This window comes from Ictidomys tridecemlineatus, chromosome 16 (assembly GCF_052094955.1).
Source record: "Ictidomys tridecemlineatus isolate mIctTri1 chromosome 16, mIctTri1.hap1, whole genome shotgun sequence".
In the NCBI taxonomy this organism is placed as follows: Eukaryota; Metazoa; Chordata; class Mammalia; order Rodentia; family Sciuridae; genus Ictidomys; species Ictidomys tridecemlineatus.
The window spans coordinates 3,129,479-3,201,567 of record NC_135492.1 but is presented as its reverse complement, the minus strand read 5'-3'; the positions used below and the strand labels follow the sequence as shown (position 1 = coordinate 3,201,567).

Sequence of the window (72,089 nt, the reverse complement as noted above, 5' to 3'; positions counted from 1 at the left end):
TTTCAAGGGTGGAGTCTTGCTCCATGATGTCTCTGGTCAACAGATTGATTGACATCTTGGTGAGTCATATCCATCTCAGGTGCTGGGTGGGCTCTTGGGCAGAGCTAGAGGTGAATATGCACCTGCATCACATGTTCAATCCATAACAGGGCGTTCACAGAGTTAGGCCTGTCCCCTCAAGAGGCTACTATGTGCATCACTATCCACACACAGCCCACAGGTTGCTTGTGACACCAAGGAGGACACAAAAAAAATTTAAAACTACAGGTTAATATCCCTGATGAACATAGGTGTAAAAATAATAAAACACCAGCAAATCAAATTCAATGGTACATCAAACAAAGCAAACACTCTCATCAAGTTGGTGTACCTCCAGGGATGAAAGGATTGGTCATGATCATTGATATGATTAGCAAACATATTTAAGGTTTATGTATTATCTTTTGACATTTGAACACATCCATAAAACCAGCTCAATAATCAACATAATTAATATAACCAACATCCCAATGTATGTTCTGGTATTTTTCTAAATCTTTTCTTTTCTGCTCTTCCCCACTTACCTTTTATTTAATGAATTCAATATTATTAACCAACTCAAATAACGAACCAGCATAAAAACTATAATGAATTATTAAAAGGTAAAATACAATGGAACTAATATTTATATCAATGAATAGAACATTAATTATGCTACAGATAATACATACAGGTACTCTTGCTTTCACTATACCATCCAGTCTCACTAAGGTAACACATTTGTTTTGTTCCAACTAGTTCTTTTAAAGAACTATTCTTTTTGTAAATGAAACAAAAATAAAAAATAATTGTGACCATATACTTATTTAATTAAACAAAAAAAGTAGCTCATTGTGTAGAAAATCAACCCTGACAATCATGCTTTGTTACTACAGAAAATATGAGGGTGATACAGAGACCAGAATAAAGAGTGGTTGGGGCATTAATGGTGATGTTATGAGAGATTCTTAGAGAATACAATTTGGTGGGATGGCTTGAAGAAAAACAAGAATAGGTATGCATTACTAAAGGCAAGCTGGGGGAGATCAGATGGAACAAGTCAGGAAGTGGAGCAAGGAGCAACAGCAGTTATAAGTTGGATGAGAGGTGACTGGATGAAAAAAACTTAAAAAAACTTGAGAGGAAAAAAATTGTGGAATTTCATGTAGAGCTGTAAGAGCAGGGAGCCAGGTATGTGGCACACTTGTTTGATTGCACAATTAACTCCTGGTTTATCGGAATTTCTAAATATGAGGCCACTGGCATAAGTATTATGCTTTCACAATATTTTCATTTTTTTTCAACTGAGAGCAACCTAATTATCCCTGCATCTTATACATCCTAAGCAGTTTCTTGTTTCTTCTCAGATTCTCCTTCTTCATTACTATTTTTCCTTCTGCTCTTTCTAGTTTTCTTTTTCTTCCACCTTCTTCTCCTCTGATCCTTGACTCTCAATTATGCTAGTGTTATTTGATTTTCTTGATATATGTTGGGATATTATCATATTCCATAAATATTTTTGATAACAAGTCAAAAAATTCTAGAAGTCACCAGGAGCTAGAATGAATTTTTTCCTAGAACCTCTAGAGAGAGTGTGGCTTTGCTAACCCTTTGAAATTAATATTGTGTTATGATAATAAAAATATAACTTTTTTTTTCCTTTCCAAGTAAAAATTATTATATCTTCCTTGTGTCTTTTGCTATTTTGTTTTGTTCTTTCTTCAAATAAGAAATACCAGAGTTTGCAAAGTGGAGTCTTTCATGATCATCCAAAATGAAATGTTCAAAAGTTGGAAAAATGAGAAGAAATGTATAAATTAATAGAGCTTATATTTTGGGCTTGTGATCAGTATGAATATGGTGGTAACTTTCTCTTGAATTTTTAATAAAGTGAGTTTTCATATGTGTTGATAAAAAAATTGAGAGCCAAGACTTAACTTGACTATGTTTACATAGGACTGTTTTCCATCTTCAACTTGTCTGAGAATTGTCACCATGGATATTAATGGCTTTCTGCACTTTTTACTGTATAGTGTTCAGTGGCATTAAAACCATTCATGCATTCCCTTTCATGTAACTTTTAATAAGCTGAGAGCAAAATATCAAGTTAAAAAAAATAATTGAGTGCTTCATGCATGCCTAATTCTATTAAATTAACTTGAAATCAGCATGTTTTAAATTCTGGTTTCCTGTTTGTGTTGAATGTATTTGTTCATGAGCTACAAAGTATTACAAACAACCTGCAAACTAATTCATAATTCAAATGAACAGTATATGAGTAAGACCAATTTAGACTGTGTTAATCTGAGCTATTCTGAATTCAGTAGAAAGTTTTCAAGCATATGCTCTCTTATTTGACTTTGTTACCATGTGCCTTCAAGAGAGATAGCTGTCCTCTTTGGTCTTTTTACTCTCAATTATATAGTTTTTTCTCCTTCATAAGCCTAATATGAACTTCTCCTTCTTGATGGTGGGGTTTAAAAAGATAATAACAGGAAGAATTCAACACACTTAAGTCTAGGCACCATACCAGTAAACTTCCATAAAAATGATTATTACATTACTGGCTCTAATGTAATAACCATTTTTATTCACATATTGACAAACAGATTCTACCTGTTGAAAAAGACAGCTATAAAAAATATTGCCAATGGCCTGGATGCAGGAAAGGATATGAAACTGGATATGAAACTTTTTGCATTTCATACCTTTTTCTTTTCCTTTTCTTTTAGAACACATTTATATTCCTATTCTAAATTAATAAAATTGTACAATACCTTAGGTACTAAGAGGCTCTTCAGGTTTTGAACTCAGAATCACAATTGCCTGCCTCAATAACTCAAAGATTTTTCTAGGCCAAAATAACCATGCAACTTTTCTAGGGCTGCTGATATAGTTCAATTGGTAGAGTGCTTACCTTGAATTCACAAGACCCTGGGTTTAGTCTCTAACACCACACAACACACACACACACACACACACACACACACACACACACACACTGCAACTTTTCTAGGAATACAGGAACTGAAGAATGATACCTCTGCTAGAGAAGCAAATTTTTTTTTAGCTTCATATCCCTTACTTCTTTTTTACTATTCAAACATTTTCAAGAAAACACTCAAATATTTTATTCTTTTTGTTTTGTTTTCTTTTGTTTTCTTTTCTAAATAGGGAATAATTTGGGTGAACAGATTTGGGCTATGAATTGAAAATGAAAGCCAAATTATTCATTTTTATTTCTCATCATGAGAAAATAGTAAAAATGTGAATAACACACACTATGTCTGCAATTGAGTTTATTCTTTTTCTTTATTACGTGTAGTCTACTTATGATTTTTAACCTAGATTAAACCTAGGCATTCTTTCAATGAAACAGTTTCTTGATATGAAAGCAAGAGAACAAGACAGGTCTACTGAGAAAACATATTTTTTTCACCAGCAGTTTGACTAAACACCTGAGGATACAAGAAAATCATTCTTTTATTTTTTTTCAACATGACAAATCTGTTTTTTATAAACCCACACATGAAAGGCTGAAGTGGACAAATCAACACAACACAGCATACATGGAAATCACACATAGCTAATGCATTTTCAATTGTGAAACAATGGTTTTTAGTCCTGGCTAAAGTGTACTGCAACTTAAAGTGCTCTTTAATTTTCAAAAACCAAATTGCATTAAAACAGTGGAATCCATATCCCTGGATATAAACTCAGTCATCAGTGTTTTTGAAAAATTTTAAAGGAATTATTATTTTTAGCAAAACTAAAAGCTAGTGCTTTAAATTAACATATTTTGATGAATGAGTTGCAAAGACAAATAAGATATATGCTCATGACTTTGGCCTTTCAGGCTCACCCAATTTGTTAGTCAGGTTTTTCTAACTATGAAAAATACCTGTGATAATCACATTAAAGAAAAATCTTATTTTGAATAAAAGTTTTGGAGATTCTTGTTGATAAATGATAAGTGTATTTGATATTACAGCTTTATGTTTGAGGTGAGTGAGCACATTATGGCAGGAGCACATGGAAACAGAAAACTAAAAAAAAAAGCGCTCAGGTTTCAAAAATACCTTTCAATACATACTCTACAATGAACTAAATAATTCCCACTATGCTTTACCTTGTAAAGCTTCAACTAAATTCAACACCCTGGGGACCAAGCCTTTAGTACATGAAACATTATGGGGCAGTTAATTCAAACTAGAGCCCCTGCATTGTATTATTGATATCCTTTGCAGACGTTGATCTTTGATAGTCACTTTTGTCCACTCAATACAGTTAAAAATTATTGAGAATACACAAGATACAGGACACATTTCTAAGTGCCTTGTTCATGAACCATACCATTTTATCAAAAAATTTAATTGGAGAATATTATTACAGAAAATGTGTTAAGTTATTTGTTGTGGTTCATGCCAGTATTTCTGTCAATGAAGGAATCTGATAAAGCTGTATTAAAGGTACAATGACAGGATTGGTAACATAGTAAGATGCCATATCAAAATTTTATATATATAAAAAGCTCAATGGTAAAGTGACATTTACTTCCATTCCCTGTACTGAAGAGAAAAATAAATGAATAAAATATTATGTTTTCCTAATTGTTGCTGACTATGACTTCACTACAAAAATAAATAAATGAATATATATCATACACACATACATACGACTTCACATGTTAGAACGTGGAGAACTTCAAGTGTTAGAACATGGAGAAATGCCTGAGAATAATAAAATAATAAAATCTAAAGTGAATCAATTTGAAATTTGAATAAAATAAAAAAATAGCTGTTAGTATTCGGTGCTAGTATTCTGAGATACCAAATAATTTCACAGACATAACTTTAAAAAATTTCCATTGAAGTATTATGCACATATACAAACACACAAAGCATTTATGTGAAGATTCAGATATTATACAAAAGTAAACACATTTTGAATCAGCCTTGCTTAGGACAGACTAAATCATTTTCTTCATCTGTGATCCTAAAGAGCAAAGAGGTTCTTAATAACTAGATGAAAATGTTTTATTGCATAAATGCAAAATGTATATAAAGTGAATATTATATCTGTTACCCAGAATTAATACCTGCTTATTACATGCTATTTTTATTTTTTCTATGCTTCTATCTATTTCCTAAAATAGACCAGCCCCCCTCCTTATATTTTTTTGTTGTGAAGTCATATGTACAGTTCTTGAATTCATAGATATTAATTATACAGTTTTGACAAATAGAATGATAAATCTTTCACTGTTTTTAAGCAGAGAATATTTACATAATTCAAAAATAACCTATTTTCTTATGCATGCAACTTTTTGTTCCCAGAAAGATGTTACTATGGTGGATATTTAACCATAATTTTATATTGCCTGACATCATGCAATATAATTTAAATACAACTTCTGAACTGTACAGTATCTGTGAGAGTCAATAAGCATGTGTGCCTAAGTAATGTCTTCATTTTTATTGATGACTGCTTTTGTATTTTATGGATGCACTACAATTTTTTTTATTTCAACATTTAAGAAAATTTGGGTTATTTCTTATAACCATTGGACCATTAGGAGTAGTTGGTTCATCAATATTTTTAAACAAATAATAATTCAACTAAGCTTTTTCTTTCCCAGTATTTCAATGACACTACATTTTATTTTTACTGGTTATTATGAGGATCATAATTTCTATATTATCATTTCAATTAGAATCAGTATTATATGATATTACTAAATACAAAACAAAAATCTTATTATAGACTGTATCCTTTTCTTGTATCCTTTGTGCATCTACTGTTTTTCTACATATTATACATTTCAAAATATACGGTATAATTTTTTGTACAAAATAATCATAGATTGTTATAAAACAAAGATTATGCATAATCTACCACTTTTTAAATAATTAAATGAATAGATGTTCCAACTTCTGTGTTTTGTTTTCTTTTAAAAAATAATAATATTTATAGCAATTAGTTGGAAGAAAAAAAGTGGAAGATACCTCTAGGGTGACTGGAGGGTATAGTGGAAACAAAAAGACATGAAGCTGTTCTATGTAGCATCATTAATATTCTATTTTTTAATAGAAATAGTATTTACATAGTTTATTTTCTTTGTAATAATTCATTGATCTGTATAGTTTTGATGTTGTTCAATTATTTGCATTGTTACATAATATAAACTTAATTTCATGAAAGGTGGTGGGGAAGAACATAAGGGAGAGACTAAAAAGGTACTAGAAAATACTTTTGGGTAGTGGATGAATTAATTTATTATTGAGCTGGTTTTATGGATGTGTTTCTATGTAAATATATATATATATAATATATATATATTATATATATAGTTTATATATAAAAGTATACACCTTAAATATTTATAGTAATTAGAGCAAAGGATATAGCTCAGTTGGTAGAGTGCTTTCCTCAGAAGCAAGGCCCTAGGTTTAATCACCAGCACCATAAGAAAAAAAATATATATATATATATATAATAACTATATCAATAAACCTGAAAATTTTGTCTAAGTTGAGGTAAAAAAAGAATTCACACTATTAAGAGGTAAATTCAAAATAAAACTAAGAATTTGTTAGCTAAATATCAGTATCAGTATTTTGGGAAAGACAATTTTTATGGGAAGAGACTAAAGAAAAATACTGATAAAGGAGTTCTTTTAAACATATTAACAGTGAACATAGCATAGAAAGTATCAATAATACCAAATGTTGCGATGAGAACACAAATGTAATTAAAAGGTCTCTGGTAAATTTTACATGTAAAATTTTTATATTATTTATATATTATATAATTTTAACATGTATGGTATGTATAATGATGCTTCATTTAATGATGTGAATACATTCTGAAAAAATGCACCATAAGATGATTCTGTTATTTTGTTAATATGATGGGTACTAACACAGTCCTAGATGGTATAGGCCACTACATATCTACATTATAATTTAGCCATTACTGTACATGAAGTCCATCATTAATGAAAACATTTTGCCACATATGACTCTAGGATTTAACATTATAACAATTAGTGTAGACCTTATAATGAGACAAATAATTAGCCTATGGAATTAAAGACAGAAAACTTAAAAAGGCTCTCACCATTTATACAATGATAAAAGACAGATACTTTATTGCCATAAAGGAGAAGAAATGATATCCTTTTCAAAGAAAGCTGCTAAAACAATGGAATATCTGCATAACAAAAAATGTCGTTGTATCATTTCCTGGTAAGACATAATAAATCAATCATTGGTAAAAAAAAAATACATTTAATATAAAAGAAAAATATAAGATATGCAAAAACTTTTACAAGAAAGGGATTTATACAGTTTATATAGTGGTGGGTGACTGTAATACCAGCTACTTGGTAAGGAAAGTAAGAAGAATTGCAAGATAAAGTTCATCTTAAGGGCTGTGGCTGTAACTCAGTTGGTAGAGCACTTGTCGAGCATGTGTAAGGCACTGGGTTTGGTCCTCAGCACCACATAAAAATAAATGAATAAAATAAAGTTATTGTGTCTTTCTACAACTAAGATATTTTATAAATGCTTAAGCATTATAGTCAGATACTTAAAATAAACTTTAGAAAGGGCGCAATTGTGGCTGAGTAGTATGGCAAATCTTTCTTTAATCATCCAAAATAAAATAATAATAATAATAATAATAATAATAATAATAATAAATACATAAATATGGTTGTTTGTTTTCAAGTTATATAAAACAGGAAAATATTAAAATATAATTTATAGTTATGATGTCATCCTATTAAGGGTACCAACTGAAGTAACAAATTAGAAAAAACGAATTGCCTCACATATGACAAAATGTATGCCTCACATATGAAAAGAGAGAGAAGGAAGCTAGGGCAAGAGAATCCCAAGTTTAAAGCTATCCTTAGCAACTCATTCAGGCCATAAGAAAATTAGAGACATTGCCTTAAAATTAAAAAAAAATAAAATAAAATAAAAAGAGGAGGGGATGTTACACAGTAGTTAAGCATCCCTGATTTAAAACTGGGTACCAAAAAAGTAAATAACAATTAAAAGAATGTCAAAAACAGAGACCCCAAGGAAGAGAACATAAAAGCTATATATACATAGTAGAATATTCGTATGATACTAGCAGCTTGGGATACTCAGGAAGAATTGTGAGTTCAAATACAGTCTCAGAAATTTAGTGAGGACCTAAGCAATTAAGTGAGATCGTGTGTCAAATGAAAATATTTAAAGAGATCTAGGATATTTTTCAGTGGTTAAGTGCCTCAGGATTCAATCCCCAGAACCTAAGAAGAAAAGAAACAGATTTCAATATACATCTTTCAAAAGAAACATAGTATTAAATAATCATAAGATATATCAATAGCATTAGAAATTAGGAAATGATAAATAAAATAATAACTATGAGACAAAATTAAATAGTATCAATAAACACATGAAACAAATTTTCATGAACTAAAGAGGAAATAAAAATTATTATTTATTTGAAGAAACTGGCTATTGAAAATACATGTTTATTCCCCAACAGAAGCATATGCTTATATAAATTACTGCACATCTGAGCCATGATAACATTTAAAGATATGACAGTATTAGTATAAACAGATAAAACCCAAAACATGAAGAAAAGGCAATGTACATTGAGAAAGATATAAGAATAGAGTGAGGAAAATGATTTCCAGAACCTATTTTTATCATAATATATTCAGTTTGACAAATATGTGAATCATCAAATAGTTTTATGTAGATGTCACATATATGTAATATTTTGCATGCATATATATTTAAATATATATAGAGTTTGAGAAAATAAATATATACATATATAAAAGAACATAAAATACTTGATTATACTCACTATTGTGTATATAAAACTCATCATTACCAAGATGTAAAATCCCCCCTAAATCTCCAATATCACCTGATTAAAATGTTAGTATATTTTACTTTTATGGAAGAAGTGACCAGAGCAAAATTCTAAAATTTATCTGGAATGTTATATGTTATACATAAAATTAGCACTCAAATTCTGAATTAAAATAACTTATTTTTCAATAATAGAAACCAAAGAATCATAATACAAAACAATATCCATAAATAAATGTATATATCTATAAAACTCAATGATTATTTAATAAAAGTTGAAAGGCCAACATAAATCTAAACACCTTGAGAAACTCACCACATGTGAAAAGATGACATGGCCAAACCTAAAGGAAAATCAACTACAGGGCAGAATTTACTTGTATAGGTTTTGTGTACAATATGCAAGGCACTGGGTTCAAATTGCAGCCCAATAATAAAAGGCATATTTTAAGTGAGGGCAATATTGGGAATATAAAATAATAGGAGCGGGGCTGGGAATGTGGCTCAGGTGGTAGTGCACTCGTCTGGCATGCGTGCGGCCCGGGTTCGATCCTCAGCACCACATACCAACAAAGATGTTGTGTCCACCCAGAACTAAAAAATAAATATTAAAAATTCTCTCTCTCTCTCTCTCTCTCTCTCTCTCTCTCTCTCTCTCTCTCTCTCTCTCTCTCTTTCTCTCTCTCACTCTCTCTTTAAAAAAAAAAAGAATAGGAGCTACTGACTCTCTCTCCATCCATGGATACATTGAATACAAATATTATGTTTCAATTTCTTCTTAGGCAAAGTAAAAAAATGAGTTGAAAGATCTATATAAACTGAACTGCTGGGAAAATACCTGCCACTTGATGATTTTAAAAAGCTAGGGTAAACTTGGGCCTCAGTTCAGCCTTAGGCATTGTACTATGTAATTGGAACAGAATTACCAACAGCCAGTGTCACCCTGAAAAGAGAAAGATTGGGACAATATTTATAACACAATATCTCTAAATAGTTTTTGTTCTTACAGCTTAATTTTGCTTGTGCTGAAGAAGGATCTTGACTTTTATAAGTGCTAAGAACACAGAAAAAGTGATAGTTATCTATGTCCATGCGAGGGCATCCATATGCTTAAACCCTGAAATCAGGAGAGAGAAATTAATCACCAAATTTTCAGTTTATGCATTTGTGGGTGTTCAACACACAAAGAGCTCCAATTTCCAGCTTGCCTTTCTAAAAATTCCATGACTGCCAATTTTTCCCAGGAGAAAAACTTTTTCTTCACTCCATTCAATCTTTTAACATCTTCCACTCAATGGGAAAAAAATATTTTCCTCATATATATAAAAAAACACTGAAAAAAAAAGTATAAGGCTTAGGCAGGAGGATCACAAATAGAAAGACATTTCAAACCCTCAAAGTTCTGGGAGTAAAGCTTACTGATCACATGCAAATATCTACTAGATCAAAACCTGTGGTCAATATTGGTTTTAAGCATGTCTATGGGCTGCTAAAATCCCAACCAGTAGTTCAGAGAAGAGGTTAGAAAGCACATATATCTGCTAATTCCCAGAAAAGATTTTCTACACACTCTCTCTGTGGCCACTTGACAGATTGGACTCTATAATCTTCTAACAAGAATTTGATGCACTAGTCAAACAGTGGACACTTGTATACTGAACACCACTATTAGAGTAGCTTTTGCCACCAGGCATGGTTGCACTTGCCTGTAATCCCAGCAGCTTGGGAAGTTGAGGCAGGAGGATGCTCAGTTCAAAGCCAGCCTCAAGAAAAGTGAGGCACTAAGCAACTCAATGAGACCCTGTCTCTAAATAAAATACAAATTAGGGCTGGGAATGTGGCTCAGTGGTTTAGTGCCTCTGAGTTCAATCCCCAGTGCCTACACTAAAAAGGAGAACAATTTTGACAATAATTTAATAATAAAAATGAGTGAAGAAACTATGGATATAGAAAAAAAGAAATACTTGTACACTGTTTGTAAAAATGTAAATTTAGAAAACTCATTTGCAAAAAATCATGTAGACTCCTTGAACTATTTAAAACAGAGCTAACACATAGCATGATTACATTAATTCTGGGTAGAATTTCAAGAAGTTAGAATGAGGAAGTCAAAGAAATGACTGCATGCCCATTATCACATTGCAGTATTTTCAGTAGTCAAAGAAAAAAAAAAGAATGATAGACTTAAGTGAAGGGTGTTCCAAGAGATTTCTTTCAGCTGCAGGGCATCCAATTACTCACCAGATAATATTCACACCATATTTCACACTGCTTACTTTTGTCAGAAGAGGACACAGAGACGCAAATGGGCTAAACCCTCCAAAACTATGTGGACATGATAGCTATGGATATATCAGAAACCCCTGACCCAGGAGAAAGTATGAGAGTTACATGAGTGACAAGAGGACATATCAACTTGTAAAGTCCACAAGAGGGAATCCCGACTCAAAAACAAGTAAGGTATCTGTTTCTATGAAAGACAAAGAGAGGACAAGAATAAGCATTTCATTACAAAGTGCCAGTGACACTTTTTTTTCTGTCAAATTAAACACAAACTGGAGGATAAAAATCCTAGACAACTGATGCATAGTGCTTGGGTTCTGGCTCAGAGTTAGAACACTCACCTAGTATGTGTGAAGAACTGGGTTTGATCCTCAGCACAACATAAAAATGAAATAAAAAAATTGTGTCTACTTATATCTAAAAATATTAAAAAACAGTGTCAACTAGTGTTGGAAAAATATTAACAAAATAATTTGTTCATTTGAAATATGTGAGACAGTTTATTATGTTGTGAAATAATAAATTTGGCATTGGGGATATGAACAGGGAAATGAAATTATAGGATTATATTTTGAAACCTTTAAAAAATGAAGCTGAAGAAAAATTCCAGCATTCTGAATTTGAGTTCCTTCTTCACAGATATATAGAAAGCTCAGGAGGAAAAAGCAACTTAGTCAATTGTATACCAGCAACACTTTTACACAGAGAAAAGAAAATCACATCTAAATTTGGAATACTCTCATGATAATATGGCAATAAGTAATACACAATCTGAGGAGATGCCAGGCTTCCAGAACAAAGCTGTCCATGTAGGCTTCAGCCCCTTGAGCACTCTCTAACACTTCCACAAGGGTCTGTGTCTTTGGGGTGCTCCATGCTGCCCTGGACAGGACACGCAGCTCAGGGCTGGACCAGCAGGATACAGTAGCCTCTGTCCCCCTTGACTCCCATCAGATTCCCACATCAGGACTGTACAGCTCCCACCCTTCAGGCTGAAGCTCAGTCCAGGCAGCAGAGAAACTGTGTGGCCATTGTGGGGATCTCTTCCCTGCTGCCATGATGGTCTAATATCCACATCTGTTCTGGTGCTCCATGGAGCTTCCCAGGGTGATGAGATGAGATCTCAGGTGATGAGATAGGACCTCAGGCACACTTCATGTTGGGCTATTGGTTTCAGTGTAACTGAGGCACTCTCTGCTTTTTCTCCACACATGCATGCACAATACATACTCAAAAGACTTTATATATTTTTATGTTTTATTATAGCAAATTGGTAGATGTTAGAATTCAAAAGATAACCATAAAAAGATAACTTCTTGGGAAGTTGGTCCAAAGAAAACTTTAAGAGAGACACAATAAAAAGCATTTAGAGGGACTGAGGTTGTGGCACAACACTACAGCACTCACCTAGTGTGTGTGAGTTGCTGGGTTCAATCCTCAGCACCACATAAAAATAAAAACAAATAAAAATATAAGTATTGAAAAATTACAACTAATTTTTTAAGAAAGCATTTAGAAAGAAAAAAATAGAAAAAAAATATCAATCACTTATATCTTTCATCAACACCAAATAATTTCTACCTGTTCCTTACGACGAGGTGGTCCTGCCTTGGATGACATGCTGCCTGTTCAGAAGATGATTAAAATCTGCCCAGCAGTGAGCTGCCCATGCCCTAGCAGCATAGCTGGCTCTGTCCCTCAGCAATCCCTCAACCCCATGGCCAGGATCCATGCTGACCACACCTGCATCCCCACAGCCAGGCTCAGGGCTGACCACACCCGCATTGCTCTTGGCTATTTTTGGTGTGTGTCTGGACAATTTTGTTCATTTTCATTTCTCTTTGTAAATATGCTCCTAACCTCAGTGTTTTTCAGGGAGTTAATAGTTATAGTACTACAACTTTGTTCTTTGAGGCTTACCCATGAGAGGATTGATTAAAAGGTGCATTATTCTCAGTTAACAGCTATAGAGACCGAGCTGCTGCTGATCCAGGATGGTGACACCATGCTGAAAGCAGATGGACTATATTGTGACAGCCCCAAGGAGGGTGGAAGAGCAGTGCTGGGGACCCATGCACACCATCAGCAGGTGCCGGCTCCTGGTGAGCACATCACAGGGCTTCCTAATGTGAAAAGGCAAGCCTGGTTTATTCCCCATTCAAATTGGAAATTGTGGTTGATACTTCAGGCGCTCATTCTTTTCCACAATGCCATAGATAAATGGGCTGCTCAGACCAAAAGGAACATTTGTTTCTCATGTGATCAATATGCTCCATGTAAACATTCTCAGTTTGGGGATGAGATTCAAGTTTTATTTTTAACTTGGTGTATTTTTTTCTTCTTCTTTTGAACAGAGTGATACATCATGCCAACCCTTTGTGCACTGAAACACACCACCAAATGCTCTCCAGAATTGAGCCACAGGGTCAGGGTGTCTGGCATTGGGTTTGGAGGGGCATGCACAGGGTGGGCACTCAGCAGAAATGGATGCTCTGGGGCCTTCTGTTGTGCTAAGCTTGTGCATTAGCACACTGATTCTCATATATGGCAGATGAGAAAGCAAAGCTCAGTTCAGAAAAGGAAGAAATCTGGCTGGCCTGTTCCTGGACCCTGGACCAGAGCTCAATGGCATGGGTGTCCAATACCCTGCTGGATCAGCACCTCTAGTCCCAAAGAGAAAACCTCAAGGTTATGACTGTTGCTCTTGTGTGGAGTTAGATAACTTGGACCACAAACCGCAGTTATCACAAAGGACTCAAATTAGGCTCTTGGAAAGCCTCCAAGAGTATTAGCACCATCAGCCGCAGCTATGTCATGGAGTCAGGGAATGGCCTCTCTATGTGAGAACAGAGCAGTACCTCCCTGAGTCACACATGAGCAGGTCACTACTCCAACCTACATTCCAGGAAACATGAAACTCAGGATCCAGTTCCTGAACCAGCACTGGCCACAGTCCCACATTCTTAAATGGGCCAAGAATGCCCCAGCCTACCTCACGTCATGGATGCAGGTACCACATCAGAGTCTGTAAAAGTCAGGTATTTTAGGCAGTATTTTAGCAAAATATCATTATGTGTATTCAAATTGTTTGGAAGAAAATAAAAATATTTAGGTGTAAAGTTGATTTTACCTCCCTTCTCTGCTCTGTGCTTTTTCTGGTGTTTACATATTTATTTATAGGTAACACCAGAACTACCAATTGGTGGAACAGCCAGGACTCATGTTTAAAGCATACGTCAGAGCTACACCCCTAGTATGTGGTCACTATTTGGAAACTGAGCACAGGTTCACAGAAAGAACACCCACAGGGTGGAGGTCCAATGCCCCAGCACCTCACCAGGGACAGTTTAGGGCTCATCCTAGAGGTCCTGTTATCTCAGACAGTCACAACAATGGCTTAGCACAAAGTACACCTCAAAAGAATAAGACCTGGCCTTCATAAAGGCCTGAGAATTGTGCCCACATGCCTCGCTCTAGCCCAGTTCACTTGTGTTTGTTGTATTGTGGCACATAAAGGAGCAGCAGAAGCCTAAGAGGAAGCCAATAGTGTGGTAGTGGGGCCCATGGGCACTGGAGGCCACCTACCGCTCTGCTGCCCCCCTAATATGCAAGAGACTGAGCTCAGTAGCTATTGGAGCTCAATGGCATGGGGGCCAGAGACCATTTGGTATCCACTGGCTCAAGGGCAGCTGTGGAGTAACAATGAGGCACAGGCCTACCTGCACATAGAAATTCACACAGGTCATGAGACCATTAGTACTGATGGATTTAGGGATACTATGTGCTATGACTCATTCTTTGCTTGCCATTCCATTTGGAAATGTCCTAATGGGAGCAGTACAGCTGAGGAGACATGTAATTCCAGTGTAATTCGAGTGTGATCTTCTAAGTGATTAACTGGCATTTTTTGGAAGGTTGCAGGGGTGTTTTCTATGTAGAAAGGTTGCTATAGCCGCTGCTCAAGGGCCCACTGGGCATGAAGGGCGCTGCCAGAGTAGAGGCAGAGTACCAGGTGCCTGTGCTACTTGTGAGATGGGTATTCCATTTTTTAAGTTATATGTCATTACCAAAAGCAAAATAAAGCAAAAATAGAAGCAAAACACAGAAAACCAAATAGTAGCCCAGAAGCCCAGGCCCACCTGGAGAATGCATGCATGCTTAGATATGGAATCCTGTGAACTCACCAGGGAATCACCAGGATACAGAAGCCCTGGATAGCTTACTCTCCCTGGAGCCAGAACCATGGCTCTCATTAAATCAATTCTTCATTCTATGATGTGTAATTTTTAATCCAAATGAAAGCCCATTAGTCACTGACACATTCATCTCCTAATGTCTTCTCTCACCTCTGCCTTGGCTTACAAGAAGGTGGTTAAATTGGTTTGCCAGAAGGAAGAGAAATGGAGATTGCAGAGAATGGCAGGAAAATGCCAGGAACAATGGAGCACGAGCTGGTGTGGGGCTGAGGCTCCAGAAGCAGATGCTACCAACAGGTGGACATTTCCTTTACCATAATTTTTTTTCAATTCTTATATGTTCTGTCTAACCACACTGAATAAAAATAATGTTCACTCTTTAACCCCAGAGCTCATGGAATGTTCTCCATGAGGTAGCTGAGCTTCTTTCCTCCTTCCTGACCCAATTTGAAGATCATTTCCTTGGTGTAGCTTCCTTAATTCCACCTTCCTCTGTATCGTCTTCCTAAGCACAGCCTTACCCACTGCATATTCCTTTATTAGGTTTCCTGTGTCTCTAACCCAAATTTGACAGGGCTTAAGAACAGACATCATTTATAATCATTTCTAATTGCCATCTCAGGTGTCCAGGGCACTTTGAATTGTCTGTTAACTGATCTAAGAATAACCTTCCTGGGCTGGGGCTCAGCAGTAGTGCACTTGCCTGGCATGTGTGAGGCACTGGGTTCAATTCTCAGCACCACATATAAATAAATAAAATAAAAGTCTATCAACAACTAAAAAACTATTTTAAACAATAATCTTCCTAAAGTTTTACTCTGAAGGTTGTGATTTTTACAAAAGAAAGCTTTAAAAAAAATCCCAAAGAAACACAGACAGAAAACTCCCTCAGCTCTGCAGCACTAAGCACACTTTTTAAAGTTCCTTGAGATTTTATTAACCCAGGTGCACTGCTATCATAAGAGTTCTTTGAGAACCCATGCTATAAATGTCACCTGTTCCCATTAAGCAAATGTATTATACATAATTGTCTAAATTTATGTTGACTCTTCTAGAGAGTGGTCAATATAGTAATATATCAAAATATCTAGTCTCAGAATGTAGAAATCAACTTTTATTTTGCAACTTAAGTACTTTTTACCATTATCCAAATAATTTAAGCAAAATTCATAGCTGCCTCAGTTACTTGGGTATTATTAGTGAAACTATGGGAGCTGGGGTGTTGAGAAAATTAGGGAAAGGGATTCTTTTGGTTCTGATTGAGCAAGTAATTCAGTTTTCTTTGAAATCTATGGATAATTTTAAATAAGGCAGTTAATTTCAAATATTGTATTCCTTAGACATTTTTTTCTTTCTAAAGTGATAGGCATCTTGCTATGTCACACTAGTGTCATCAAACTCCTGAGGTAAAGAGATGCTCCTGCTCAGCCTCCTGAATGGCAAAGACTACAGGAGTGTACCACCATACTTTGGCTAGACCAATCTTCCTTTAAAAATTAAAATAGTTATAAAACCTGGGATATGAACTAATTAAGGAGGTATATTAACATAAATAGACATAGTTTTATATTCTATCAAACTATACTATTTATCATACTTCTATGAATAAAGCTTTTAAAAGCACATCTTTTTTGTCTTCTCAGGGAAAATTCGTACTTGTATATAGTTATGGAGTTTGGAAATTATTAATAACTTATTCAAGCATTGCTTCTTATTCCTTTCACCCCTTGTAAACCTCTTCAAGTAGCAAAGATGCTCATATGTACAAAAAATAGGCCTAAATCATTACTCTCTAGAAAATATTTATTGACAGTTGTTTTAATTTTAATTCCATAATCTGAAATAAATATATAACATAATACACAAAATACAGTAAAATGCACTTTTCCCACTTCAAATAAATATATTTAACCTTTGTGAAAAATTAATAATTTGTGTAATTCACCCCAATATATTAATCAGTGAAATAAAGCAAAGATAATCTCTTGTTAAATTGTCACTTATTTTAATGTTTCTTGCAGGCATTTTTGGGGGGACAAAGAAAACTACTTTTTGTAAAATGATATTGACTTGAAGACTGTTACTTCCTTTTGGAAAAGGCAAATATAAGATCTTTTAAAGCATATTTATTGTCAAAAAGTATCTTTGCTTCAAAGAAAATGGCATCCAAGTCTTAGTTACTGATAAAAAAGGAAGTTTTATTGTGAATTTGTTGGTACATGATCATAATATTTACTGCTTGAGAGGTTATGGCAAAACTAATTCCCCCCAAACAAATGCTGAATGTCTTCTTTGATATGAAGAGGCTGATTCATAGTGGGGTGTGGGGGGGGGGAGAATTGAAGAAATAGACAATGTCTAAAAAAGGCATAAAGGTGAGAGGGGAGGGCATATGGGTAGAAATAATGTTTGAATATGTTGGAGATTATTATTTAAAGTACATGTATGAAGACAAAAATTGATGTAAATATACTTTGTATATAATCAGAGATATAAAAAAAATGTGCCCTCTATGTGTAATAAGCATTGTAATGCATTCTGCTATCACATATAAATTTAAAAAAAAAAAACAATAATAACGGAAAAAAAGACATTTCAAGGAGAGGATGAAAAACTTACCAAGACTCTGTCTCATATAACATTAAGATTGGGGTCTAGTTTTGAATAGAACAGCACCCTTTGTTTCAATCATAAGAACCACACAGCAATGTGGAACTTATTTCTTTTCAAAGTTGAACAAAACATAATATTACCAAATTAATAAATTGGGCATAAAAATTATCAATCAATGAAGTCATACCATTAAATGGTACAAAGTAACAGGTAATCACCACAACTTCTGCAGGTAACTGGGATGAAAACTGAGGCTCAGTAAATGTTGGTGGCTTCCAAAAGCCACATAGTAAGTCTGTGTGGCAGAACTCATATTAGGCCCTAAGCCTGCAAGTCTCCCAAGTTTGTGTGTGTGTGTGTCTGTGTGTGTGTATGTGTGTGTATGTGTGTGTGTATGAGTGTGTGTGCACTTGGCCATGAAATAGAAGCTGGGGAGAAAGGTGATAAGCAGTGAGGTATTTCTTCCCTGCAATGCAGAGAATATTAAAGAAATAGACCTAGAGAAAGCTTATGCACTAGAGAGATACCAGCTCAAACACTGGCCTGCAGCCATCTAGACAGATGTGCTGTGTATGTTAGACAGGATTTGTATTCTTGGGAAACTGGGTTTAAATTATATTTTTAAACACAAATAAAACCACTCCTTGTAGCCACAAGGGAAGTCTGAAGCATGATAAATGTCTGCAGCAAGTTTTCCTGTGCACCCACCATGAGAAAATTTTAAGACTTGGAATTTGCCCTTGTTAGAACTTCTCAAAGAGAGGTAAGTGCAGACTGGGGAGATAGCTCATTTGGTACAGTGCTTGCCTTGCCTGCAAAAGGCTTTTGGTTCAATCCTCAGCACCACATTAAAGAGAGTGGTTAATTTGCTCAGTGCAGAGAAAGCCTGAGAGCTTGAAAACCTCTGGCTTAGAAGAACCCAGATTCAATGGTAGATTTGCTTCATGGGGGTGCTCAGACCCAAGGTAAGCCTGCTGTCTTCCCAGTCATATTAGAGTTAAGCAAGAAGTGGGCCCCAGATCTAGGGACAGCCCAGTGTTCTGAGCCAGGAGCTCTGGTTAAGAACTAATAAAGACAGAGAATCTCCCACAGCTAGGCCTATTGTGACAGACAATTATTCAATGTCTCTCTTTGTTTAATTAGATATTACTCCAAACCCTGTTGTCTCCTTCAGGCTATTAAGCTTCACTCTCTGAGACATACATGTGTAGCTTTCATGCCTCTTATTAGGCTCTCCTCTGAGTCTTGCTGTGGTCAGAGGTCAGGGCTGAAAGCTGTTTTGCTTTCCAATTTCTAGTCAAAGAAGACAGGCTTGTCCAGACTTAAGATAGGGTTCAGATTTTGGGCAAAAGTACAACAGAATCAGGGGGAGTTTCTTTGTGAGTAGAAAAAAGGTAGGTGTTTCCTTTTCAAGAGGATAGCTGGCTAGACCTTATGGTCTCTGAAGGGCTAGTCTGAATAAAGCCATATAGCAAGCCTCTGGTCCAGAGCTTCCAATACATGGCTCATGTGCAGCAATGAGTTTTTTTGGAGCTTAGAATCCAGATGGTACCACTGATTTAAATTTCCCCATGCATCTTACCTGGATCTGTGGTGGGCTGAGAGGCTCAGAGGTGGGGGCCTTGTGGATGGCGCCATGCAGAGGGGCTCACCAGGCTCCTGCTCGCCCAGGAGTGCTGTGGAGAGGCACTTTGTGAGCAAGAAGCTGCTGGAGAGTGGTGCAGAGTGACCTCCAGCTGATCTGCAGGCCACACAGAGTAGTGAGGCTGCCCAGCACCATGGAGCCATACAGGGCAGACAGTTGGGCGCCATGAAGTGTTAAGGTCTGTAAACAAGTCAAAATAACACCTGGTATTTTGCCAGGGGAATGTTAGAGTTCGTAAACAAGTCTGGATGGTGTCTGGCAAAATGCCAGAGGGAGTGGTTTGAGAAGTAACAAAAGCGAGCTATTAAGTGTGGAGATTCCTGATTGGTTGACTGATGTATCTAGTTTATGCTAATTAAGATAAGCTGTGCAAAATGTATAAATAGCTCTGTTGTTCTATAATAAATGGCTTCCATTCCTGCTGTATCAATCTACAGAAGTTATTCGTCACCCCCCGGTTATTCTGCTGCAGCCGGACCTCGGCAATGAAGGTCAGAATTTGGTGAAACTGCCAAAGCCTTCTTTTTCCTTCTCCTTCTTTTCCTAAGAATCAAAGACTCCATGAAAGGAAAATCAACTCTTAGGGGTCCAATCTCAGCTTCTGTGGTACTCCTATGAGCTGGCCAGGAAGATTTCAGGGGTTGGCAGCAGCCAGGTCCCATTGCCCAGCAGGCTGTGTGAACAGGCTGGGGAGGGTAGTGTCATCTGTTCTCAGGAGCACAGACTTATGTGCATGCTTTCAGGGCACACATGGCCAGGTAGGGCCCACTGCCCATGGTCAGTGAATGAGAAAAATGCAGGGGCCACCCTGGAATACACGATTGCTTTTAGGGGGCTTGGTAAAGTTCTGACAGAGCCACTGCCTCCTGTGCAAAATCCAGGTGGCTGCTATGTGAACTTGTGGAACACAAACAACAAAGGAACTTGTGCTTCTTGTGGGGATGGGCCCTCTGTAGCTGAGATGAGCCCTGGGCACAAAGGGCGCTGGGCTTGAGTGGCCTCCTGTCCTGAATGCCTGGAGTACATCCCTCCTCTTTCCAGAGCAGGAGGACCTTCACTCCTTTCTCATGGAACAACTGGTACCTTCCTTTTAATACCAGGACCCTGCTGGGTGGGTGCTCTTGAGGGGAAAGAAGTAGTTGCACGGTACTGCTGACTGCAGGGCAGCTTTATTTTAGAGGAATAAAATGTGTGTGTGGTTGCAGGCTTGGGTAGTGAGGTAGTGAGCCTCAGTGACCACTGAACCCCTGGCCCATCATAATGCTGCCTGCAGAGGGGGCAGAAGGACAGCAGGGCCCAGCACCTGGGACCCACTCAAAGTTCATAAATCCTGGCATTTCTGGGCCCTTCAGAAATTCATTGTCTCAAAGGTGCTCAAAGCCAGCTGAGAGGGAGCCAGGCCTGGCAGTGCAGGAAGGCAGGTGAGACAGCATGGGGAGAGGTCTTTGATGTTGTTGGCTTCATGTTTGTCCTTGAGAAAATCAGCTTGGTGAGGCTCAGGTTTGGAAACAGGGGTGACATTGAGCCAGTCCTTCGCCAGGCTGCTCTGTCACTACGCAATACTCTCAGCCCTGTGGATCGCAGACACAGCCATACAGAGGGTCATGTGACGTTCATTGCAACAGCAGATGAGGTGATGTGGGTACATTACACCAAGGGGCCTCGCTGCCCCTCTGGCCTGATGTAGAAGTTGAGGGCACAGCTGGACAGTGGGGAAGGCATAAGATCTAAACCCCTCTCCATGAGCCTGACAGCTGCTGGAGGGAGGCTAGGAAAGGGGACGGTCTGGTGCCAGGATGGATGTCTGTCTTAAGCAGACATCTCACTGTCATCCGCTTCAGTGCCTTAGTCCCACCTCTTAGAAAGTTCCCAGCCTAAGCACGGGGCTCCTCTCACTGCTGTCTTTAGTAAGGAAGGCATGGCCAGGAGGGTGCATCTGCAGCCTAGACACACACCTGAGGTAGCAGTCCTTCTGGTGCCTGTGCCTGCTGGGGGCCTGCAGCTAGGCAGAGCAGCACCCCATAGCTGTGGAGCCCACATTGGTGTTTAGGCTGGCTGTGCCACTGACACATGGAGGGACTGGGGAGTGACCTGCCCGGAAGACCCAGCTGGGTGTCCCCTGAGCGGTGTTCCTGGTGCCCTCAGTGGCTGCAGGTTCATCCTCCAAACCTGACCTCTCACCGGAGGTCTTTCCATACCTGTCACAAGATCAGCTAATGCTGACTGGGGCTGGTCCTGGGATGTGCAGACGGGAGTGCCCGGGCACTAACCAGATAGTAAAATAAGGATGGCAGCATCAGCTTTGCTCATCTGACTACTCCCCGAGCCACACAAGTACACACGGCTCTCCATCCCTGCTGCTCCAGGGCTCCCTGCTGGGTCTTTGTGCCCTCTGTCCTCAGAGCTCTAGGACAGGGCCCTCTCCTGGGTCTCCATGCCCTCTGTCTCCAGAGATCGAAGTCAAGGCCCTCTCCTGGGTCTCTGTGCCCTCTGGGAGGAAATGACTTAATACTGGTTAGTCTCTTCCTGTGGAATGACAAGCAGGAGGATTGGGTGTGACCTTGACACAGCAGACTCTGACTTACTCATGGAGGCTCCCTTCCTACCCCACAGCAGACCTCTGCCTGCTGGGGTCCTTTCCTTGCCCCACCCATCCCCACACTGAAGACCAACTTCAGGAGAAACAAAATGCTTACCAGCTGGGTTCCCCCCCAGGGACTCTGCCCTCTGTGTGCCATTGCTGTTGGTGGCCTCCAGCCTCCCGTCAGGACTGTGATGGATGGGCCTGGGCATGCGCAAGGGCTGGAGCTGTTGGCTGTGGGTTTAGGAGGAACACACTTGAAACAAGTTGGAGCACGTTGGCTGCAGCGGATGGCTTTTCCTGTAATCCCGCCAGATACCCCCACCCTGGGTCAATGATGAGGGCGATGAGGACGCCTGGAGCCTCCCAGGTGATACAGAGGCCTCTGACCTTCAGGGTTTCCCAGTCCTCCCAACGGGCTGCTGGTGTTTTGCCAGATACACTGGCTATTTTCCCCCTTTTAGGATTTTGATTTTAATAGGAACCCTGGAGGCCTTCAGAGGTTTCTGATGCCGACTTGAGGCCTGGCTCAGCCTTCCGGATGGTAATTAATGTTTACGCAACACGACAAGCACGAAATGCAATCTCTTTGAGCCCTGCCAAGCACCCATCATTCCCCTGATCTCCCACTCCTGCAGTGTTTGGAAATTAATTTGCCTTGAACAAACAGTAGGTTTTCCTCAATTTATTTGTACAGTTTCAGTGGCTGAGAAGCAGAGCTGCAAGACTAAGTGTCATCCTGCCATTCGTTCGAGTAATTGAATCTGCTAATGGAACAAACTGGTCTCTGTTTAATGATTTGAAGAAAAGAGGGAGAGGAGGAGGAAAATAAAGAGACACATATGTTCCAGAAGGTGGACACTCTCCCTGAAACATTGTGCATTGTGCATTGTGGAGTTCTGGAGATAGCAGAACTCTGAACGGAGGGATTCTAGCATTGTGAACATCAGCACAGCTTGGGTTAATAGTTTTACAAAACAGGCAACATTTGCTTAAGAAGAGGTTACCTCTGAGGTGACAGAATAGACTAGCAATAGGATTTAAACTGTGAGCCTTACTGGTAACTTGAAAGAACTGAATGTCGATTCACAGAAATTTGATGCTTCTGCATGGGCCTGGGGTTCTCAGTGCGGAACATTTGTTCTTTAACAATGTTCCCACTTAAGTTGAAGTCCGGAGGGGCTGGGGCTGGGGCTCAGTGGTTGAGTGCTTGCCTAGCACATATGAGGCCCTGGGTTTGATGCTCGATACCTCGTAAAAATAAAATAAGGGTTATTGTGTCCACCTACGATTAAAACATATTTTTTTAAAGATTTAAGTTGAAGTCTGGATTACTTATTTGGCCACAATCTTGAGTCCTGTGTGACGAGGTCTCGGAGGCTCTGTCATTTAGACAAGTAGAGAAGTTAATTAGAAGATGGAGTAATGACAAATAACATGTGTCCATTTCTTGGATGTATGGAGCAGACATTCAGATAGGTAGAGATTGGGTGAGTTGATGGATGGGTGGATGAATTGATGGATGGATAGGTGGATGGATTGATGGATGGATGGGTGGATGGGTGAGTGGATGGACGGGTGGGTGGATACTTTGCCTGATAGCTACTGGTTTTCTTAATATCTTTGAGGCTTATTCAGGTTTACTACAGTAATGATCTGGCAGGGACGTAGCCCTCTTAGGACTTCACAGCCAAGTGTAAAGACAGGTAGGGGACACAGGTGTAGAGGCTATGCTTTGAGAGCTGCTGCTTCCTTCCGTTTCCTTCCTGTTCCAGTATACCTGCTGATTCGCACCAGTGAGAAATGGTGAGGACAAGGGGGGAGCACGATGCCATGTTCTGTCTTCATTTCTGAGAGGAAAATATTTATTTGGTCTCTTGACGTGGTTTTATTGCTTTGCTTTTTTGTTTTAATCCATGCAATAGTGGAGACAATTCTCTTGATAATGGTGGTGTATTATCCATGAACTCCACCATGGGTATCTTTTTTTCTTTCATAGTAATAATATGTGTTCATTACAGAAAATTTAGGGAGTTAAGAAAAGTACAGGTCCATGAGGTACAATTGGTGGTCTCTTCCTGGATATGGGATTTGGTTAACATTTCGGGTGTGTTTTTCCACTTCGAGTGTGCATTTATAGAGATGGTTTTCAGTTCTGAGACCATATCCAGAACAAGAACAGTGTGCTGAATTTTTCTTGGTGGTCACTTTGTCCAAGGTACCCCATGTCATTTGTACTTCCTGGCAGTGGTTGGGGACACTGCGCCTCCACTATGTGCTGGACTGCAGTAGCGCTTCACCTGCCAGAATCCACATCCATTGCCTTGCGAGGCAGTGACTGTGCTTGTGCGTGGAGAAGTGTGTGGCTCATCATGGACGGACACACCACCAGGCCTCCCAGATCCAGAGCCTGTGGTGCACAGTGCCTGTGGATAGCATTTGGTCACACATGCTCGTGTCTCACTGGCTGGGATGACACACAGTTGATACACCCATCTGTACACATAATTCAAAATGTAAGTAAGTCCCTAATGAAATATAAAGGAGAAGTAAACGGAAGTCATTCATAACAACATAAATGCTTGCTCATGGTGGAGAAGGACATGTAAACGTGGCCGCTACAACCATGGCCACCTGGTGGTGGCAGTTAGTCCCCAGAAGCAGCCTTGTGTTGATGTCATGGTTTTTCCTAAGAGTGAACAACTTCTGGTGAAGTCCCAGATGTGGCAAAGTATAGTAGTTGCATTCCTGGAAAATTCAGTCAGTAAGTGTTGAAACCCTGCAAAAAAATTACTTTGTGTTGATTTTTCATTTAACTCTTAATAATGATTTGTTCATAGGTCCGTGTTGATTATTTAGTACTTAGTTTATTTTTATGGTTGGGTTTATTTTATTCAGTTTTAGTGATTTGTTTTTTCACAAAATTCATTTTATTTTCAAATTCATTAAACATTTTCTCTGGGCACAGTGGCACATGCCTTTAGTAATCCCAGTAGCTCGGGAGGTTTAGGCAGGAGGATCCTAAGTTTAAAGTCAGCCTCAGAAAATCGAGGCACTACACAACTCAGTGAGACCCCGTCTCTAAATAAAATATGAAAAAAGGCTGGGGATGTGACTCAGCGGTTGAGTGCCCCTAAATTCAGTCCCTGATACACTACCCTCCAATTTTTTTTGCTTGTTTAAATTATTTTTTATACAATAAAGCAAAATGTCCCCCCACTATCCAGTTCCTAGCTATAATAATACAATTATACATAAATACACACACATTAATTTTTCCAGTTTCTACAAAGACAGCATGTGCTATACATGGTACACAAAACATTTTTTTTAAGCTGCAAATTATTCCATGGTATGAATCCACCAGTGATCTCAATTGGGACATTTCCAAACTTAGACTTTAAACCATAATGTTGTTTCATTATATCTGAATTTCATTGTATCTAAATCCTTGTACACCCACCAAGTCAAGGGAACCCTATTTGTTCTTTTACTAAATGTTTCCAAATTGCCCTCCAGAGATTATCGGGTTTGCTTTGTACTGGGGAGGTACAAAATAAGGTCCATTTCCTGGCATGGTGATACATCTCTATCTTCCCAGTATTTACAAGCCTGAGGCAGGAAGATTGCAAATTCAAGGCCAGCCTGGGCAATTTAACAAGTCCTATCTCAAAATTTTGACATGGGGTGGGGGCTACAGCTCAGTGGGAGAGTGCTTGCCTAGCATGCCCAAGGCCCTGGGTTCAATCCTCAGTACTGTGGGGGGGGGTCAGGGTCCAATTTCTCAGGGCACTTGTATCAAATCTGTATCAAAATCAAACACTTTTTTTCTAATCCTCCATTAGGTTTTTAAAAAATTTATTGAGTTAAGTTCATCAATTTATATTTTACATGCAGTAAATGCCCTTTTTACCATACACAATGGAGTATAACTTTTATTTGCATCTTTTATTATAAGCCGTGATGTGTTATTCTTATAATTGCAAGAAGGGAGATTGCTTAATCCCAACCCCAAAATGTAATGAGTACAACATTTAAATAACACTCGTCAATTTGAATATTTCTCCAACCCCAGCAAATCTCATCCTTTGGCAAATTCAAAGCACATGATTTTAAAATGTGTTCCTGCCAATTTTAGAGAAGCATAGTAAGACAAATTGTCAAGATGGAAAACCTTAAAGGGTAAGATCCATTTATTGAATAATTGAAAGAAAGAGGAAATGCATTACTGATTAGCCACAAAGATGCATGGTGCGTAATCTGTGCCTAAAGAGGCCTGTGTAAATGAATGCATAGAACTGTTTCAGCCACCAGCGTTCTTTCCAGCTCTTCACCTGTGGGTGCCCTGCCTACAGGTCACAGTACCAGAGCATTGGTGGGTTGATGGTGGCTTTCAGGTGTAGCTAAAGTATGGTGTTGCCATTATTCCCTGTAGCTTTCTTCGCCCTTTGCAGTGACTGGTTTACTTAAATATTTTAACTAAGTCAGGGATTTGCTGTTATCTGCTTTGTTTGGGGGCTTTTGCTTTCCAAGGACCACACAGTGTAGACTGGAGAACAGGCATTTGGTGGACAGAGTTAAGATCAGAACCCAAAACTTCTGATCTATCAAACAGCAAGGTGACCTCCAGACAGCAAGTTCTCACTTCTCTGGGCTCATTCCATTTGACAACAGAGGGTTGGATTCCCAGTGTGGTCCAAGGGTCAGCAGCATCACCTGTGAGATGGCAGGCAGTTCGGGAATTGGAGCCCCACCCAGAGCTGCTGGGCTGGAGTCTGCACCTTCACAAGACCCTCCCTGGGTGATTGGCACACCTGCTCAAGTGGGGGCCGAGCCGGGACAGCCTCCTGGCTGGTCTCCTTTTAAAGTTCTGTGCTCCTGGGTTCCTTTAGTGCTTCCCCAGAGCTGGCTGGGACAGACTGGTGTGGTTCTTTGGATAGGCTCAGGCTTCCTATTTCCCTCCTTGGTCGTCCAGGGCAGCAGCGACTGCCATGCTCTTGGTACCACACCTTACTCTCCAGAGGTGTTCAGGCTGGGATTAGACATGGGGCAACAGGAGAGGAGGCCACGCCTGCAGGACACATGCCTTCTGCAGACTTGGCGACATCGAGCTTGGTGGCTGTCCCTAGTATGTTCCTTACCAGCATAAGTGTATTTAAAGGGTGTCTTTTAGAAAGGAAGTCTTGTTAATTTGAGCAGATTTATTTCAACATTAATTTTTAGAGGAATTTGGATATAAACGTACCAAAATAGAAAATATTGATTGATTCTTCACCATCCTAGTCCAAGGAGAAGGGAGTAGTGCAGAAGTATGCAGATGGGTTCCTGCCAGTGCCGGGGCCTGTACCCATCAATTGGCGTATTGACGTAGGTGAGGGAAGAGCCCCGGCACATGCCCAGCCCCTCTCAGTTGGCATGTACTCTCTGGATTTCCACGATCCTGAAGCTTTCTCTCCTAAACCAGACTAATACCCCTGTTTTTGTGAAAGAAAAATTCAGGAAATTTGTGAGATATGACAGAAAAAGCATGGAGAGGGCAGGCCAGACCATGGCTCCCACTTCTAAGATAAAGGCCCTGCAGGATCCCCTGAAGCCACTTCTCTCCGGCCTCACCACGGAGCTTGGTCCAGGTCTGGGGACCCACAAAGTTTTGGCTTCATTGTAAGCAGAAACCTTTTATAAAGGTTCTCAAAACAGCACTGGGCAGAAATAAGACACCCAGAGGTCACCAGTGAAGTCATTTGTCCTCAGGCCTCATGAGATGCCCTGTCCCCTCGTACCTAGGCAGCACGTTGGCCTGAAGCTGGCCACGTCCACCACAGCCCCTGAGGTGCCTCGCTTATGAACCAGGGCTTATTTCTGCTTTGGTGCATTATTCAGGTTTGAACTACTTACCAAACGAACACCAAAGATGATGGCTTGCTCTGATGCAAACTGTGTGTGTATACACGAGTGTGTAAGCAGGAACTGAGAGACTGCGTGAGTGGCACATGCTTTTCATGGTGGCGAGAGATGTGGAAGAGGAGGTTTGCAAATGTGCCCTCATTTCAGAAAGTATTACAAGCTGTGCTTTTCCTGTTTCTGAACTGTAGTAAAGAAAGAATGCATCTTTTTTAGCACAAAAATGGAGATGAGGTGATCTCCCCCTGCCAGATGCCTACAAAGAACTTACTCCAAATTGGGCTATGCCTTGATATGTAATTATTGGTCTTTCATTATTCTGTTTTGATAATTTTATGGAATTCGGCTTCTGGGATAATCAACAATGACATCATAGTAGTTAAGGTCCTTTGACCTTAGGAGGGAAGCTTATTTTTTAAATTTATACGGGAGCATTTATTTTCTATTCTTTCCCCATAATTGAAGAATTCTACTTAAATTTTAAATCCAGTTAAGTGTCAGCATCCCGTGGTGCAGGGGCATTTCTGAAGGCCTGGTGAGTGTAGCTGTGGCACGCTTGATTTAAATTTGCGTTTGCATGTTTGAACTCAGATGTCCCTGGGCTGGCTGGGGCTCATCAGGAGGCCTGACTTTTGCCTGGAAGTTTGGCACTTGCTGAACAAGAACTTGTTGCTCTAAGAATGTCAAGTGTGCCTCCTCAGTCACAATGCAAAGGGGGAGGGGGAAAGGCCAATAAAAATCATCTGTTTGTTGTTAAGTAACATTTGCTTCATTCGCTATTGAAAACACTTCTCATTCAGGAACTGTATTTGTTTTTAAAGGGAAAAATCAACTTGTGGGCTATAATTTCCTAAGTGTGCTTCAGAAAGGCTTTGCAAAGACTGGGGACAGGGAGCCCTGGTTTGCAGACCACCAGATGTGGGATCCCCAGCCAGCGCACCCTTCTTCACAGGAAGGGTGGTAGGTGGCTGCTGGCTGTGCCTGCAGGCTGGAGCTCGCTCCCCTGGTGCCATGCTCCTGTGTCATTCTGTGTCTTCTCTTTGCTCTCCCCCATACAGATTCGGAGTTAGGTGTTGGCGCACTGCCCAAACATGACAGCCAGGATGCAGGGCCGATTGTCCCCAAGATATCAGGTCTAGAGAGAAGCCAGGAGAAGAGCCAAGACTGTTGCAAAGAGCCCGCCTTTGAGCCTTTGGTGCTTAAGGATCCCTGCCTTCAGGTCCTGCAGCCGCTGCCCCAGCCCCAGGCGGAGCACCAGCTTCGAGCCCCTTCTCCGGACCCTGACTTGGTGCGAGGTTCAGATAAAAAGAAGTCTTATAAACAGGAGTGGTTTTTCGAAATGAACCAAGTAAGCATACAGACACCAAGGCAAAGGCTCCTAAAGCAAGGCTTGGGTGTGGCCTCCAGACGGTGGCTTTGCCTACAGAGCCAGCAGGTTCTTACATAACAAGGAGCCTGTTTCACTCTAGCAGGAAACCCAAGTCCAGACGACACCCTGCCTGCAGAGGATAGCCAGGTAGCAGTCTGACTGCCTCTTTTCTTTCCTCTTCCACTGAAAGAGACCCAGGGAAGATGTTTTCCTCATACCCTGAATTTATTAGACTTATTTTCTCCTAACCATGATGCAGAGGTTGAATTGCCCTCATACGTAAATTGACTCCAGATCAAAAGAAAGAGACAACAGCATCCAGCTATTGCACCTAAAAAAATGTGTTCAGTGGAAATCACAAAAGAAATAGGATGAAAAATCCTAAATAATAAGAATCCTCAGGAACCTGCCCTAGAATTCCAACAGATTTTACAGGTCATAGGGTGGTAAGATGCTTTGGGTTTACTATTTTTTTAAAAAAAAATCATCTTTACCCTCAATAATTACTTCATCCCTGGTTTCAGATGACTCTCATGGGATTTCATCTCTCCAGAGAAAAAAAAACTTGTTATTTAGAGAAAGTGATTGAGCTTAAAGGCAGCACAGAGGCCAGGGATTGAGAATCTGATTGGTTTCAGCCCTCAGGGGCCTCACTCCCTTCTCCTCTGAACCGTCTCCTCCCAGTACTACTCACTAGCCCTGTTCATAATTATCTGCTATCATGATGCTATTGCTTTTGCCAATAAACACTTTGCACATTGCTACTGGTTTTTTCCAAGACAGCATGCCCCACTCTGATTTATGATATAAAAGATACAAGACTAACTTTCACAGCATAGTCCGTTCCATCAAAGAAAGATATTTAAAAAAAAAAAGTCTTGCCTTTCACCTTGCCCACTTCTCTTCTTTTCTCCAGGACAAGCTGCAGAATGTGCAAGTGGAAATGGGAAGGCTTTTTATGAAGAAAACAGCAGAGGCTTAAACGGATATGTGTTTGAAATCTGATTTGAGGTTTGTTTCTTCTTGTCACAATGTACTTTTATGTCTTATTGAGAAGAAGAGAAGGAAGAAGAGAAGGAGAAGAAGGATGAGTAGGAGGAAGATGAAGAGGAGGAAGAAGGCAAGCAGGAAGAGGAGGATCGAGGAGGAGGAGATAAAATCAGAATAAAACCTAAACTTCCATTGGTGCCCAGTTTTCCTCTCTACCATCTACTCTTTTTGTCCTTGAGCACCTCTCCCAAGCATCCATCTAATCCAATTCTACATAGCATAGAACACAATATTCTTTAGAATCAGATGTACCTGTGTTTGAATGTGCAAACCTCTTCATCTCAATTTCCCTTGTGTTAAATAAGTAAATCAATAGCATAAAAACACTTTTTCTGCCTGATAAAGGACCCAGAATAAACCTATGCTGCAGTCTCTGTTATAAGATTAGCACTTTAAAAAATGTGAGCTTCTTTCTTTCTTTCTATTCTATCCTTCTGTCCATAATGTTTTCCCTATATAGTAACAGAACACTCTGGTCCATCTTCTCATTGAGCTACCTTAAAATGCTACTGGCACAAACTCTCACTTCTAAGTTGCCCGTTTCCTCTATAAAAATCTCTCAGAATGTTATTCTGCCTTCTTTTGTTTTGAAAAACTTGACCACAGTTAGAGAAAATCAGGTATACTTGGTCAATATATTGCACTCCTTTCAAGTGACAATCTCATTTTGATGAAAATAGAGGCAATAATTGAAAACAAAGTGTTGAGGCTCTCAAGTGAACTAGTTTGGCAAACATTCATTGTATATCTACTAATGCACAGCATTGACATAGATGAGTAAGTAACAAAGATATGAAATAAAATTGTTTTTTACCTTACATAATTTGTAGTCTAGAGTGGATGGCAGACACATAGAAATAATTAAAAGACTGAATTCCAGGGAGTGCTAAAATAGAAGTTGAATCAAGAGTCATGGGTGAATGTGGGAGAAGGAGATGAATTCCAGGTGGAGAAATATAGGCACTTCATATGCTTCTTTGTGCCATATTTGAACTAAATTTTTAATCATGGGGTTTGGGAATGGCATGAGGAACTTGATCAGAGACCCAGCTGCTAAATAATGCACAATGCTTTTGGAGAATAGCAAGTAAAACATGGCAGTTGTAATGGCTAATATAGGCTTGGAATAGCAAGTAAAAGCAGAAAATAACATTATAAAATTGGATTAAAAACAGTTGAGAACTTATTATGGCAGTTTCAGGCATCTGAACTTTTTAATTGTAGTAGAAATCCATGGCTGATCCTATAGCAGGAAAGGTCATGATTGTTGTCGTACAGCAGAGAAACCACACTGGTAGTGAATTTGTATTGCAAATCGAAGAGAAGCTGGTAGTCAAGTGACAAGTAGAAATGCTCACTGTAATTTGGATCCACAGTAACAAGGCAATTACTGTCAGGGTAATGATGTGGCAGAAGCAAGCAACAGATGGCAGGAAATTTTAGGAGGCAGAGACAGCAGGGCTTGGCTTTTACCAAATGCAGAAAATTCCACAACAGGAATAGTTGAAGATTAATCCAAGTTTTGTTTAGTTTTGTTTTCCTGGAAGATGAGGATGCCATCAGTGAAATGGGTAAATTATGAGTTTGGCTGAGGGTTCATAAAAAATACTAAATACTATACAGGCAGAAAATTCCTGATCATGGACCACTTTAAACTCTCTGTATCACAATTTTTTTATCTATAAAATAGGCACCATTCATGTTGTGATTATCTCACTGGGTTGCTGTGAAAACCGGGCAAAGTCATGCATGTGGTCTGGCAATATTTTCTCAACTGTCAAATCTATTCCCAAAGTGAGGAATCAATAGAACTCTTCAAATTCCCCTACTTTTGCCATAGAGACAACTTTATGGCAATCAGCATGGAATTCTCTTCCCACAAAACAGCACCCTGACCTATAGCAATATTGTTTAGAAAAGAATTCTCAAGAAAATATTTTCTAAATAACATATATTAAAATATGATTTAGCAAACTCTAATTTTTCACTGCCAAAGCCTTCTGGATTTAATGAGCTTCATTTAGAGGTTTAGCCAAACAGGTTTTCAAAATAGAAAAGGAGAACTAAAGCTATTGTTATGGAAGCCCAAAAGGTTTCTAATTCTTGCAGAATTCAAGGGCTTAGTGTATGAAATGAGGCCACTTACTAGGCTGGGCCTAGAATGTGAATTAAATTTAGAAACACCAATTTTCTGAAACTATGTAATATCATTGTAGAGGGGTTTGATATGTGTACACAACTGTCACCTCTATGCACATTTTTAAAGTTGCCATTAGTTGGCATTAGTTCTCAATTAGTTGATGGAAATCCTGAGACTAGTAAGAGGATCACCAAGATAACCTACTGAAATATCATAATGGCACCTGATTCTCTGTTGGAAATATAAGCAGCTGAAGGAGGAAGAAGCATATGGTAACATGCTGCCAAACAGACATGGCATTAGGACATGTACTTGTCCTAAGTCCAATTACAATATTAAATAAATGACATATTCCTCACCCAGTTATGTATGTGTGTGTATTTAGCCCATTTACTTGTTTATGTCCAAGAGTTGTCTTACAAGGAATTAAAGTGGTTTTACAGTTAGCAGTAAAGGACAAAGGACATAGATGAGGAAATGTGAACAAATGGAAAGTAAGAACAAATTACAAATATGGTGATAGTATTACAGAACTGGGGCCTTCTAGGAAACTGAGGCAGCCTGAAGGTCCCCACCTCCCCTCAAACCCTAATTCTTTTGATCAAGTTAGAATGATTTCAGATATGTCACTCAGAGTAACAGGCAATGAGTTTATTGAAAGGATAGAAAAAGGAAAAGGGAACTGTATGCACAAATAACTGAGACAGGAGCGGCCTCAAATGAATCAATAGCTGTCTTTACTAAGTGTCAGCAAAATGGCACATGGCACATTGTCAGGGGAGAACATGGCACATCTGGTTACAAGAGGGGTCTTAATGAGGGTTGATCCTAGCAGAATGTTTAGTGTGAATTAATCATAAGATGGAGGAGAAGTAGTCTTGGCCAACAGGAAACTAGTTGTGCAGGTTAAAAAATTAACTCAGTAAAATAGCTATAAAAGCTCAAAACTCATTCTAACCCAAGGAAATGGTTGTAAAAGCTCAAAACTCACTGTTATTGGGATAAACATTCAGAATGGAGAGCTCATTTGTTTGCCTTCCTCTCTAGGACTCAATGTTACTAGGAAAGGATAAAAGCCCAGAAATTGATACTCATTGCTTATCTTCTTCCCCCTGGATCCACTGTTACCCAGAGCTTCACTTTTTTGCTTTTTTTTCCTTCCAGAACTCACTGGAAATGAGAAATGTAAATGTTCAGGGCCCAGTGCCTAGTACCCACTTCCTCCTTTCAGGATCCATTGCCACTGGGAAGGGATGAACCTGTGTCTTCTTCACCACCCCCCTCCTTCCTGGCCACTGTGTCCTCCTTTCTTCCTGGGGGCTGTCTTGGGGAATGTTATTTATTATGTCCTTCAAGGACACTATGTATAGAGAGAGAATGTGTCCTCTCAGAGACAAAAGGTACAGAAAGCCTCTGGTGTACTCCACGTTTATTAGGGATCCCAGAGAAATTTCCAGAGAGTCCCCACACAGATCCATCTTTTGACTTTTGACTGACAGCAAGATGACATCAGACGTTCAATTCCCCACTGCCATGACACCTCTAGGTCACTTTGACCTATGCTGACCAGTTCTAATTGAATTATTAACCACAAATTCTTACAAATTTTATGGCTAAGAGGAATTATCCTATCTCTCTTTTGAGTTTTGGGATCTAGTCTATGAAAAGGATCACAAAATTTCCTCCATCAGGGTAACTTGTGTTTCTCTTATCAACATTATTTAGGTAACAGGTATTTTACTGAGGAATGTGACTTATCCTGTCCACTTAAGGCAGGCAGGGCTGTAAGTAAATTACTTCTGAGAAAAGAAAGTATGGGGGGGTCAACACAGTGGGCCCATTTTATAGAATTATTCCATTAACTTTGTGTTCCCACCACTTACATCTGTCTGTCCCCTATTGATAGCACAAAGCAAAACAAAGCACCATATATTCCTGCCAGATTTTCAAGGTAATTCTGGCTTTAGATTTCTTCGTAGTCAAAATAAGCATCAAACCATGCTCTGTGTCTGTGAATATTCAGAAAACATGCAGCTAATTCTGGTGGGAAGATTCAATTCAAGTTTTACTATGGCCCTTTGCAAAGGCAACACCTTGTAATATCTGGAATATCGTGGATGACATCTTCCACATCTTCACTCTGTTTATCACAAAAAGTTTCATATGATTGTTTATATTTTAACATTCCTGAAGGATTAAAGGTAGCATCCTAATGTTCAGTATATATAAAGATGATTTTTAACACAAATGACAAAATTGAGATTCAGACTATGAAGTACTATGTGAAAGTGAAATTTCTCGAAGTTGATAGCTGTTCTGTGAATATATGGGATATCTTTGTGAAATATACATTGTATGCTTAGAAGTAAAAGGACAGCATGTAGGTAGCTTCTGCTAACATAGTTGAGAGGAGAAGAGAAAGACACCAGAGAGCAAGTGATAAAGCAAATGTTAACAACAGGTGAATCTGATCAAAATCTATTTTGATGTTAAATATATGATACTTATCTTACAATGTTTCTATAAGTTATTTCTGTAAGATTTTTTTAAAATCATAATTTTTATTAGAATTGAAATGCAAAATTTATGTTTGAAAAAACTACAAGCATTTTTGGAAGTTACAAAAGTAAAAAAAAAAAAAAAAGTACCCTTTTGATTCATATGTAAAAATTTTACTTTTCTGTCCTTAACCTGTTTTTGCAATTTTTTCAAGACTATACTATCTAGTAGAAACATAAAGTAGCTGTAAAAATTCACAATTATTTTAATGAACTTAGTTGCTTTATAAATACTTTTTATACATAATTAAAAGTGAATACTTTAATTCACAAATGCATAACTTTTAGAATTTAGAACCAAAAAAAAATAACAAAACCATTCATGATGTTATCAATTACATACTTTGTATAAATTCAGTTGTTAATAAGGTTTAGTCTTTCTTTTTTAATGTTTATTTTTTAGTTGTAGTTGGACAAAATACCTTTATTTCACTTATTTATTTTTATGTGGTACTGAGAATCAAACCCAGAATTTCAAACATGCGAGGATAGCACTCTACCACTGAACAACAACCCCAGCCTCAAGGTTTAGTCTTTCTTTAAAAGTATTATCACTTTATTAACATTTCACATTAACCAGGATGTCTTGTGCTGTGGTGAGTAAAGTTTTATTTTTTATTAAAAGCTTTTCCACATTATTTGCATTTGTAGGGCTTTTCTCCAGTGTGTGTTCTGTTGTGGTGAATAAGGCCTCTTTTATTGCTAAAAGCTTTGCCACATTCCTTATATTTGTAATGCTTCTCTCCAGTGTAAATGCCCCTGTGGCAAATAAGGTGAAATATTTGAGTAAAAACTTTGTCACACACTTTGCATTTGTGAGGCTTCTCTGCAGTGTGAGTTCTGTTGTGCCAAATAAGGTACTATTTTGACTGAAGGAGTTGCCACATTCTTTATATTTTTAAGGCTTCTCTCTGGTGTGAGATCCTCTGTGGCAAATAAAGCCCGTTTTTTGAGTAAAAGCTTTGCCACATTCGTTACATTTGTAGGGCTTCTCTCCAGTGTCTGTTCTTCTGTGGCGAATAAGGCTTGATTTTTCACCAAAAGCTTTGCCACATTCTGTACATTTGTAGGGCTTCTCTCCAGTGTGAGTCCTCCTGTGGCAAATAAGGTCTGATTGTCGACCAAAAGCTTTGCCACAATCTTTGCATGTGTAGGGCTTCTGTCCAGTTTGAGTTCTGTTGTAGCGAATAAGGTCTGATTTTTGACCAAAAGCTTTGCCACAATCTTTACATGTGTAGGGCTTCTCTCCAGTGTGAGTTCTGTTGTGGTAAATAAGGTATGATTTTTGACCAAAAGCTTTGCCACATTCTTTACATTTGTAGGGCTTCTCTCCAGTGTGAGTTCTGCTGTGGAAAAGAAGGTATGATTTTCGACCAAAGGCTTTGCCACAAACTTTACATTTGTAGGACTTCTTTCCAGTGTGAGTTCTGTTGTGGCGAATAAGGTCTGCTTTTTTACTAAAAGATTTGGCACATTCTTTACATTTGTAGGGCTTCTCTCCAGTGTGAGTTCTGATGTGGTAAATAAGGTCTGATTTTTTACCAAAAGCCTTGCCACAATTTTACATTTTTAGGGCATCTATCCAGTTTGAGTTCCTCTGTGGCGAATAAGGATTGATTTTTTACCAAAAGCTTTGCCACATTCTTTACATGTGTAGGGCTTCTCTCCAGTGTGTGTTTTGTTGTGGCAAATAAGATGTGATTTTTGACCAAAAGTTTTGCCACATTCTGTACATTTGTAGGGCTTCTCTCCAGTGTGAGTTCTCCTGTGGCAAATAAGGTCTGATTTTCAACCAAAAGCTTTGCCACAATCTTTGCATGTGTAGGGCTTCTCTCCAGTGTGAGTTCTGTTGTGTCGAATAAGGTCTGATTTTTGACCAAAAGCTTTGCCACATTCTTTACATTCGTAGGGCTTCTCTCCAGTGTGAGTTCTGTTGTGGCGAATAAGGCTTGATTTGTCACCAAAAGCTTTGCCACATGCTGTACATTTGTAGGGCTTCTCTTTAGTGTGAGTTCTGTTGTGGCAAATAAGATGTGATTTGTGACCAAAAGTTTTGCCACATTCTGTACATTTGTAGGGCTTCTCTCCAGTGTGAGTTCTCCTGTGGCAAATAAGGCTTGATTTTTCACCAAAAGCTTTGCCACATTCTGTACATTTGTAGGGTTTCTCTCCAGTGTGAGTTCTTTTGTGGCGAATAAGGTGTGCTTTTTTACTAAAAGCTTTGGCACATTCTTTACATTTGTAGGGCTTCTCTCCAGTGTGAGTTCTTCTGTGGTAAATAAGGTCTGATTTTTTACCAAAAGCCTTGTCACAATCTTTACATTTGTATGGCTTCTCTTTAGTGTGAGTTCTTCTGTGGCAAATAAGACTTGATTTTTCACCAAAAGCTTTGCCACATGCTGTACATTTGTAGGGTTTCTCTCCAGTGTGTGTTTTGTTGTGGCAAATAATATGTGATTTTTGACCAAAAGTTTTGCCACATTCTGTACATTTGTAGGGCTTCTCTCCAGTGTGAGTTCTCCTGTGGCAAATAAGGCTTGATTTTTCACCAAAAGCTTTGCCACACTCTGTACATTTGTAGGGCTTCTCTCCAGTGTGTGTTCTGCTGTGGCAAATAAGATGTGATTTTTGACCAAAAGTTTTGCCACATTCTGTACATTTGTAGGGCTTCTCTCCAGTGTGAGTTCTCCTGTGGCAAATAAGGTCTGATTTTCGACCAAAAGCTTTGCCACAGTCTTTGCATGTGTAGGGCTTCTCTCCAGTGTGAGTTCTCCTGTGGCGAATAAGGACTGATTTTTGACCAAAAGCTTTGGCACATTCTTTACATTCGTAGGGCTTCTCTCCAGTGTGAGTTCTGTTGTGGCGAATAAGGCTTGATTTGTCACCAAAAGCTTTGCCACATGCTGTACATTTGTAGGGCTTCTCTCCAGTGTGTGTTCTGCTGTGGCAAATAAGATGTGATTTGTGACCAAAAGTTTTGCCACATTCTGTACATTTGTAGGGCTTCTCTCCAGTGTGAGTTCTCCTGTGGCAAATAAGGCTTGATTTTTCACCAAAAGCTTTGCCACACTCTGTACATTTGTAGGGCTTCTCTCCAGTGTGTGTTCTTCTGTGGCAAATAAGATGTGATTTTTGACCAAAAGTTTTGCCACATTCTGTACATTTGTAGGGCTTCTCTCCAGTGTGAGTTCTCCTGTGGCAAATAAGGTCTGATTTTTGACCAAAAGCTTTGCCACAATCTTTGCATGTGTAGGGCTTCTCTCCAGTGTGAGTTCTCCTGTGGCGAATAAGGACTGATTTTTGACCAAATGCTTTGGCACATTCTTTACATGTGTAGGGCTTCTCTCCAGTGTGAGATCTGTTGTGGCGAATAAGGCTTGATTTGTCACCAAAAGCTTTGCCACATGCTGTACATTTGTAGGGCTTCTCTTCAGTGTGATTTCTGCTGTGGCAAATAAGATGTGATTTGTGACCAAAAGCTTTGCCACATTCTGTACATTTGTAGGGCTTCTCTCCAGTATAATTTCTCTGGTGGTGAACAAGGCCTGATTTTGTATATGATTTTTTGTGTTCACTCTCACTTGTAGTTTTCCATATTTTCTTTTGTGGTAAATAGTTAAGATCACAACTTTTATATTTTGCAATTATCACTTCATGAAATCTATTTTTTAGGCCCTTTTCTGGTGAATATTCTTGGGTATGATTAAGAGTCATGACTGAAAAAAACAAAAATTAAAAAAAATACCTATTAGACTGGGATAAATATATTTTTAATACATAACATGAAATTAAGGTAAAATAAGTACATCAGGAGTGTAGCAGATTAGTAAATCCAAAGTCATCATAAATCAAAAAAATATATTAGTTCAATAAAAATGTACACAAAAAATTACCTTGAGAATATTATCCAAATTTTTGTAGAGACCACAGTATCCAAGAGGAGAACATCATTAAAAAGAGTAATATAATTAAGTGTAGAAAAGTATCATTAATAGCCTTTGACCTTCATAAGATAGTAGTGTGTATTTAGAAAATATCTGCCATCTACCATCACTGTCAGTAGAATAAGAGAAATCTAAAACATATAGAAACATTTCTGTTTTGTTTAAAGAGTGTCCAAAATATGGTTTTTGTCTTCCATGACATAGAGACATGAAAATATCTAGCAAATTTTGAATGATAATACCATAAATATTCAACAAGGAAAAGAGGCAATGGACTCTTAAAAAGAAATATGAACAAAAAATTTTCTAAGAAATATACACATATATATCTATAAAATTTTTCATAAATACATTTTAAAAGACTACAAAAACCTTGTATAGATAATGGCCATAATATTTGGATGAATTCAACACATGAAAATCAAGTATAATAAATTGATTTTTATATTATTACATTTGTGTGATATGAGAATATCCTTTATTGTCAAATACAACTTTGTTTATTTATAAATATATCATTGTACTTTATACTATATATACAAGGTAAAATGACTAAATAGAATGAATTAACAAAATTATTATTTCATATAAATTATCAACTTTTTTCTTACAAGGTATTGTATTCCTTCTACTAGTATTTATGAAGAACATAATACACTCACTATGTGGTAAAATAAAACTCTGAACCTATTAAGCTCAATAAAATAAAAATATTTTATATATCAACCCTATAGTATCAACCCTACATAAAACACAGTACCTGCTGAGCAAAATTTTGCTCACTAAATTTCTGACTTCCACATTTTGAATCAAAAGCTCCTACAACTTCATATCTGCCTGCCACTTTTCACTTAATTCAAAGTCCTACATATATTTCTTATAACACTTTAAGAGACAAAATATTATATAACAAAATAATAATAGTATATAAGTACATATTTTTAAACCTTTGACATTAATGGGCACACAAATTGAGTCTCTAGCTTTAATACTGAGAAAAATATTGTCACTAAACACAAAAGCCGAGGTATCTCTTCAATTTTCTGATTTAATTCTTTATGGATACATATTTAGTACTGGCAATTCTGGATCTTTAGGTCATCTAACTTTTAATGTTTCATGTGTAATGCTTGAGATTACCCCAAAAATTCTATATCACGGACTACAACACATGTCTTTTTTAAATTGTTTGAGACATGCTGTTTCTAAATTTCTGTGACTTCTCTCAAACATAAAGTACTTTCACATGGCCTCCCAATTAGCAAATATTACAAGGATGCAACACTGTTCTTGCCTATTTCTTTTTATTTAAAAGTTTTTATACTTTTTTCTCAAAAATGGACTATATAATCTACTGATGGCTCCTTTATTGAACAAATAAAAAATAGTACAGCAAATATAAACAAAGAGAAGCATGGGCTAAATCCAAGTGACAAAAAAGAAAAATAAAACATGAAGAATTTAACATTAGGATACTGACAGTTATGAATTACTCAAAGAACACTAAATAACTATTTAAAAAATGTTTAGAGAGTGAAATTGAAAAATATTAAATCAATGAGCACAGTGTTTATGTGAACAATTCTTTAAGAAAAATGAGAGGGGCATTTCTAGTGTGCAAATTTGAAATTCTACAAATATGGCAGAGGCTTATCAACCAGTACCAAGTCTAAGACAAGCAACTTGTAAAATACTGTAAAAATTTAAAATCTATAAGATATACAGAGGAAAGTGGGAAATATATATATATATATATATATATATATATATATATATATACACACACACACACACAGTGTGTTTTGTGTAGGGTTGATATTATAGGCAAAGACACTCTCTCTCTCTCTCTCTCTCTTTATATATATATATATATATATATATATATATATATATAAAGTGTGAAAAGAATCCAAGCATGCCACAATTTAAAAAATCCAGAAATTAAATCACTAATTAAAAGAAAAATTAAAAAATGTAAAAAAATTATAAAGTAGAAGTATAATGATTTATTCACTTCAAAATATTTATGATTAGTAGTGCATTATTGCAAAACACAAAACAAAAGAAAAAATTTACTAACAGAATTGAATCTAAAAAAAAAAAAAAATATCAAGTCAGTTCCAGCAGAGAGCATGGAAAGAAACCAAGCATGATCTGCTCCTAGAGGCCCTATTTGATTGAAGATGGATAATGATCCTGCCTTTACATTTCATCATTTTGCACAATTTTTAATCAATGAGATATAGTATTAAATCATGAAATTTCTCATAATTCTTTTGGACAAGCTTTTGTTGAGTAAGCAAATTGTATCCTAATACTTGCCTTTTAATACAGAAACATACAAAGATCTACCCTCTCTTATATCAATATGCATTGAATATTGTTTTATTTACAGTTAAGGTGCTCAATATACAACATAAAGTTAATACTCAAAATTGGTCATCTGCATTGAATAGACATTTTATTCTCAAACCGACATTACCAATAAAATTATGTAATATATGAGGTTCCACCTGAACAGCATGACAAGATCCTTTGCCTTTGATCATGTGGGGAAAAGCATAGACTGCTACACTTATGCCAACATGTCCTGTTTAGACTCTAGCTTCATGCTTGAAAAATAGCAGTTATAAATGTTCATCATGGACTTCACATGCTGACTTCTAAGTTTCATTTAACCCTGAAAGATAAGAGTTCATCCAAACAAGAGAATAATTATTCTCCTCAAAAGAAGAGAAACAATAAAAGAGGACCCCAAGATACTTGAATTTTGGTTACTTGGGGAGATAAAAACCATTAACAGCCTCAGCTCAACAGGTGTTGGATAAAATAGGGTTAGAATATAATCTAGATAACTGTGTTACTGCTTTGATTGCTAAACTCACACAAAACTCTGTAAATACTTTGGTCTTAATAACAATTTTGCTCTCCTTTTGTACACCAGCTCTGGGAAATTCAGTACTGTCAGATCCTGGACTTCTAGAACCCATTACGATATTTTGATTCACTTTCATAAAATTGTGATACACCTGCAAAAATATCTCATGATATTCTGTGTTGTCTTAGCAGAATGTGTCTTTACCATCCACATAGTATATAATAAGTCTCCATCCTGTGCAATTTATTCATAAAAGATCTATTCCTCTTTATAAAACCTCTGATCATTCAGTGAAACTTCTCTCTAAGGCAGAATTTAACGCTATGACATTCTCCTTGGTGGATTTACCTGGACTAGCTCTACCAGCTTATAAAACTACTATGAAACTCGCCTATGCTATAATAAACAGTACTGATCATGCCTCCATGGATGTAAATATGCTTAATGAAGAACAAAAACTACATTCTCAAGCTATACTTGACAATCATGCTGAAATTGATTGTCTGTTATTGTTGCATCATAAAGCATATCAGAAGTTTAATACCATGTGTTTCTTCAATTTAAGTTATAATAGTAATTTTATTTCAAAAGACGTAAATTACCTCAAAGATATCATTAACAAAGTTCAACAAGATGATGGATTTTGGAATTGTTGGATTGGTTAACTTCATGTTTACTCAATTTTATCTGGGTGAAAAATATTCATAGGTGGATGTTGACTGATGTTGGAACTTGCTCTTGTCTATGCCTGCCATATTTTTTGCCCCCACAGCATTAAAGATAAGTAATATTATTTATTCAAAAAGCCTTTAAAAAGAGGGAAGGTATTAGGTATTCTGGCCTTGGAATAGACAGGAAAGTTTGGGGGTGATTGTAACTGGCACCCTGAGTCCCACAATTGTAATGCCCAGCAGTTTCTCCCTGAAGCTATTAAGACAACTCTACAGGTGTACTATCTAGTTTCTGTGGTAATTTCATTAGGGAGAAGGGGCTCTTTATTTGTATTAACTGTACCTAATCTTGGTTAGCTAGCACTTGGGGTTAAAGAAACACTGGGTTAGAATGTAGTCATGGTATCAGAAGCTATGTAATTTCGGGGTATTATATGTGCAGCTGTTAAGAGGGGTGGCCAGTTTTTTTTTTTGTTTTGTTTTTTTCTTTTCACTGTGTGTGTGTCCCCCTCTTGTGTTTGCTTTTTAAAAGGTTTTCTCACAAAAAGATTTGAAACAGATCATGCTGGCCCTAACAACATAAGGTAAATTTTGATGGTTAATCTGAATAAACTGGGACATCTCTAAAGAAAAAAACAGAGAACAACAATAGATTTGAAAATGTGATAAATATATGGCAGTATGTGTTAAATTATTGCAATCAAAATAAATAAACCTAAGCTTCTGAAAATTTCTTCTGCTGAATAACTACTCTTTCAACATTTTTCAGTTTGGTTTTCTCCTTGACATTTGAATGACTCAACATTGTCCCCTGCTATGTGTAGTCTACATTAGTTTACATCACTAAATTAAACTAGGTACTACTTATCTAAAGTGAAGGATGTGTAACAAACCAAGAAAGAGTCAGATTAAAGAGAAAAATTATATATATATATATATATATATATATATATATATATATATATATATATAGAGAGAGAGAGAGAGAGAGAGAGAGAGAGAGAGATAGTAAAGTATCTGTACTAAAAATTCCCTTTTTCTTTGAAACACAAATCTGAAACTCATTTTTATAGAGAAGTTCCCAGAAGATAATCTGCAACAGAAGTAAATTAAATAATAATTAGTAATTAATAATTTTAAAGGGAAATTATACTTACTCAGGAAGGCAAAGTTTCTATAGTTCTCTAGCATCACATCTCTATATAAATTTTTCTGAGCAGGCTGAAGGCATTCCCACTCCTCTTCAGTAAAATCAATGGCTATATCCATAAATGTTAACATTTCCTAAAATAAGAATATGTAAATAAATAACACATTGAATACAGGAATATTTGCACAGTCTTTAATGTAATTACAGTTGAAATTAGAGTTAGTAGACTATCATGTAGGTAGTGTTTTGGAACACAATAATACTATTATCTACTTCTGCATAAAAAGTGAATTAAGTTCAAAAAATATAAATACTCCACATTTATGAAACACAATATAAAACTCACGCATTATCACAAAAAAATATATATTTTGTAATTTTTTATATCTTGATCTAAATTATACATATTTGTCGAATGAGAAAATCATGGTAATTAAGAAAGGTAATTCTCAAATTTTAATTGTACAACCACTAATCAGAGATTTACTAATGTGTAGGATCTTATTTGTTATTTCTCTGATAGAGCTGGCTATTCAGAATGTGTAGTGAGATCTCTAGTAATTCTAATATCAATGGTATAAAAAAAATTTTGAAATGTAACAAGGTAGACAGACCACTTAATGGAAATATTTAATAGTTTATTTAATTTCAAACATTTTATGGTTTTTAGGTATGTTATTAATATAAAAATAGCAACAACAATACTGTTTGAATTTTCCTTTTTATAATTTTAACATTTTTTAACATACAAAATTATATATATATATATATATATATATATATATATATATATATATAAACTTTGACCGATATTTATATTTTATGATATTTATAATAGAATATACTTATAGCTCTTGAAACAAATATATTTTTTTAAAAATTTTATTGGTTCTTTCTAGTTCTACCTGACAGTAAAATCGATTTTAATGGTATTATGTAAGCATGGGATATATCTTATCCTAATAAAAATCCTGTTTTTGTTGGTGGCTACAATGGTAGGATTCACTTACAGATATATATCTTTTATATTTCTATCCTTGTCCTATTTATTTACTTATTTATTTATTTTTTGTTTACCATTGTACAATCTACTGATCTTCTTTTTTTACCCTTCCCCACTTTATGAGCTATAGATTTCACATATCAGCAATAACTTTCAACTTTTGGTTTTAAAGAAATGGTTTGTTTTACTTAGCATAATATCTCCAGATTCATCCATTTCCTGGCAAATGTCATAAAGTCATTCTTCCTTATGTCCGATTCATAGTTTATTGTGTACATAAACACAGTTTTTTTTTTATCCTGTCATCATTGAATGGACCCATTCATCATTGCATGTTTGGGTTTATAACTTAGCTATTGTGAATTGTGCTGCTATAAACATTAATGTGGATGTGCCAATGTAGTATGCTGATTTTATGTCCTTTGGGCATATACAGTGCAGTCAAAAACTGCATAAAATTGTGGTTCCATTTCTTTAACAATATCCATACAGATTATTATGTTTCACTTAGACCTCCATACAGCTGGAAAAATTGGAATTCATCTATACCTAAGGTGAAAATAAAACATACAAAAAAAGTAGTAACCAACAAAATGATTAGAACTTATTATCAAATCATCCATCCCAATAAAAAGTATAATTAAAAAACTAAAGTAAAGAAACCTCAAGCAAAAAAGCAAAATTAGAAGCTATTAAAGATAAACATAACACAGAGTTACCAGTATCAATGTTGGTGCTTTTAAAAAGCAAATAAGCCCAGTCTAGTGATGGACAAGTGTAGTTCCAGTGACTGAGGAGGATAAGAAATAAGGATCATAAATTCTAAGACAATATTATATATAATATTGTCTTATATATATTGTATTGAGCAACTTAGTGAGGAACTTAGCAACTCAGCAATACTCTGTCTCTAAATAAATAAAATATTAAAAACAAGACTGAGAATGTGGCTTTATTGTTAAGCACCCCTGGGTTCAATCTTCAGTACAATTTTTTTAAAAAGCAGATACAATTAAAAACCCATAAGCAAATTTGAAAAATCAATAAGTAAAAATTGTATCAATTATACAGTATATAATTGCAAATATAGGCATATATACTGATTTCTCACTTTATGGAAATACACTCTGGAAAATTTATCCTAAGAATCTTCTGCAATTTTCCAATTCTCTGAGTGCAATGACAGAATCTAGATGGTATAGACTATTACATGGCTAAGATATTTGCTAGATCCATGGTTGTACATAAAGTCTACTGCTGACCAAAATACCATGATGCCACACGATTGATGTTATGAAGTAAAATCCATCAGGGTAAACTCATAATAAAATAAATGGTGCAACTACAGAAAACACCACCAAAAAAACCCTTAAAACATGCTAGGATATGGGGGAAAGAGTGTGATAATAAAATGCTATTTTATCCCTTCACTCATAAAACATAACAACATATTTCGAAACATTAAATGCTGAATATGTTATTAATAAATAATACTGAAATATATAAAAAAGTACAAAGCTCAAAATTTACATACAAAAGATAGGGTTCATATGGTGGTGCACACCTGGAATATATACTATTCTCAATTTTAAGGCATGAAGTTCAAAATATAAGGCCAACTAAAGAAATTTATCAAACCCCATCTGGAAATTAAATTTAAAACACAGCTGAGAATATTCTCAGCATTAACACACTTTGGTTGAATCACTAATATCAAAAAAGAAAAAAAAAGGTTTTTTTGTTTTTTTTCAAAATTATACAATGTAATAGACTTAAACTTATGAATTACAAAATATCAATACAAAAAAATCTATTCATGAAATGATTACATTAAAAGCTGCAAAACTGACAAGGTAAAAATACCCTAATTTCCTCACATATAATCAAAAACTTATAAAAAGAAGAAATACAACAAAATGCAAAAGAAAAACAAAAAATTTTTGAAGAATCACTTTAAAAAGGATTAATATAAGTGTTCAATAATCATAAAAATTCTAAATCTTTAGAAATTAGGTAACATTAAATAAAATAACATCATATAAATGAATTAAATAGTATTGATGAATATGTGGAATAAATGCAATAAAAATTTGAAATAAAAATTTAATCTTTTATTATCCATTTGTAGAAACTGTTTTGTAATCATAGGTATATGATACACCCACAAAGAAAACAGAGACTAATATTACAGCAACTGTACATGAGAATACAGCCACATTCTTCCAGAGTTGAAACCAAGGGGTATGGCTAGAGAGGAAGAAATAATTATTAAATTTTGTAGAATGTAAATTCTAGAAGCTAGAATTTTTGTTGATGTATTATATCCAGTTTGACAAATACTATAAAATATCATGTATGTTTTATGCTGATGTCACAAGAATGTTGCATTTCATATACATATATGTTTACAAAAGGAATATGAAGAATTTGAGAAAATAAAAATACAAAAAAAAACATAAAAACTCAAATATTCAACATATTTACAAAGGATAAAACTATTATAAAAATGATCACTTTTCCAAAGGTACTCTTTAATAATAACTGGTCATAATTTTACCATTCTTTTTTTTTATTGGTTGTTCATAACATTACAAAGCTCTTGACATATCATATTTCATACATTAGATTGAAGTGGCTTATGAACTCCAAATTTTACCCCAAATGCAGATTGCAGAATCATGTCGGTTACACATCCACAATTTTACCATTCTTTACGTTTTGTTAAAGAAGGAATAAAAGCAAAAACTTCTAAAATTTTCCTGTAAAGATGAATGTATAAAAAATTAGACAAGTACTCTCTCATATATGAGAGCAAATGTACTAGTGATCATTACCTGACACTAATGCATGTTATAATATTACAACAGTGTAGTAATTTTAAGATAAAGAAATCACAATACAGAAAACTACATAGAGCAGTTCATATGTATGCAAATATCTTTTTATTGTTAATTATTATAAGTATATAAATCAAAACATATCAATAAAATATTTAATGTGAATGAATGCTACAATCCAACCTCAAGGTAGACGTTAGAAAATAAGGCATAGATTACAAAAGTGACTTGTGTGCAGAATGTGTACAACCCTGGAATTATACACAAGCATCAACCAAAGAGCAGATATAAAGAGAGATAATTTTAAAAATAAAATAAAAATAAATAAAAGCAGAATATAAGCCTTCTTCCATGTAAGGATACACCAAATAAATATATACTACTGTTTTGAGTCCTTCTAAAACTGTAAAGGAATAAGAGGCACACATTTGGAAAACTGAAATAAAAAATATTGACCAAGAGATTAGTAGTATGCACTGGAAGATTTTTCTGATTTGAGCAATATGCAAAATTACAGGAACAAAATGCCCAAATCCAGTGTTAATATAAATAAAGGAAGATTGATTTGGGTTTGAAATATATTATTTAACTCTAAATTGCCTGTAGTTTAAATGTTAATTTATCTGTACACACAGAGGAAGGAATAATGTATACATGAGTATTTACTCCAGGGGGGCGGAATACGTGGTTTCTATGGCCATGCAATATCCATGGGGTTTACTCCATTAGACCAGAGTGGAAGAGGTGTTAAATCTTAAGGTAACCCCTTAATCCCTTAGAGGGATTTGCCAACATTCTCTAAAAATGAAAATAGCTGTTGCTGACAGTTAAAATTTTATCTAGGCAGTACCAAAAAATTAACAGGGAATACAGACCACCACTGAAAGCCAAAGTGGCAGTTTAGCACTTGCTGAGTTCTCTAACTCAGCTCATTTTACTAATAACACCAGACTTAACCAATTCTTTCTGTAAGTAATCTGTCCTGATATTAACTTTTTCCATTCAATGGACTAACCAAAACCTCAAAGCATTGAAAGCACTGTTAACTGTGCAGGTGCAAATATCCCTAGATCAAAAAAGAGTGTTTTCACATTTGTGTGCAAACATTGTAATGGGCTAAACTCTCGAATATTAGTGAAGAAAGATGGTCACAATCAGAGATCCCTCTTTATTTCTGAAACAGGTACACATCAATTTTTTTTCCAGTGAGCATAAAGCACCCTGGAATCTAAAAAGCTTGCATCAGAATTTTAGTGCACCATCCAACTATAAGATCTTCTGCATGAGCACAGCTGTTAGAATGGCTACTCTCAAAAAGTGGAATAGTAAGTAGTACTCCAATTATATGAATATGGAAGAAACACTGTAATAGACTATAAAATTACTGAAAACATTTTAAAAAATGGAAGTTGAGAGTTTCTCTCAGTTATTTCTTTGAGAAACTAAGCTCTCTACATTTACACTGCTCTTGAACAATAAAAGCCACAAGTACTGGTCTGGACTTATGAGAGGCATTAGATGTGCAAGCTGTGGAATCCTCATATTACATAGTTCTGAAATACAGTTTCAGAAAAATACCACAGTATGGAATGAGAATGCTCTCATATACATTCCAAAAAAGGAAATCTGAGCATCAAGACACTCTGAGAGGTTGTCTGCCTTTGGAGACAAAGGAAGTATAGAAACACATGATTTTTCCAAGATCAAGTGATTCTTCTTTACTTTTCAATCATGTAAAAATGCTCATAAACAACAACAAAAAAATTTTTGTTTTTGATTTTTTTCTATGGTAATGGGGATTTGAAAACAGCAGCATGTTAATTCTGGGCTACATACCCTGCCATGTTTTAAAATTTTGAGACAGGTTTTTCTAATTGTCTAATTAGTCTACCTAAGTTCCTGATGTTTACTTTGAAATTGCAATCTTACTGACTTAGTCACTTGAGTCTCTGTAATTAATATGCATATACCATTGCACTCGGAGAGAAAAAAATGCTTTAAAGTCTCATCCAGTTTTTGGCATAACAATTTAAAATACCATGCTCATTTGAAATATAATATGGGTAAAGTAACTGATAATAATGCAAAAAAGTAATGATAATACTGGGAAAGGGGGAAGTTGTCATTGAACAGGAAGCTAAAATTTTATATATAAATACAGCTCACAATACTGGAGCATAAATTTAAAATGACACTCAGGAACTGTTTGAAGATAAAAAAAATTAAAAAGTACCAGGTATGTAGCTAAGTGGTACAGTACCTCTGGCTCAATCCAAAATACCACAATCTCCATAATGAAGGAGAATAAATTCAGGAGGAAAGAAAAACTGAGATACCTATAGTGTATCTCACCCCACTCCTGGAGAAAAAAATACATGGAGTTGTGATTGGGATGATCTCCTCACTCAGAGTCCACAACACAATCTGAGAATATTCGGAAATATTGCCAAAAATGTTCTCATATAGAATTTAAAGTAAGGGCTAAAAGATATTCTATAGGATACTATAGGACTTCAAGTGTCTACTGTTAATATATGGTCCAGTTGACTGGCCACTGAAAAATTCATGGCTGACCTTTCTCAGCAGAAGACACAGGACTGCGGAAACCAAAGATTATACCAGGGATTGTAGCCAACCATTGCCAGTTCTTACCATAGTCAGTGCAGCCAGTTTCAACCAGACTCACCATCCAGTCTCGGGATTTCATTGCACACTCATCATTTACTGTATTTTTAGGAACCACGTGTCCTCTCTATAAATCACAAATTGCCTATACAGAAGAAAAAGTCAGGTTCACTGAACATAAGTGAGGAAGCCTAGAAATGGATACCCAATCTGACAGACTTTATACCAGATGGTCAAAACTTGCTTCTCTTTACTGAATATGTGTAGATTGGACAATGCTTATATAAGGGGTCCTGATTAGACACAACTTATTTCTTCATATGCTCAATCTGAGCCCAGTGAGTTTTTTGAGAGTCAGGAGATAACCTCAAATCCAGAAATAAATGATGTCACAATTGTAGGGTCTTGCCTGAACATTTATTTATTTATTTTTCATTTGAGGCTCTGGTAATTGAAATCCAGATCCTCAGGATGCAGCAAATTTAAGGCAAGGTATTTTTGGAGAAGTAAATTCCAGCCAACCCAGAAAAGCATTTGCATGTCATCACATTGATGTATACATTTCATTACATCAATATCCCTAAATATTGCTGTTACAAATAACTGGTGCCAAATTATATAACACACAGCAGCAGCAAATGTCTGAAAGGAAGAATTATAGGCAATAACAAAAGGTTCTGATCACCGATGAATCTCTGCACACAGAGCACCAGCACTGACTCCCTGAGAGGCTTTCTCACCCAGACAGTGCCCTCTTCCTCCACTGGTGCCACTACCCTCTGTAGAAATCTTCAGCCTGGCACATAATCTCTGGTTCCTTAAAGAGAGGACCATGTTCCAAGCATCCCTGGATCTCCAAGCCCAGTCAAGTCCTCAGAATACATTAGACACCTGTAAATATTTACAGAATAATGTGTGCATTCTGAGCTAAGCAGAAAAATTAAAGACATTTTCTGATTTTAAAAAAGAGCACTGAATATCAAGTTAGAACACTTGGGCTTCTTTCATTAAATGTGATGAAAATATTTGAAAACAAAAAAATTAATATCTCTAACCCATTGTGTAGTTAACTAAATGATCATTGTTTCTGTAGAAAAAAAAATAAATGGAAGATGTTGAGAAATAAGGTCTGTTTTTTTAAAACTTATAGAAAATTTCAGAGAAAACTGCATAAGCAGTCAAAAAACTGGTAAATTGCACTTGAACAAAAAACCTACTGGCCTTATAAGAATGAAGAGACTATAGAATAAGAAAAAAATTATACTTCATATATCTGATAAGTGTACATTTGTGTATATCCAGAATACAGAAGACTATTACAACTAAACAAGAATACGAAAGCTCAATTTTTAAAATGGCTAAAGAATATGAATACACATTTGTCTAACAAAGATAAACAATGGCTAACAAGTACAGGAAGATATTGAATATCATTAGTTATCAGGGAAATGCAAATCAAAACAATAATGCAATGCCACTTAATACCCAGTAGGATGACTACTATGGAAAAATACCATGGCACAATTTTGGCAAAGATATAAAGAAATGGAATCTTCAAACATTGCTGATGGGAATATAAAATGGTTGAGTCACCTTATAAAACAGTCTGGTAGAGTGACTTATGGCTCATAAATTTCAATCCTAAGTATCTACCCAAAATGGATAAACAAACTGCAATGTATCTATATAACAGAACACTATTTAGCAATAAAAGGAATGAAGTTCTGATATGTGCTACCTCAAAAACAGGCTAAAAAACCAGACATAATGGGGCTGGGGATGTGGCTCAAGTGGTAGCGTGCTTGTCTGGCAGCGTGCATCCCGAGTTCGAGCCTCAGCACCGCATACATACAAAGATGTTGTGACCGCCAAATACTAAAAAATAAACATTAAAATTCTCTCTGTCTCTCTCTCTCTCTCTCTCTCTCTCTCTCTCTCTCTCTCTCTCTCTCACACACACACACACACACACACACACACACATACAAACACACACACACACACACTCTCTCTCTCTCTCTCTCTCTCTCTCTTGAAAACAAAAAAACAAAGGGCCATGTATCTATATAACAGAACACTATGTAGCAATAAAAGGAATGAAGTTCTGATATGTGCTACCTCAAAAACAGCTAAAAAACAGATACAAAGGGCCATATATTGAATGATTACATTTATATATCATGTCCAGAACAAGTAAATCCACAAATAGAGAAAGAAGATACATGCCTCCATGGAGCAAGAGTGAGTGGAGACTGACTGCTAAAGGGCATGCATCTTTTTTGGTTATGACAAATGTGTTTTCAGTATTAGATAGCAGGATAGGCACACCACTGTGTGAATGTACTACAACTCAGTGAATTGTACTTTTAAGGAGTGACCTTGATGGTAATGTGAATTATATATCAATAAAGGTGTTATTTTTTTAAATGGCTGCCCAAATCATATGCTAACACCTCTGCACAAGGGTATGGTTAATTCACTCTGCCTGTGACAGAATCAGCTGTCAGAAAAACACACAATCTGTTCAAATGAGAAAATCATCTAAGTTCCTATCAATGAATCCCTATTTCAACCAACCATAAAACCAGATCCAAAGTAGAAAGAACAAAGAACAAAAGAGTATGCGATTCAACAATTAGCTGGAAGGTTACAGAATGAAACTAACCAAAGACTCTCTACCCAAATTTCCAATCAAATGATCACTTATTCTACCAGTCTACATTAAAATTTATGCCTAATATAGAAAGACACTGTTTCAAATACAGAAAAACCAACCTATTTATTATATAATAAAGTCTTTTTTTTGGAGGGGGTAGTTGTAGATAGACATAATTGGTTTATTTATTTATTTATTTATTTATTTATTTTGGTGCTGATGATCAAACCCAGTGCTTCACACATGTCAGGCAGGTGCTCTACACTGAGCCATAATCCCAGCCCTGTAATAAAGTCTTAATATCTATTTAAATGTAGTATAAAAATTTAAACAAATGCAGCTAACAGGAGAAATAAAGAAAAAGGCATCATTTTTGTTAGACCTTCTGCTTAATCCCTCACTTTCCAGGAATATTTTTAGTAGGTTTTAGGCCACAAAATTAAAGAAATTAACTCATCAGTAAAATGAAAGGCACTGTATAAACAAATTCTTATACTTGCACAGAAAATATTCAAAAACCTAAAACTTCAATATTTTAGAAAACAAATAAGATTACATCATTAGCCACAATAAGATACCGGAATAAAAAGTCCAGAAAAACCTCATTAATTTTGCCAAATAATGAAGACTCAGTAATTTCAAGTCTCCCTTGATTTAATTTAAGACTATGTATTAAGAAATAATTGCTAGGTGCTGAGGTTGTGGCTCAGCAGTAAAGAGCTTGCATGGCACATCAGGGCCCTGGGTTCAATCCTCAGCACCACATATAAATCAATAAAATAAAGGTATTGTATCCAACTACAAAAAAAAAATAAATAGTAAAAATAGAAACAATTGCTAGGAAAATAAAGTGCAAATAAAACTTGCTATAGGACTATTTAAATGCTTTTAAAAGTTTCACATGCAAATGACTGCTGCAAAAATAATAATTAGAACAAGTTACATGTATTTTTTAGAATCCTGTATTCTAATAGAAATAAAGTATATAAAATAGAGACTAAAATACTGCTTAAATCTGTTAAATCATTAATTGTTCCATCTCTCTGTTTACTTTGGCTGTGAAAAACTGGTTTGGGAGTCAGAAAAGCTTCACAGGCAAGCCTCAGACAAAAACTTATTATTCATTCTACTCAAAGTCTGGCAATCGAATTTTCTGCTATTATTTTTAAAAAATGTGAACCATACAATTACATTTACTTTATTTTGGGGGGCATTTACTTTATCATTATTTTCAGACAACCTATTGTGAAAAATATTGCCATGTCTATACTGAGAAATATAAATAGATCTTAAACAAGATCAAGCAGCATACTTAGTTTAAATACTTACTCTGCCCATTAAAAAAAAAGATTTAAAATACAGGACTTATGTGATTCTAAAAACTAAATAGAATGGAGTCCACATCAAAATTTGAAATAAAGTACCATCAAATGTTATGGCAGCAAGTGCCATACAGTTATGCACATCTAAATTTAAGAGAAACCATGTTAGTCTTCTCTAAATTAAAATGTATACTATTCTCTTTTGCATCTTGAACTTAATAATGACAATATACATCAACCATTGGGAGGTTGAGGCTGAGGCAGGAGAATCTTACATTCAAGGCCAGTCTTAGGAACTTAGTGAGGCCCTAAGCAACTTAGCAAGATCCTAACTAAAATTATAAAATAAATAAATAAACAAAAGGGCTTGGGATGTGTTTCAGTGGTAAAGTGCCCCTAGATTCAATCCCCAGTACCAAAAAATTAAACAAAGAAGTAAATAATGATTTGGGTGTCTGTGGATGCCTACCAGGTAGGTAGGTATTCAGTGCTTAATGAAAACTGGTGAATAAATCGCCAGTTGGACCATATTGTCCCAGCATTGGGTTATTCAGTAAACAATGTTAATTGAAGTGAAAAGAAAAGCACTCTCAGTAAAGGCAATCTAGATGTACTTTATATATAGAAGACAGTTCAAAGAATAAACAGTAGGTCAATGATAAAGTTGTGAATCTGCTTCATGTGAGGCCATCTTTATATGTAACTCTTATTTGATTGAAATAAAATCTAAAGCAAACATCAAATTAAAAATTATATTTATATCAGAAAGTAATAAAATCTTTGGAAAGAAGAGATACATATAGTTTTACACATGATCGCACAATCATATACTTTACATAACTCATAAACAGTATAACTATATTATTACCCAATTATGGAAATAATATTCTGTATGCTATTCAGCCATTGTTAGCCATGTGTGAAAATTGTTAAGAAATTTATTTTGAAAGTTACTTTAGGCTTTCCTTCAGGTGAATAAAACAAAAAAGTACTGCTCTTTGCAGAAGAAAATATTCTGTATTCAAAACAATTATAGCTGGTTGATCAAGTTTTCAAATATTGCTTATAATATTTGCTTTTTAGTTTTTTTTCATGATGGACACAATCTTTTTATTTTATTTTTTTGTGGTGCTGAGGATTAAACTCAGTGCCTCATACAGTCCAGGCTGGTGTACTACCACTTGAGCCACATCCCCAACCCTCAAGTTTTCAAATATTAACAATGAGTTAAAATCAAGGCAAAAGACCTAAAAATTACTCAATATATTTAAATGTTTTCATCACATTAAATGCCTAAGAATATCTGACATGTAAGTATCAGTAGGATGTTCTTAAGGAAGAGAATTCTTTATGTTAATAAGAATGTTGAATGAAAGAAATCTTTGAATAACACAAGGTTTCCTTAATAGTTTATAGTGGAACACACCTATAATCCCAGAAAATCAGGAGACTGAGGCAGGAGGATCACAAGTTAAAGGATAGCCTCAGCAACTTAGCGAGGCCCTGTCTCAAAATAAAAAAAAAAAAATAAAATAAAATAAAATGTGCTGGGGATCTAATTTACTAGTGAAGTACTCCTGGGTTCGATCCCCAGTACCAATAAAAAATATTTTATCCCAAAAATGTCCTTTTTTTCATATTGGATTAGCAAAGATTTAAAAAATCAACAAAACTTGGTGTGAGCAAGGGTTAAAATAGGATTCTCATGGACATTGAGGAGGACAGTTTTTACACATAACAGCTTAGCTGTATTCATCAATATTTAAAATGTATATAATCTTTGACCTGGCAGTTATACCTCTAAGAAGACAAGTGAATAAAACAAGTAACAATCTAAATGGTTAAGAAAGGAGTATCTAGATAAAGTATGATGCCTCTAAATAATAGAAAACTAGGCAGGTAGGGCTAGGTTTTAGTTCAGTGGTAGAGCACTTGCATGGCATGTGTGAAGAACAGGGTTTGATTCTCAACACTGCATATATAAATATCTATTGAAAGCTAAGAAAAAGAATTAAAAAAACAAAACTAGGCAGCCAGTAAAATGTTCACCCATGATTATGCACATCAAGTTCAACTCACAAATAGAGATACATATAGAACACAGTAAAAATGACCACATAGCTTCACATAGAGAGAGAGACTGCTGTGTATTTAAAGTCTTATATATACTTTTATATCCATCAATAAGTTCCTAAAAGTGAGTTAATGCTGGCCATTTCTTTGTGCAGGAGTTGAGGGCTTACTTTTGCCATTAAGTTGTTTTATATGGGTAAATTTTTTTCTAATTATTATTAAAAAATATTGCAACAAACTTTTAAGAGAAAGAAGTGCCTATATATCACCAAAATTACTTCAAATCTTTTCATCTTCCTATTTAAGAGGAAGAATTCATTAAATGTTGCAAGTAAATGTAATACATGATCTCCTTCTCAGAACCACACTTTAAAATGAAAAGATAATAGAAATTAAAATATTAGAGTCAAAGAGATAGGGAAAGACAAACATCATTATTCAAACAGCCAACATTATTGGCATCCACCATACCATCCAGAGGTTCTATGAACTCAAACACTCCTAAAACAATATCCTATTTACACATTAAGGAATCAGACTGAAATAATAATAATAATAATAATAATAATAATAATAATAATAATAAAGAATTTTTTAAATGTAAAATTATAAAACACCAGAGTAAAAATATTTAATTATTTTCCTGTCTTACATTCTTTTATAATACCTTTATTAAGAACCTGAAAAACAAAAAGTTTGAAGAAGTTAAATAGATTTTAAATGTATACATTTAATCTGATGTTTATTTCCTTTAGATTTCTGTTTTTCTGGAACTAGACAAAACAGTTTAAAAGTACTCATGGGAAAATAAGCAAGCAAGTATTCCCAGGAATATGAAAAGCAACAAGGGGAAACTAGTTTTAAAAGATATTAAAACTTTTATAAAAACCAATAATGTGATACTGGTATATGAAGAAAAAGACTAATAGAATACAAACCCCAGAGACATCCCAGTACATCCAAAAGTTAACAATATCATAAGAGATTCAAAGAAGGTCTCTAAAATCAACAGATGAAAATAACAGGCACACAGAGAAAGATAAAGTTGAACCTATGCATCATTCTGAACACCAGAATAAATCCTAACTTGAAAATATAAATGTAAAAGTGATACCATAGGGCAAATTCTAAAAATCTTGGAGGCCTTTCAGTGACTTAAACTTCAGATACCTTGGCTGGGGCTATAGCTCAGTTATAGAGTGCTTGCCTAGCACTTGTGAGGCATTGGGTTTGACCCTCAGCACCACATGGAAATAAAGAAATATTTTTTTAAAATAAAGATACCATAATGATTAATATAAACTGTAATATTTAAAGAAAAAATGTAAGACTTTTGAATATCAAAATATGTGAAGGTAAATAAAAATAAGTGACAATCTGGGAAAAACTATAATTGATATCACAGAGGGCTAATCTCTCCAATTTACAAATTTCTAGAAATTGATAATGGGAAAAAAAAAACCCAAAACAAAAATGTGAAAAAAACCATTAAAAGAAAGTTAAAAAGAAAAAAAATACAATTAGTTTTTGAGCATAATATTCTCAGCCTTATTAATAATAATAACAATCCACATTAAACTACTCTATATTGATAATTCTCATCTATCAAACTGTTAACAAATTCAAGGGTTGTACACAGTACATTGGAAAGGCCCCAGAAAAATAGGAACTCTCTCATACACTGCAATATGCTCTCTTGTATCTGTGGTATTCAGACTGGATTCAACAATCATAGGTAAAAATATTTTTTTGTAAATTGTCATACTAAACACATACCAACTTTTTTGTTTTCACTAGTCCCTAAACAATACAATGTAATGACTATTTACATGGTATTTATATTGTATTACATCTTCTAAGCAATCTAAAGTATGTGGAGAAAGTGCATAGGTTATATGCAAATATTATGCTTTTTATATAAAAGCCTTAAGCATCCTTGTATTTCAGTATCCATAAAGGGTTCTTCAAACCAATCCTCCCTGGATAATGAGGAGCAACTGTACTTGTGGGAGTTTAAAATGGTGCAACTCCTAAGAAAAGAAGCATTTAACTAAATTATAAATGCACTGCCCACTTATGCAGCGATCCCACTTCTAGGAATGTATCTCACAGATGTACTTGCACATGTATAAAATAATATGTATACAAGCTGTTTCACTATAGTATGGTCTGTGATAAACCTAGAAACAACCAAAACACGAACCATGGGGGCTGTCTACCTAAACAAGGCACTTAATAGACACTGCTTAAACACAGCTGTTTTTTAAAAAAGTGTTTCCTATAAACAAATATTATATTATTTCTAAATAAATACTAATAGGAAAAAATCTCGAGAGCATATAAAGAAAAAGCCATCGGATAAAATTACTTACATAGTATACTACATTTTATATAAAAAGAATAGAGTACACTGGCATTTCTCCTACTATAAAATGAAACAATTGACATCTATGGGAAATAAATTAAAGGTGGTTATCTAAGAAAGAGAGGTGAAGGAGGGTCAAAAGCAGTTGGAAATCACATTTTCCCAAGCATGCCTGTGTCATTTTAACTTTTGAATAATAAGAATATGTTATCTACATTAAAAGAATTTTTAAACATTAAAAAGAATACTTACCGAAAGAAGAGAAAGAGAGACCCGTAGATAAGACTTAAAACTAAGGTTTAAAGAGATTTTTTTGCTCTGAAATTAGATGCTGAAAAGCAATCTTGGTGTGGTCATTGCAATAAAAATAATGCTTTTTTCCTCTTCAAGCAAGTTAAAGAATATGATAATCTGTTTTTAAAAAGCTATTTGAATGAGTAAGAAATTTGGAAAGGGGAGAAAAATGTACAATGAGGACACTCAAGTATAATGGTTCTTCAAGGATGGCCCCTGTCCCAGCAGCATCAGCATCATTTGATAACTTGTTAAAATTAAAATTCTAAGGCTCCCACCGAGACTACTGAATCAGAAACTTTGTACTAGTCCAGCAATTCTTGTAATACCCTCAAGTCTGAGAGTCACATATCTTTTCTGGTTCTTCGCACAGGTTCATGTACACCACCAGTGTGCATTTCAAACAAGCTCCAGGATGTAGGACCACACTTGGATAAGCAAAGCTGAAGTCCTCCTGGGGGAAAAAGGTATGTAACCTTCATATGGTTGAGTTTCCCATGAAACCTGTACTCAGTATCAGATGGAAAAAGTCCTTATACAGGCTTCCTAGCCAAGATATATCATGGAGCTAGTTTCCTACATAAACTGTGTACACAGAGAATAAATGTTTTCAAATACATTCTTATAAAAACAATAACAACTATGAATCATTGAAATTCAACTTAAGGATGTCTCACTTAAAAAAATTTATAAGTGGACCTACAAACTTTCAGAAATAGGGCAAAGAAACAAAAATAATCAATATTTCATAAATTCTGCCTGTGTTGTCTTAACAACTAAACCTCAAATGCATTAGCTGCCCACCATGTGCTTTCATGGAAAAGCACCAAGAAGTTTGTTTCCCTCAAACCCTTTTCTAAAAACAAATTGTTCTCATGTTGATGAACACTGATCTTCCATTTTTTTTTACACAAAGAGAAAGATCTGTATAGGAATCTTCTGAATAAAAAATTCTAGTTTAGCAGAGTGAAGCGCACACGCTCAGAAGGCGAGCAGCTTTGGAGCAGCGGTGCCGCAGCAGCGGCGGGATTTGAACCAAGCTGGAACCCTCCCTGAGCCCCAGAGCTGCCCTGGACTTCCACCCCGGCTCCCCTATGGCACTCGTCCATCTGTCCCGAGCCCTGCCGCCCAGCCCCAGGACCTGCGCCCTGAGCACCCCGCGCCCCCTCACCTTCCTCTTCCAGGGACCTCCTGCCACCAACCCGCTGGCCATTATGTCGTTGGAGCTTGGAGGAGGCCCTGCCACTCCTGGGCGCCGAGGGGGCCATGGGAGGCAGGCGGCATTGTGTGGGGGGCAGAGACAAGGGCCGTGGTTTCCCCAAGTGTCAGAGCAGCTGCAAGAAGAACCAGCTGGGCAAGTACAGCCAGCTGGTGGTGGAGACGTCAGCAGGCTGGGCGAGCAGCGGCTTGTCGCTGGCAGCCATCTATGCAGAGGCCAGGAAGGTGGTGGGGTTTCACCAGCAGAACAGCCACACCTACCTCAAGTACTTGATGAACGCTGGTGCAGAATGACTTGCTACTGTAGGTCAAGGGCACAGGTGCCATGGGCTCCTTCAAGGTCCATTGCCAAAAGCTGGCAGCCAGCTAAAGGTGCGCCTCTTTTCTGCGCCTGCTCTGCACAAACCCAAGAAGCCAGCAGCATGGCGCCACGCGAACCCCTGACCCACCAAGGGTGCCGCAGCCAACAAGCATGCACCCCCCGAAAGCCGCTGCCACCAAGGACAAGGTCAGCAACAGCAGCAGCACCAAGGCCAAGAAGGCGGGGAGCAAAAAGTTGAAGAAAGCAGCCAAGTCCAGTGTCCCCAAGGTGCCCAAGGGCTGCAAGTGAACGCCCTGCCCCCACAGGGGACAATGTGGAGGGGGACCATCCCCCCGGGCCACGACTTTACCTCCCCTCCCCCACACGTCTTTCTGGCCTCCCCTCCCCCACTCGCTGCAGGGAGATTTTTGAAACAGCCCAGGTGAGCTCTGATTGGCTCTGGCCCTTAGCAATGGCTGTAGCCTTGGTTACCGCCCACCCATGAGCCAATAGGCAGGACCCTGGTTGGCCAGCTGGCCTTAGCTGCCAGGCCTCTCCACCTCCCTCTCGCCACCTCTGGGATCCAAACAATTGCTCAGGATGCAGGGCAGCACAGCGCTCCCCTCTCCCCCAAGCAGCAATAAAACATAGTTGACCTTTGCAAAAAAAAAAAAAAGAATTATAGTTCAGACAGAAAGATTTAGAAGTGGAACGTGGTGGCACATGCCTGTAATATCAGCAGCTCTGGAGGCTGAGACAAGAGTCTCTCAAATTCAAAGCTAGCCTCAGGGATGGTGAGGCACTAAGCAACTCAGTGAGACTCTGTCTCTAAATAAAATATAAAATAGGGCTGGGGATGTGGCTCTGTGGCTGAGTGCCCCTGATTTCAATCCCTGGTACTCACCCCCCTCCAAAAAAAAAAGGATATAGAAATCTGTAACTTCTCTTTGCAAGTCACTTTTGAATAGTTTTTGGTGGTAAAATTAACCAATGTGCTGACATTTTTATATATTTCCTATTTCATTGTCTCTGAGATGCCATCACCTTTAAGGCACTTAGAACATTCTTATTCTATGTACAACTCAGAAGAAAAATTGCCAGGTGGTTACAAAATGCCAATTTTAAGATTCCATCCATCTCAGATGTGCAACTTAAAAATCAAAGAAATGCCTTAATTATAAACCACAGAATTGTATCGTAGATTATTGGGGTTTTTTTCCAATTAATTCTTATGTCTCTCAAATGTAAAACTTCATAAAGGCATGGATGTTTTTGTCCATTTAACATTTTCTCCATGCTTAGAAACTGAAACATTTTCGATATCTTTGTAACTCGTTATTTATTTAGTTTTCTTAGGAATATGTGAATATGAAAAAAAGTAATGATTTTTAACATTATTTTTTACAGTACTGATCTCTTTTACTCTGGGACATTTTACTTGCTTAAAATTTAAAAAAAAGTAATTATTTTCAATTTGGCTGATTTCTCAGGTCAAAGAGATTCAATACATCTCTACACAATTGAAAATATATTCTCTTCTGAGAAGTCTTTACTTACATGTTTGTTTCCACAGCACCTTTCAATAGTAATAAGCAACAAACACCTTACAAGATTTTTAAAAAGTCAAAATAAACATTCTTTTTAAAGTTAAACAAGTTGAAGAAATTTTTGTTACATTGAAGCCATCTTGAGCTAAACGCTATTTTAATTTTTCTGTATCATAACTAGCAGTGTTTCAAATGAAAAGATAATTTGTAATGAGTCATACCATGAGGTCTGGTTTATGTACATCTATCTGTATTTTCCAAATTTGCTAATATGAACACCAGTAGGTAGAAAGGGTTGTTTTTAAAGTGATTACAGCTAGTCATGGTGCTGTTTGCTTGTTAATCCCAATAATTTGGGAGGCTGAAGCAGGAGGAACCCAAGTTTGAGACTGTTAAAGAAGTGGAGTACTGTTAAAGAAGGGGAGAAAGGGCTGGAACTCAGTGGTAGAGAGCCTCTGGGCTCAACCCCTAGTAAGTAACCCACCCCCCCCAAATGATGACATGAATGTATATTCTACTCAACTCAGAACTGCTATCATACACACTGCTGTCACTTCCCAAATCTGTTCTCACATCAAACTGCTAAAATGATATTAGTGTTTAGATGTCAACATTTATAATGTGAATTCCCATTAAACACAGACAAACACAACCTTGCCTTCCAAGATTCTAGAATAATTGACAAAGGTGTCACTAACCAAGATCCTGGCCTTTTTTTATATATCATACACATCAGAAAAAATAATTTTCCCAGAAAGAAGTTGTTTGTCATCCCTTTCTTGTTAAAATAAAGTAGATAATGGATATATTCTTAATAGTATTCTCAAAGAGGAAGAACAGTTCTTAAGAAAAATTTTTAGTTATCAAAGGTATTGAGGGACACCAATTTAGTGTTTGGGGGCCAGAATCTAGGCTTCACACAATGCTTGGGTGGGATGGATCTGTATCATCAAGATTCATGCTGGTCACAAGAATTTTGATCTTAAAATGGTTTAATCAAGCCCACTTTAAATGACCATTACTTTAAGACAAAATATTTAAAAGATTTTATAGGAAACTCCACCCCTTGCCTCTAATTATGTAAGACAAAGTAGTAAGGGGTGCTTCAGGAGAATAAGGAAACTTTCTGTAAATTAGTGCTCATTTTTTCACACTACACATTAACTCAACATAAATTTAAAATTATAGTGAGTATACATAGACTATATGCTAACTGTATGAGATGGCACATAAATCTCACCCTAATGAATCTAAAAATTTCAATCTTGTTAATATTATACTTGTTATTGTAAGGGTCCGGCAGAACGTCGGAGAAAGAGACGACACAAGAGACTGGCTCCATGCAATTGGCAAAAGGGGATTTATTGGGGATCCATTCCAGTGCACTAGGGCTCCGTGCTCCCTCAAGAAGGGAGAGCAGCCCAGAGCCCAGAGCAGAGGTCAAGCAGAGCTTAAGTACACTTTCTGGAGAGGGCGGTGGTCTTTGCATACATCAGAACAAATCATCATGAGGGAAAATTGAACAACTCTGATACATGATTAGCACATTCATTGGTGGGAACAGGTCGGGCAGGGGTGATTGGTCATTCCTAAGGGGTGGGTTCACATTCAAACTGATTGGTTTGGGCCCTGTGACAAACTGCACAGGGCCCTAGGCTAAATAGCCAGTAGGGCGTTGTCTTAACTATCTCAGGAATTTCAAGTTCTGGGTGTAGGAGAGGAACTTTGCCATGCTCCGGTCTTTTACATTTTAATTTTGCAGTTTAGAATCAGCTTAGAAATTTTACCCTTACATTATTATTGACAACTGAAGGGATCCATGGAAGGGTCATAGTACAACCTGTGGGTAGACTGAGGCAGCCTGTAATTGACCTTGGCATGTCATCCCTAGTTCAATCTAGTTTCTCCTTTTTATTAGTTTGAATAAGGTTGTCCCAACACTAAGTGTCCCAACACTAGTTTCCATCTTCATCTCCCTCTTGGAATTTCTTGTTTGAACTAGATCCTAGTACTTTTTCTTTATTTCTTTCTTTAACCAACTCAAGCTTCTTCACTAGCAGCAGGTGCAAGCACTCGAACACATGCTGTCTTTCCCCACAGCTGAAATTTCGGTTATAAGTAAGATTTCAATGCATGTCATATATTGTCCTCCTTTTATTTCTCTTCTGCATGTAAGTGAAAGTATCACACCCACTTTCACTTATGTGTGTAAGAAGGTTCTGTTGGGTACAAACCTCACTGCTCAGTGGCAAAGTGGGCTTGATAATTCAATACCAAGGAGAGGAGCCTTGGTTCTCTGGTTGACAACCAACTGTTCCAGACTGGAATCCCATGCTTCAAGGGTAAGGCTTGAGCTCCAGTATTTCACTTTCCTTGGGCGAGTGACCCCACCCCTAGAGTACAAAGTTCACACTAAGCCCACCTCTGCTCTCTCACACAGGGCCAACTGATAGTTTAGGGGTGGAAGTGAAAGGAAAGTGACCAAAATACTCTGAGTGACCAAGAGATCTTTATTGCAGCAGTGCAAAAAATGAGGAGAGAGAAAGAAAGAGAGAAGAAAGAGAGAGCAAGGGAGACTGAAGCAAGAGATTGAGACAGAGAGAACAAGAGATGGGGGCCCTGGCAGAAGGGAATTTTTAAAGCCAAATTCTAATGGGGTCTCTGGTCTGCAAGCTGCCTTGTTGGCAGACAATGATTGGATTACACAGTAGTTGCTAAGGGTATACTCTTCTTTCTTCAGGCAGATGGGGCAGGGGTCAGATGTGGGTTTCTGTAGCACCAGATGGGTGGGGGTCAAGTGTTCAGACTTGATGTAAACAGGTGATAAAGGACCAGACAGGGGGGTTGAGTGCATGTGTTATCCTGCAGCTAACATCCGTTCAGCCTGCCCTACAGACAACTTGGTTCAGCCTGTCCTGAACCTAACATTCCTCCCATTTGTTCTTCTAAGTGACATGGGGAAATCATAAAATCCTCTGGCTACATCCTACTTAATGGTGGGCAGCATGGGACCTAGGAGGGAAGTGGAGGAATGTTTAGGGACAGGTCTGGGAACACCAGGCTGCCAGAAATAACACCCAGTGGCTATAAACAGTTATTTTGGCAGGGGTAAAGTCTATAAAATTTCCTTGAAACCACAAGTCATCGATGGCATCAAATCACTCCTGGGAAGAGGAGATCCTTGGTATATGCCATTGGTCCTGTCATTGGGACTCTAGGAAGTATCAGAGGTAGCTTGGTTGAATCCAGTAATGTTAAGAGTGACAGCCCAATTTCAGCCAGTGGAAGGGCAATCAACCCATAAACTGAGAGTGGGTGGTGTAATCCTGATGCCATGTCACTTGGATGTTAAAGCACCATCTGTGGTTGGGATAGAAACTTGAAAGAAATTTAATGATTAAATTAAGAAGAACAGGATTGGTGGGAAATTTTGACTTTGGTGAGCATGGTGGAAGTCCAGGACTGGATATTTGGAACAGGTGCCTTTTTCAGGTGGGAGACATGGTACCAGGGAGAATTTCTAAAAGCTTGGTCACCATTGGGGTAGTAAGTATGACTGTATGGGGTCCCATCCAGTGGGTTGCAATGACTGAGAATGCAGTTCTTGAAGTAAGACTGTCACTCAGTTGAAGAGGGTCCAATTCAGTTTGTGGTTGTGCTGGGATTGATTGCAGGAAGGCACTGGTATGCTTGTTTCCTGAGAAGTGGGGGCTGGATCTTTGTCTGACTGGGTAGAGGTGGGAAGTCTGAACCTGGGAATGGTCTGCTTGATGAGGATGGAGATGATGGTGTCAGCAGTTTCTATGGATGTAGGGAAATCTTCTATTCAATCTGGAAAAGTATCAACGAAAATAAGTAGATAAGTAGATAGTGAAGCTTTTTGTGCCTAGGCATGTGAGTGAAGTTGATCTGCCAGTCTTCATCTGGCTAGTGGCCCCTGATCTTATGTGTGGGGAGATTAGGTTTGATGCTTGCTTGTGGGGATGCTGTAGAGCAGACAGACCAAGCAGAGTGGACCTGCCAGAGAGCAGATCTCATTTCTAGGAAGTGAAAGAGAGGTTGTAAAATCTGGAAAAGAGGTTAGGTGGGGGCTGATTCTCTGGAGATAGTGTTATGCTCGAATTCGGGACCCCCAAAAGACTACCAGGGACCCAAGATGGATGTAAGCAGCAAAGAGGCCTTTATTACTTGCTATCTCAGTCCTCCGTGTGCACACACACAAACTGGTGACACTGAGAGGCCCCGAGCCCAGAGTTTGCAGCAATTTTATACATTCTTTGGAGAAGGCAGGGACCCCCACTTACATCATAGTATCTCTTAGCAAATCATCAGACACCACAGAAAAATCAAATAACAACTCTAAAACATGATTAGCACATTCACTGGTGGGAACAAGTTGGGTAGAAGTGATTGGTTACAAATATTCATTTGAACTGATTGGTTTAAGCCAAGAGGGGTTTTCATGCTGAATTACATGGTTTCCCAACATGTAATTACTGGGAGGGTCATATAGCATCCCAGATATATCCATACCTCATGCTGATTGGTGGCTGCTATGGGGTTACTATGGGTCTCCACCTAGCCTGACTGAGTCAGGGACACTTGGCGCAGCAGACCTCTCCTGTTATTTGTAGATAAACCACTTAGCAGGGTGGGAATGTGCCTAGGAGTGCTCTGTGGGTCTTTCCAAGGACAAATGTCATGTCCCTTTCTTGGAGAGGCTTTGCTCTGAGGTAGAGGCTGGTTTTTCACTAGAAGAGTTAGTCATGAGTTGTAGGTCTCTGTCTTGGGAATCAGGGGCTGGTAGTTTTAAAGAAGTAGTTGATTAAATGTCTGGTTGCTGAATTCATGTATCTGATCTTGCAGGAACTTCTGTAGGCAATTTAACATATGGAGTTCTATTAGGAGAAACATAAAGAGGACTAATAGGGGTCCTGTGAGGGGTAGGAGCCAAGGCTACACTTGATTGAACATCACCCTGGAGCCTGTTGGCCTAGTTGCTGTCTCCTCTTTTCTAGCTATTCCTGTCCTTCATTACTCCCAGGAATGACTGTGTTTTAGATTAACTCTTTTGGGTATGTGTTTAAGATCAAGCTGGTCAAAATTGTCTTAGTTTCTATCATTAAGAGTCAGCTGAGTTTTCATAGGGGTCACTCGTGGGAGAACTTGAAAGCAGCTTCTTAGTTCTGCTAGTACTATCTGCAGTATGATGGGTCCAGGTCTTGCTTGACCATGTGGCTTTCCTTGGAAGCATCAGGGACATCTCCTGTCTCAAATAACCCTCTTATTCACAGCAAGTTTACTGATAGGCTTGTCATTCTCCAGTGGTCTCATTAATCTCCCTGATCAGGAGGTTATGTGGCCCAGAGTTGCAAAGCTCTTTAGAGAAGTTCCCTGTTCCCTAGATTCAGACTGACTCAGAGGGCAAGAGTCAAATATTGGTTTCCTTGGCCATTTTAATTTAACTTTAAGTCTTGATCTTAAAGATCCAGCAAAGTCAGTTTCACCTTAAATTAAGAGTACTGGCTTTTAGCTGAAGTCAGGGCTACTTTGGAGTCATTCTGATATTTAGTAAGATCGTAGGCAGAACCTTATCTCAGGGAAGGCAAGGCTCTTTATAAATCTTAGGTAAAGTGTTCTAGTATTGAAATTGATCTTTGTTTCTTAAATATCATTTTATAAAGTTTACATATATTGTTGGTTGATGTTACATGAATAATAGCTAACAAAATATGATGTTACATTTAAATTCTACCCAGTGTATAGGACTTCATATTTATCTTATTGATAACAGGTCCAGTTATAGAAAATTAAATGATATAAATAAATTTTCTATATGTTATTCTTATAAGTCTAAAGTTACCATGCAACTTAGTTCAAATGTATCCAGAACTTGAACTAATCAATCACCCTTACCCAACTTATTCCTGCCAATGACTATGCTATCAATGTTAAGAGTTGTTGTTTGACTTTTCTGTGATGTGATATGATTGGCTGTGTGATGTTGTGTTGCATACAGTATCCCCCAAAATCTATTAATTTTCACTGAACTAAGGGTGGAGACTCACTCTTTGGAACCACTGCATCTGAAATGGTTGTGAGTCCAGGCTTGAGCTTACAATAAACACTCTTGTGTGATTGCATCAGATTCAACTCCTGGAGGTCTATTGGGGTCCCATGAATCTGGCATTACAGGAGTTGCTTAGGCTCAGGCTTAAAGCCATTCTCACACAACCTCTTTCACCTTGACAGCTCTACTGCAGATAAACAGAAGCCATAACACATAACTCCTGCCTACATAAACTTGATCTTTTGAGTCCAGTGTCATTTCAAGTTCTGGGTTTAAAAAGACATATTCATTTTCCTTGATGTTTTCAATAAAGCAGATAGAATTCTTAGAAATAGCTTGGAAGGATAACAATGTTATACTGCAAAACTTCATGGACTTTCATATTGCTTGCTGTGTGTGACTGACCAGTATGTGAAAGGCCTTGGGGATATGTGAAAAATATATTATGAATATAATAGAAAGAACTCTTGAGATTTTTTTCTTACTGTACACACATCCTGAGGCCAAATGAGGATGTTTACTAGAGGTCATTTATCAAAAAAGAGATAATGATCATAAAGGAATAAATTAACTTATATATTATGAAAAAAATCTAATATATATTTGATTAAAATTGAGGACATATATGGTCATGCCAAATAGTTTGCTGAATCATTTCAATTACAGTTATTTAGTTATTTTAATGTTTTGCTCACTATCTGCATTAGAGACATTATTGACCTGCAATTCAGGAAAACTGTTAATTCTAGCACTGAATTTATTAGGTTTTGTCACTTTGATATATTACTTATTGCCATAGGATCTCTTGTTTCTCAATGTGTATATTTATAAATTTATACATTCCAGAAGTTTTTAGAAAGACAAAAAAAATATGTATTAAAAGAGTAGCTTAAAAAAATTAAAATTAATTAAAATTAATATACCATTGTTATGGTTATTACATAGCATTTTATCTTTAAGAATGTATTAACCTGGGGCTGAGGATGTGGCTCAAGTGGTAGCGCACTTGACTGGCATGCGTGCAGCCCGGGTTCCATCCTCAGCACCACATACAAACAAAGATGTTGTGTCTGCCGAAAACTAAAAAATAAATATTAAAATTTTCTCTCTCTCTCTTTCTCTCTCTCTCTCTCTAAAAAAAGAAAATGTAATGTGAGTGATCTGTTTACTTTTATTTTAAAGTGTCTAAATTTTTTTTACATGATTGGCTTTGTAAAGTCAGTCATTCCTATATTTTAAATAAAACGTGTGTTTGAGGGGGCTGGGGATGTAGCTCAAGCGGTAGCACACTCGCCTGGCATGCACACAGCCCTGGGTTCGATCCTCAGCACCACGTACAAATAAAGATGTTGTGTCCGCCAAAAACTAAAAAATAAATATTAAAAATCTCTCTCTCTCACTCTCTCTCTCTCTCTGTCTCTCTCTCTCTAAAAAAAAAAAAAGATGTGTTTGAATGAAAGCATTTTAAGAAAGCCTCCATTCAATGATGTATAAAATTCCTTATTAAAGAGTATTGGCAATTTAAAATTTTTTTTAGTACAAAATGTTTTCCATAAAAGGAAGCAATGGGGGGATGGGGATGTGGCTCAAGTGGTAGCGCGCTCGACTGGCATGCGTGCGGCCCAGGTTCGATCCTCAGCACCACATACAAATAAAGATGTTGTGTCCGCCGAGAACTAAAAAATAAATATTAAAAAAAATTCTCTTTGTCTCTCTCACTCTCTCTCCTCTCTCACTCTCTCTTAAAGAAAAAAAAAGAAGCAATGGATGGTAGCCCACCACAGTAGGTTAAATCACCTTTCATATAAACCTATGGCAGGGATGCTAAGAAGATTACATTTCAAAGCACAATGGATCTCAAACATCAAATAAAACTCTAGGCTTCATGAAACCAAAAGAAAAGATTTTACCAGGGGCTGGGGATGTGGCTCAAGCGGTAGCGCGCTTGCCTGGCATGCTTGCAGCCTGGGTTTGATCCTCAGCACCACATACAAACAAAGATGTTGTGCCCACCGAAAACTAAAAAATAAATATTAAAAATTCTCTCTCTTTCTCTCTCACTCTCTCTTTAATAAAAAGAAAAGAAATGATTTTACCAACATTTTCTATTTACCACAGAGCCTTCTCTCAAGGAAGTAGGCAGTCCTATGCTAAATATTTCATAGTATATTCTTGGTGTCAGCATTTCCTATTCTTCTACAACAATCACTGGAGGTCCAGATTTCCCCTCACAGTCAGAATTCTATTTTCTTCTATAGGGTATGCTCACAAAGCAAAACAAAAAGGAGTTAATGGAAAAGGACTTTTTCACTCATATTTTCCTTACTGTCTTTTTTCTGGAAACACACAGAAGGCATCTGTCTTCAAAATTGCTTTCACCATAGTTTACTACAATTTTCTAATCCCAATATTGGACTGCAGGAATCTCTTTTGTGGGAGCCAGTGTTGAGGGTCTTCTACTGCCAAACAGAGGCCTCACAAGCTATGTGAAATGTGGATGAGCCATGTCATGTCTTGTGAGCTGCATGGCTTACACATTTGCTTTCCAAAGGAGTCAACCTGATTTGATTTAAAAGGTCCTGTATTATATAAATTCTGATTTTCTTAGAAAGTGGCCATCTTTATTCAGCTAAGCTAGTGTGCTTCTCCTAATTGTCTCTGCATTAATATTAGTGCAACACAATAGAGCAGTGGGCCTCAATCATTATTTTCCACCTGTTTCAATCCAAATATTCTTCAGGAATACTTCAGGATTTTTTGTATAAAAAGCCCACCCGTCTTATATAGGTTAATATACCAGTGGATTAAAAGGCCCTATTCTTATAGCTTTATGACTCTACTTAGCTTGAATGCTTAAAATGGATTTAAGTTATAAACCATGTTTTTTTGTTGCAGTAAATGGTATTGTGTATGTGCATCAAATCACTGTATCAGTGTGAAGTAAATGTATGCATACTTAGATTAAGACAGCAGAGGCATGGGTGAGAAATTCTACACATCAAGAAAGAGCTGAAAGACCTGTGTTTTTGCCTGGAGCTGGGATTGTGAGTCAATGGTAGAACACTTACTTAGCATGTTTGAGGCACAGGGCTTCATGTAAGCACTGCATATAAACAAAATAAACAAAGACCCATCAAAATCCAAAAATGTATATAAATAAAGAAAGTGCTTAAGTACTTTCTCAGAATTGGTCTATGCAGTTTTAAGAATATAAGAACAAAATGAAATGTTTCACCCCTTGTAGAAAAGCTATTACCTTCAATAAAGTGCTTCTTATAAATTCATTTCTTCTTTGTTATTCTGTGAGGAAATTACAACATGTTAAAAATTCAGTTGTATGTTATCAGCCAAAAGAATGATTGAATATCAGAGTTTTTCTTCCTATGCAAAAATCACCACCCTTACTTTTATTGTAGGAGAAATTAATAAACACAGAAAGCTTGGCTATTCTCACAAAGTTTATGTAAACATGTTACACTAAATTATATTTATATAATCAATTATGATTTGCTACCAATGCAAATGTCTTGTTACCATTTGGAACACATGAAGAGGTGATGAATTGATGGCTATTTCAGTTTCAAGAGAAACATTTTCTATAAGGGTGTCTGTATTTTGTCAAGAAGATAAAACAAGAACAGTAAGGACTTATTGATTCCTGATCCATGCAAAATAACTGAGAAAGAAGGGTGATATCACTTAGAAAAGGTGCACAAGTTTATAAACCACTTTTAAAAAAATTATATTAAAAACACACACAAAGAACTACAGATCCAGTTAGGACAAAATCAGCTACTCCAGGCAATAAAACTACAGGAGACATCACAATATCAATACTTGAGAAATAGTGCCACTTGTTATCTGATTATATCACTCACTGAAACATTACCCAGGAGAGT

The 72,089-nt window shown here is 36.8% G+C and overlaps 2 protein-coding genes across 2 annotated transcripts; one reads left to right on the top strand and one right to left on the bottom strand.

Annotated features, from left to right (window-relative positions):
• The first annotated feature begins 19,628 nt into the window (after positions 1 to 19,628).
• Positions 19,629 to 29,612, top strand: LOC144371418 (uncharacterized). The gene is made up of 3 exons (XM_078033740.1): positions 19,629 to 19,710; positions 20,024 to 20,128; positions 29,178 to 29,612. The coding sequence occupies exons 1-3, from the start codon at positions 19,629 to 19,631 to the stop codon at positions 29,564 to 29,566; spliced, it is 576 nt and encodes a 191-aa protein (XP_077889866.1). The 3' UTR covers positions 29,567 to 29,612.
• Positions 29,613 to 35,599: 5,987 nt separating this feature from the next.
• Positions 35,600 to 38,960, bottom strand: LOC144371444 (uncharacterized). The gene is given in 2 exon segments (XM_078033759.1): positions 35,600 to 36,785; positions 36,869 to 38,960. Coding segments are annotated over 2 exon segments (2,733 nt in total). The 5' UTR covers positions 38,951 to 38,960; the 3' UTR covers positions 35,600 to 36,134.
• Between the last annotated feature and the right edge of the window lie 33,129 nt (positions 38,961 to 72,089).

Bases quoted from the DNA above. Each gene is read 5' to 3' on its own strand.
- LOC144371418 (XM_078033740.1), top strand. From the start codon at position 19,629: ATGCAGAGGGGCTCACCAGGCTCCTGCTCGCCCAGGAGTGCTGTGGAG. The intron at 19,711-20,023 runs GTGCAGAGTGAC...ATGTATAAATAG, and splicing joins CAAGAAGCTGCTGGAGAGTG to CTCTGTTGTTCTATAATAAA. The intron at 20,129-29,177 runs GTCAGAATTTGG...TCCCCCATACAG, and splicing joins GCCGGACCTCGGCAATGAAG to ATTCGGAGTTAGGTGTTGGC.